Below are 71,593 nucleotides of genomic sequence, written 5' to 3'. Positions count from 1 at the left end.
ATCATCGACATGGATACCACCATTACACATGAGAACACCACCCACCAGGTACGCGGTACATACTCGTGCGACTAGGCCAACGTTGTCTACCTCATACGCTGCAGGAAAGGATGTCCCGAAGCATGGTACATTGGCGAGACCATGCAGAACCTGCGACAACGAATGAACGGACATCGCGGGACAATCACCAGGCAGGAATGTTCCCTTCCAGTCGGGGAACACTTCAGCAGTCAAGGGCATTCAGCCTCTGATCTCCGGGTAAGCGTTCTCCAAGGCAGCCTTCAGGTCGCGCAACAACGCAGAATCGCCGAGCAGAAGCTTATAGCCAAGTTCCGCACACATGAGTGCGGCCTCAACTGGGAACTGGGATTCATGCCGCATTACATTCATCCCCCACCATCTGGCCTGCGAAATCCTACCAACTGTCCTGGCTTGACACAATTCACACCTCTTTAACCTGGGGTTACCCCATCTCTGAATCTGTAAAGATTTAATCACCTGCTAATGCTCGCATTCCAAGCATTGTCTGGCATCTTTGAATCTGTCTATATATGTTTCTGGAGCATACATCTTCATTCACCTGAGGAAGGAGCAGCGCTCCGAAAGCTAGTGACATCGAAACAAACCTGTTGGACTTTAACCTTGTGGTGTTGGGTGTTCTGACACACAGATGAGCCAACACAGTTGCATATGGTACAACGCTTCTTTATTTAAACTCACTATTTACAGTTTGGTCTTTGCACTCTGCACGTGGGGGGCTCCCTGCTTGTGGTGTTTCAACAGCTCTTTCTTGTTCCCTTCTCCCCAGACCTACTGACTGCTAGGTGTCGTGCTCGTGCTTTTTATGTGGTTGGTGTTCTTGTCTGTGATTGGTTGTGGTGTTGTGTACTCTGATTTGCCTGTTAGTGTGTCCATCATGATGTGTGTGTTTGAATATCATGACATCCCCCCTTTTTACAAAGATATGTGCCTACGTGGTATTAAATATGATCGTGACGTGAGTGCATCTAAGAGTGTGTGCGTGCCGTGTGCAGCATGTGTCTATGACGGAACTATGTACATGGGGCGATGTCGAGTGCGTCACATGAATCCAGTTGTACCATAACATAACAGAAATACGAACGAGAGAAGAAGAAAAAAAAACTTGAACAGTTGTCCAGTCAGACGACATCTGGAACGATAAACAACAACAGGTTATCATGTAAAATTGTGCAACTTATTAAACATATGAACTGTATTATAAGTCCATTCTAATGGGTTTGCGACGAATTCGGGTTGACCGCCTCAAGGGTGGATCAAGAACCACCGGCTGCTGTGCAGGCATGGCCATGGGTGGCGATGGAAAGGGCGTGATGTGCGGCAGCTCCACAAAGTCATCCTCGGAAGCCTGTTGAGGATCTGGCGTGCTGTATGGCTGTGAGCGTGGAAGTCGGCGAAGGGCGCGCCGATTGCGGCGACGCACGGAACCATCCGGCATGCGAACCAGGAACGAGCGGGGAGCCACTTGTCGGAGGACTTCGGCCGGTGCTGACCAGCCACCATACGGTTGATGGACGCGTACTTTGTCTCCGGAGGACAGGGGGGGCAGGTCCGTCGCTCGTGTGTCGTACCGACCTTTCTGGCGATCACGCTGCAGTTGCATGTTCCGAAGAACCGCCTCATGGTCTGTTGTCGGTGCCAGGACGGAAGGTACCGTCGTCCTGAGGGAGCGACCCATTAGTAGCTGCGCTGGCGAGAGGCCCGTGGATAACGGGGCCGATCGATAGGCCAGCAAGGCAAGGTTAAAGTCCGATCCGGCATCAGCCGCCTTGCACAGGAGCCGCTTTGCGATGTGGACACCCTTTTCAGCCTTCCCGTTCGATTGTGGATGCAGAGGGCTGGATGTCACATGAGTGAAACCATATGCTGCGGCAAAGGACGACCATTCACGGCTGGCAAAACAAGGTCCATTGTCTGACATGACAGTCCTTGGAATGCCATGGCGAGCAAACGTTTCCTTGCAGGCCCCAATGACTGCGGACGACGTCAGATCATGGAGAGGCATGACTTCCGGGTAGTTTGAGAAGTAGTCTATAATAACAATGTAATCTCTGCCGAGCGCGTGAAATAGGTCAACATCCACCTTCGCCCAGGGGGACGTCACCATCTCGTGTGGTAGAAGTGTTTCCGGAGGTTGCGCCGGCTGAAACCTCTGACAGGTTGTGCAGTTGAGCACCATGTTGGCTATGTCTTCATTAATACCCGGCCAATATACCGCCTCCCGGGCCCTTCGTCTGCATTTTTCGACGCCCAAGTGGCCTTCGTGTAGTTGACGAAGAATCATCTGGCGCACACTGTGTGGAATAACGATCCTATGCGATTTCATAAGGACCCCGTCTATATTGGTGAGATCATCTCGCACATTATAAAACTGGGGGCACTGCCCTTTTAGCCACCCTTCCGTCATGTGGCGCATCACTCGCTGCAGCAGAGGGTCAGTCGCCGTCTCTGCGCGTATGTGGGCCAGACTAGGATCATCAGCTGGCAGATTTGCTGCTGTCAGAGTCACGTGTGCCTCAATTTGACGCACGAACCCCTCTGCATCTGGTGGTGTGCTCACTGCTCGGGAAAGAGTGTCCGCCACGATGAGTTCCTTCCCCGGAGTGTAGATCAGTTCAAAATCGTACCTTCTGAGTTTAAGTAAGATGCGCTGGAGGCGAGGAGTCATGTCGTTCAGGTCTTTGTTAATGATGTTGACCAGGGGGCGGTGGTCAGTTTCGACCGTGAATCGTGGCAGGCCATACACATAGTCGTGGAACTTGTCCAGTCCAGTTAACAAGCCCAGGCATTCTTTTTCGATTTGCGCGTAGCGCTGTTCGGTAGGGGTCATGGCTCGTGAGGCATACGCAACCGGGGCCCATGATGATGTGCTGTCTTTTTGCAGGAGTACCGCTCCAATACCAGATTGGCTGGCGTCTGTTGAGATCTTTGTAGGGCGAGTCGTGTCAAAGAAGGCCAGCACTGGTGCCGTGACCAGTTTGTGCTTGAGCTCCTCCCATTCCCGCTGATGCGATTGGTGCCAGTTGAATTCCGTCGATTTTTTTACGAGATGGCGCATGTTTGTTGTGTGAGAAGCCAGGTTGGGAATGAACTTCCCAAGGAAGTTGACCATGCCCAGGAATCTTAAGACAGCCTTCTTGTCAGCCGGTCGTGGCATGGCTGTGATGGCGCTAACCTTGTCTGCATGGGGACGGACCCCGGACCTTGAGATGTGGTCCCCGAGGAATTTCAGCTCCGTCTGGCCGAAAGCACACTTCGCACGGTTGAGACGCAGGCCATTTTGCCGTATGCGGGTAAAGACACGTCGAAGACGATGCATGTGTTCCTGCGGAGTGGTGGACCAAATGATGATATCGTCCACATATACACGTACCCCTTCGATGCCTTCCATCATCTGCTCCATAATGCGGTGGAATACTTCAGATGCCGAAATGATGCCGAATGGCATCCGGTTGTAGCAGAATCTGCCAAAAGGGGTGTTGAATGTGCATAGTCTTCGGCTGGCCGGGTCCAGTTGGATCTGCCAGAATCCTTTGGACGCATCCAATTTAGTGAATATGTTGGCTCGCGCCATCTCGCTGGTGAGGTCTTCTCGTTTCGGGATGGGATAGTGTTCCCGCATGATGTTGTTGTTCAGATCTTTTGGATCTATACATATACGGAGCTCGCCAGAGGGCTTCTTTACACAGACCATGGAGCTGACCCATGGCGTGGGCTCCGTGACCTTGGATAGGACCCCTTGGTCCTGAAGAATCTGCAGTTGTGCCTTGAGGCGGTCTTTGAGAGGCGCAGGAACCCTGCGAGGTGCGTGAACGACAGGGATGGCGTCTGGTCTGAGTCGAATCTTGTACGTGTGTGGCAATGTCCCCATGCCTTCAAAAACCTCCTGGTTGTGAGCGAGGAGGGAATGGAGATTCGCGTGGAACTCAGCATCCGGGAAGTCGGATATCTCATCTGGAGAGAGAGACATAATGCGCTGTACCAGGTGAAGGACCTTACACACTTGTGCGCCCAGTAACGAGTCCTTTGATGAGCCCACAACTTCGAAGGGGAGTGTGGCCGTGTACCTCTTGTGAGTCACCTGTAGCTGGCAAGATCCTATGGACGGGATAACGTTCCCGTTATAGTCAACCATCTTAAGCCGGGATGGTGTGATGGGTGGTTTGACCTTCATGGCCTGGACTGCAGAGTAAGCAATCAGGTTGGCGGATGCGCCGGTGTCCAGACGGAAGGCGACGCGCGATCGGTTGACCGTCAGGGTGGCACACCACTCATCGGCTGGATTGATGGCATTGACCTTGTTGACATCAATGACGGCAACTCGGAAGGCATCCTGGTCATCTGCATCACTTAACTGGAAGTCTTGATGCGTGGGCTGGACGGTCCTGACTCGTGTGCGAGGTTGTCGAGGATGCGCCGGATCCATGGGTTGAGCCGCACGACAGCGGGCTGCGTAGTGGCCCATCATGGCACATCTGTTGCACTGTCGGTTTTTTGCAGGACATTGCCCTTTTAAGTGTAGACCTCCACAATTGCTGCACGTCATGACGTCACGGCGTTCGTTGCGCCACTGCGCATGCGCAGTGCGATCTTGCGGTGGGCGCGCCTGCGCAGTGCGTCCCTCGTTGTGGCCGTTATTTTTGGCGCGCACCTGCGCGGGAGACCGCGAAAAGCGCGGGAAGCGGCCGCTGTCGTCCGGGCCGTGGGGCGGGAAGAAATCGACGGCCTGGATGCGTTCGACGTCGTGGGCGGCCTGGCTTGCCGTTTCGACGGCTGGGGACCCCCTCCGTGCCAACTCAGACGCCTGAAATCGGGCAAAACGGCAGGTAGCATTTCATGGAGGACACAGGCTTCCACAGCAGACGCTAAGGTGAGGCTTTTCATTTTAAGAAGCTGCTGGCGTAGGCCACTAGAGGCAACGCCAAAAACAATCTGGTCCCTGATCATGGACTCTGTAGTGGTGCCGTAACCGCAGGACTGCGCTAGAATCCGGAGGTGCGTCAAAAAGGGTTGAAAAAGCTCCTCCTTACCTTGCAGGCGTTGCTGAAAGATGTATCTTTCAAAACTTTCGTTTACTTCAACTTGAAAGTGCTGGTCCAGTTTGAGGATGACCGTGTCATATTTGGCCTGGTTTTCGCCTTCTTCGAACACCAGTGAGTTAAAGACATCAGGTGGGTGCGGGCCTGCGTAGAAGAGGAGCATTGCAATCTTCAGGTCATCCGAGACATTCTGTTTTTCGGTGGCACGGATGTACAGGTCAAATCGCTGCCTGTAGAGCTTCCAGTTGGTGCCTAGGTTCCCCGTGACTTGCATCGGCTGCGGTTTGCCGGTGTGGTCCATGTCCAGAATGGCAGGTTAGTAGGCAGGTATCGATCCACTCCTGTACCATGTGGTGTTGGGTGTTCTGACACACAGATGAGCCAACACAGTTGCATATGGTACAACGCTTCTTTATTTAAACTCACTATTTACAGTTTGGTCTTTGCACTCTGCACGTGGGGGGCTCCCTGCTTGTGGTGTTTCAACAGCTCTTTCTTGTTCCCTTCTCCCCAGACCTACTGACTGCTAGGTGTCGTGCTCGTGCTTTTTATGTGGTTGGTGTTCTTGTCTGTGATTGGTTGTGGTGTTGTGTACTCTGATTTGCCTGTTAGTGTGTCCATCATGATGTGTGTGTTTGAATATCATGACAAACCTGGTATTGTAAGACTTCTTACTGTGTATTTGTTGTGTGTGATGCTGTGCAGGGGTGTGGGTGTGATTCTGTGTGTGCTTGTGTTTGGTGTGTGTGATTCTGTGTGTGTGTTGTGTATGATTCTATATGTTTGTGTGTTTTGTGTGCGATTCTGTGTATGTGTGTTGTGTGTGATTCTGTGTGTGTGTTCTATGATTCTCTGCGTGTGTTATCTTTGCGAGTGCTGTGTGCGATTCTGTGTGTGTTGTGTATAACTCTGTGCATGTGTTGTGTGTTTGTGATTCTGGGTGTGTGTTGCGTGCGATTCTTTGCATGTCTTTGTTTGTGATTGTGTGTTTGGGTGCATGTGTTGGGTGTCAGAGTGTTTGTGACACTGAACATCTGTAACTATGGTGACTTTAATCTGCATATAGTTTGGGCAAACCAAATTAGTCACAAGACGATCATGGAGAAATTCCAGGAGTCTATGGGATGGTTTCCTGGACCAAGATGTTGAGGAAACAACTGGAGAATAGGCCGTTCTAGACTAGGTACTATGGTAATGAGAAAGGAATTATTGGCAATCTAGTTGCGTGAGACCCTTTGGGGTTGAGTAACCATAACATGAAAGATTTATTCATCAAGATAGAGAGTGATCTGGTTGATTCTGAGCTGAGACCTGAATCTTAATAAAGGAAACTGCGATGGTATGAGGTGCGAGTTGGCTATGATGGACTGAGAAACGTTACTTAAAAGGATGATGATTGCCAGGCAATGGCAAACATTCAAAGAGTGCATGGGTGAACTGCAAGAATGTCCATAAGACCATAAGACATAGGAGCGGAAGTAAGGCCGTTCGGCCCATCGAGTCCATTCCGCCATTCAATCATGGCTGATTTCAACTCCATTTACCCGCTCTCTCTCCATAGCCCTTAATTCCTCGAGAAATCAAGAATTTATCAACTTCTGTCTTAATGTCCTTATCTGAGGAAGGATGTACTTGCTATTGAGGGAGTGCAGATTTGGTGTACCAGGCTGATTCCAGGGATGGCGGGACTGATGTATGGGGAGGGATTTAGTCGGTTAGGATCGTACACGCTGGAGTTCAGAAGAATGAAGGGGGATCTCATAGAAACCTATAAAATTCTAACAGAACTAGACAGGGTAGATGCAGGAAGGATGTGCCCGAAGGTGGGGGGTGTCCAGAACCAGGGGTCATAGGCTCAGGATGCGGGATAAACCTTTAAAGGACTGTGATGAAAGGTTTTTCCACCCAGAGAATGGCGAGCTTGTAGAATTCATTATCAATGAAAGTGGTTTAAGCCATATCATCGCATGTGTTCAAGAAGGAGTAAGATATAGCTCTTGGGCGGAAGTGACCAAAAGATGGGGCAAGGCTGGATTAGGCTATTGAGTTGGAAGATCTGCCATGATGATAATGAATGGCACAGCAGGCTGGAAGGGCTGAATGGTCACCTCCTAGTTTCTGTGAGAGAATCGGAATGGATTGAGGCAAAATGTAAATGATTTTGAAAATGTCAATTTCCACAATTCGTGAAGTGAATCGGCCTCTGATTTCAATGGAACTCACCAGTTGACCCTGCCGTTTTGCCAAAATGACCATGTGGTTTCTCTCTCGCAGCCAGGAATGGTAGACGCTCGGTATGTAATCTGCCTCTCGGTTGTAAAGGGATTGAACTTGTCCGAAATCTTTTTCTGTAGCCAGGCAAAAATCCAGGTCCGATTCTGAGTACTTGACAGATCAGCAAAGGAGAACGATTAAAATCATTGGTGAATGTGTCATGAGGTTTGGATTTTAATTTCTAACTGCCCAGTGGCACAACTTGACAGGAACTGACATTGAAACATAGAAGGATAATTCAGGAGGAGAGGGAGATTGGACAAAGAGGAGGGTTTCCAAAGATGTCTCTGAAGGAAGAGACAGAGGTTAAGGGGAAAGTGTCTGGATGGCGGACGCACTGTCACCAATGGTCGGGCAGAGGATGAGGAGACGCACAAGAGGCTCGAGTTGTAGGAACAGAGGTTTCCTGGAGGGATGTTGGGCTGGAGGAGGTGACCAGGATAGGAAGAGCCACAACCAGGAAGAGACTGAATGTGAGGATCTGAACTTTAAACTGGAGAACTTGGAGCAAACATCGATCAGCCAAGGTGGGTGAGCAGCACTTTGTTACGGGTTAGATTACAGAGGGCTAGCCTCAGCTGACACCCATGGAGGGTGGATCCGGCCAGGAAAGGGTTGGAGTAGTCGGGTCTGGAGCTGACAGAAACATGGGTGAATGTTTCAGCAGCTGCTGGAGTCTGAGGCCAGTGCAGAGACTGGTGAAGTTACAGAGGTGGAAGAATTCCCTTTGGGCACGACAATTGAATGTGCCTCCTCCACACTCTCAGGCTGTGCATTCCTAACGACTCACTGAGTAAAAATGCTTTCCTTGTGTCATCTCTGGTTCTTTTACCAATCCCCTCTGATTTCTGATCCTTCCACCAATGGGAGCACTTTTTCCACCTCGACTAGGTCTAGACCCCACATGGTTTTCCTCAAACTTCACTTCTCCAGTAACAATCCCAGCTTCTCCAGTCTGTCCACATGTCTGAAGTCCCACATCGCCTGAAACATTCTGGTCAATCTTTACCCCACACTCTCTGAATCCTCTCCGTCCCACCCGAAGTGCGGTGCTGGGATTTGGACACCATTTACATTTGGTTGATCACGTCTGGGTCACAGTTCTGAGTCAAAAAGCGTCACGGAGAGCAGCTCACACTACCCACCTGTCTAGTCGTGTAGCTCCTCACTCCGGGCCTCCCCATCGGTCGCCCGCCTGGTGCTCTCAGGTAACTGTGGATCGCAGAAGCCCTCATCGCCCTGGATTCAGGTGGGTGTGAAGATGGGATGACAGAACACGAGAAGCCAAATTAAATGGGAAAATATTTCTCCAGTGAGGTTGTTGAGGAACAAGTTTTTCCCAGGCACCAGGAGAACGGATCGACTCTTTAAATATTGACCGAGGGACAGTTACATCCACCTGAGAGAGCGATCGGGACTCACGTTAACATCACACCCATCAAATAGTATCTCTGACAGTGCTGCACTCAGTGTAGCATAGGAGGATCAGAGCCTGGATTATATGCTCAGGTTCCTGGAAAGGCCCGTCTGATTCAGGGGTAAGATAAACATCCAGGTAGAATAACCTGAATTGCAAATATTCTTTATGCAAAAAAGTGTAGATAAATATCATCAAACTGGCTGTGAATGTAGAGACCTTCTCCTGGGTCCACAACTCTCTATTTTTCACACTCTGTCTGTCACTTAGCAGGTATTTATTAATTTTAACCCCCTGAGTGGTTGTTCAGTGTAACATGGGGGCAGCAGATCCCCCAGGTCAGGGGGGAGATAACCCGGCTCCCTGTTAACGGTCATGTTGACGGGACCAAAGAGCTGGCGGTCATGTTGGCGACGACGGCGACTCCAGAACAAAACACGAATTAGCCGCCGAAGGTGAATTATTGAGCAGTTTGATTGTTGGATTTTATTTTATATACATCGTTTCCAAGTGGTGCGAAATGTGTCAGGACCTACCTAACCACCCCCCCCCCCCACCAACCCAGGACTCAGGTGCTTCAGGGAGCAGCTGCTCTTACGCATCAAATTATTTTAGTCTCGGAAAAAACAAGCGAGTCTCAAACCAATCGTCCAAGAGTCAGTTACTGCGGACAAACGCACACCTCCTCTTCGCGGGAGATGAATAGAAAATTTCCGCTCACTACTCACTGGATTACCCTGTGGAGCAGCGCTTGGCGTTATCAAAGGAATAGCCGTGTGCTCGAAGTCCAAACTGACATTGTTTAAAGGGAGCAGAAAATAGTGGAGAAAGGGAGGGAGAAAGATAAAAAGTAGAGCTCCGAGAGAAAGACTGAAAGAACCGAGCAGATAGAGTGTGCGGAGACGATGTGTGAAAAAACACACGGGTATATTGATAATGCACAATGAGTTTTCATTGAATTACAATAGAAAGATGGATGGATGGACGGCCATTATCATGGTGTTAAGTGGCAGATGGTGGTGAGGATACAAAGAAAACAAGAATTCATCATTCACGGCACAGTTAGAGACAATCATTAAAATTACAGTAAAGTTTAAAGTAAAAAAATATTGTACCGTAATGAACGTTTTAGTGCAAATAATAATAAATTGCTAAATACAGAGTAACAAATGAAAGGTCCACAAGACTCTGTATTCTCTATTAAATCCACAGATCATCTATTGTGAGGCTGAGTTTATTCAATATCTCAATCATTGATACACTATTTCGGAGTTTATAAAGTTAGCAGAGGGACAGATAGAAACAGCTTTGTCACAGCAACCGGTTCATTACCTGTTACAAGTCGAGAGAGACAGACCCATATTCGGGAGTTCTGGTTCTGCCTGTGTTTCAGGTACTGACCAGAACAACCCAACTGGTGGAAGAGAATCGGATGTTGGGATTTTCCCCTCACACACGACAGGAATCCTTCCGTCAGAGTAGGAGACAGAATTGAGACATGTCACAGCAGACCCTCCAACGTGCAGGGGAACAGAAATTGCCCCGCCTGCCTTCACATACCAGAAGGCGCTATCCTATTTGCAAGGTAAGGCTTTTTAAATACACTACTCACCTCCCAGAAGGTCCCTGCGCACCGCTGCCGCCGAAATCCAAAGGGCTGCTCCTGTAAAGGTAAGGCTTTTAAATACACTACTCACCTCCCAGAAGGCCCCTGCGCACCGCTGCCGCCGAAATCCAAAGGGCTGCTCCTGTAAAGGTAAGGCTTTTTAAATACACTACTCACCTCCCAGAAGGTCCCTGCGCACCGCTGCCGCCGAAATCCAAAGGGCTGCTCCTGTAAAGGTAAGGCTTTTAAATACACTACTCACCTCCCAGAAGGCCCCTGCGCACCGCTGCCGCCGAAATCCAAAGGGCTGCTCCTGTAAAGGCAAGGCTTTTTAAATACACTACTCACCTCCCAGAAGCTCCCTGCGCACCGCTGCCGCCGAAATCCAAAGGGCTGCTCCTGTAAAGGTAAGGCTTTTTAAATACACTACTCACCTCCCAGAAGGTCCCTGCGCACCGCTGCCGCCGAAATCCAAAGGGCTGCTCCTGTAAAGGTAAGGCTTTTAAAATACACTACTCACCTCCAAGAAGGCCCCTGCGCACCGCTGCCGCCGAAATCCAAAGGGCTGCTCCTGTAAAGGTAAGGCTTTTAAAATACACTACTCACCTCCAAGAAGGCCCCTGCGCACCAAGGAACGGATAGAAACAGCTTCGGCACAGGAACTGGTTCATTACCTGTTACAAGTCGAGAGAGACAGACCCATATCCTGGAGTTCTGGTTCTGTCTGTGTTTCAGGTACTGACCAGAACAACCCAACTGGTGGAAGAGAATCGGATGTTGGGATTTTCCCCTCACACACGACAGGAATCCTTCCGTCAGAGTACGAGACAGTATTGAGACGTGTCACAGCAGACCTCCAACGTGCAGGTGAACAGAAATTGCCCCGCCTGCCTTCACATACCCGAAGGCGCTTTCCTATTTGCAACTATCTGAGTGACATTTCCATGTGGATTAGTGTGGGGAGGGATGTAACTAATTTGTATGGGGTTGATGAAGCAGAGTGCAGAATTCATATTCTGTCAGCTGTGGTTCAATTGGTCGCACTTTGGCCTCTGAGTCACAAAGTTACTGGTTCAAGTGGTATAGCACAGGGGTAAATAGCTGGCTTTTAAAGCAGGCCAGCAGCGCGGGTTCAATTCCTGTACCAGCCTCCCCGAACAGGTGCCGTAATATGGCGACTAGGGGCTTTTCACAGTAACTTCATTTGAAGCCGACTTGTGACTAAGCGATTTTCATTTTTCATTCAAGGGCTTGAACCAACACTGACTCCCGAGCGCAGTGCTGAGGGGGTGCCGCACTGTCAGAGACGCTGCCTCTCTGATGAGACGTTAACCTGAGGCCCTCGTCTGCCTGCTCGACTGGACGGAAAGGATCTCATGGCTCTGAAAGAAGAACAGGGGAGTTTACTTTATCCCTCAAACAACATCCCCAGAAACATATTACCTGCTCATTATCACATTGTTGGGTTGTGGGGTCTTGCTGTGCACAGACTGGGTTTTGCACGTCAGAAATATTCAAAAGTACTTCATTGACTTGAAAGTGCATTGGTACATTTAGGGGTGTGAACAGTGCTATATCAATGAAAGTTCATTTTATTCGAGGTGAACAAAGCAAGGTGCTCGCAGGATTGGCAGAGACGAGCAAGGTTTGAGTGAAGGGTCCCATCGAACGCTGTAATCAAACAGTTGGGGGTTGAAATGTGATCGGAGCCATGGAAAGCGAGCATCTGCCCAACCTGGCGCCGTTTGTTCGAGTCAGGCATCCGCCTCAAGAGGGGACGCGAGTGTTCCATGCCAAGGAGGTAACCTTCCTGGGGTATCGTGTGGACCGGGGTAGGTCGCACCTGGTGGAGGAGGAGGTCTGAGCTGTTTGTCAAACCCCCAGTTCAGAAAGCGCGGCGGGGTTGTGGTCATTTCTCAGTCTCATAAACTATTATGATAAATAAATTCCTGGCCGAGCGACCATACTCACCTCTCTACACGCCTTGCTGAAGAAGCACCAAGGATGGGCGTGGAGTCCGCCTCAGGAGGAAGCTTTAGCTTGAGTAAAGAAACAGATAACGTTGTCCAGTTTGCTGATGCATTACAACCCCGCCTACCCTCTTTTGGTCACATGCGACACCTCACTGTATGGCCTAGGAGCGGTGTTGTCCCACTGCATGGCTGATAGAAGAGAGCGACTAACGGCACCCCCTTCACCTGCGAAGAGTTCGGACAATTCCTGAAGGCCAATGGGGTGCGACATCCGCACGCCCCCTTCCACCCTTACTCGAACAGGCTGGCTGAGCGGCCAGTGAACAGCTTCATGAGGGGTCTGATGAAGCAGACCAAGTGATCCGTGGAAACGCGACAGGCTCGGTTGTTGTCGCACCATGGCGCATACCATGACCTGCATAGCACCGCCGGAACTGCTAATGGGCCGACGACTCAAGACCCGCCTCAGCCTCGCGTTCAGCGGTATTGGTGCGATAGTACGAACCAAGAACAAAGGAATGTACAGCAGGAACAGGCCCTTCGGCCCTCCAAACCTGCGCCGACCATGTTGCCCATCTAAACTAAAATCCTCTACACTTCCGGGGTCCGTATCCCTCTATTCCCATCCGATTCATGTATTTGTCAAGACGTCCCTTAAACGTCACTATCGTCCCGGCTTCCACTACCTCCTCCAGCAGCGAGTTCCAGGCACCCACTACCCTCTGTGTAAAAAACTTGCCTCGTACATCTCCTCTAAACCTTGCCCCTCGCACCTTAAACCTATGCCCCCTAGTATTTGACCCCTCTACCCTGGGAAAAAGTCTGACTATCCACTCTGTCTATGCCCCTCATCATTTTGTAGACCTGGAGCCAACTGCAGAGATGTGGCCCGGACAGAGGAACGTGGACCAGGCTGTTCCAATCAGGAGATGCAGTCACTTCGACCCATGGGAGCTTTGGGCATTACCCTCTGAAGGTCTCGATACCGTGATCCGGGAGATCATCAACTCCGACTCAGATATAGAGACCCAGGCATCAGACATTTCCAAAGCTGATGTGGATGGGGTTCTGTCACCAGTGGTAGTTCTCTCCCCCCGCCGGCGCCAGTTGGTCGTCCAGAAAACGGTGCTGCCTGTTGCGCTACATACCTCCAACCCAGCCCAAAGCCACCGGAAGCACAGCCGGGGACGCAGCAGAGCAAGCGCCCCTTCTACTCCACCTTCAGCAGAGGGGCCTACGGACTTCGGTGTGGGACGCATTTTATAACCCCTATGAGTGTCACGGTGATGAACCGATTAACCTTGATGTGAGCCTCGTGGAGTATGATGTCCCCCACTGAGGGACAGGACATTGGACTTGGGTCATACAGGCCGGCCCAGGTAGGAGGTGAACCATTGTGTGGAGGCCCAGCTGGAACTTCAATTGTGCTGGTACACAATTTACTTTGACAATGAACTCTTTTATTGAAGTCTCTTCCTGGACTCTGCTGTGACCACTAAACATCCCCAACCCTATTCCGGGTCCCATGAAGGGTCATTGACCTGAGATGTGTAACGATGAACTTTCAAAGACCCCATTAGAGAAAACAAAGTATTTATCAATAAGAATTGATCAGCAGTCTACAGGAGCCACATGGCTACACCTAGGGCCCTCACAGGTCTCCTGCCTAAGGGAGCACTCCACCTCCTGTGTTACGACCCCCCCTGGCAAGGGCGCAGTCAATTCCAGCCCCCCTTGACCCGGAATTGCAAAGTAAGTGAATCAACCAATAATCCTTATCAGGTTTTCGATATCTTTGGCCCTAGACTGCTCCAATGACTTACAGACACCAGATTGCAAGTAAAACACAAAAAACACTTTATTTGTAACAAGGGTTAAAACGTGCAGCAATTAAACAAGAATATTGGCCTGCTAATCTATTACTGTCCCCTTTCACCATCCCACCCTCTACCCAAACACACACAATACAGACACACATAGAGGAAGGGAAAGGGGTAAAATCGTTGGGTATTAAAATGTGGATGTAAGAGAGATATGTTCTTATTGTTGATGTTGAAGTCTTTGTAGTCGGCCTCAGAACGAAGAGTGTTGAAAACCACCAGTTGGATTGGATCTTCTGGTATGTGCATTCAGCCAGAACTCACAATCATCAGCCTCACTGAGGTAAGATTCGAGTTCTCCAATTATCAGATTTTAAAAGGTGGTTTTCAAATAACCCAGCCTGCCTGCAGCCGGTGTTGGTCGGAATCTACCTGCAGGTTCAGCTGGCTGTGGGGGGAAGAGAAAAAAGCCTTTCATCAGGTACGAGAGAGAGACAGGGAGATCAACCTGTGGCTCTCCAGGCCTCTTAATCAAAAGTGAATTTCACTCTGCAAAATGTAGCCTGTCTGTGTTTGGCAGAAAATTCTGGAACATAAGCACAAATCAGTATCGATTGCCAGTCCAGTCCCGGGAAATCAAAGCAGACTGGCTGCCAGCCAAATCCATCAAAACATTTAATCACTGGGACAGACCAAAAGCACTGGTGCCTGAGGTCACCAGATGCCACCAAACCAAATAGCACATCGTGGGGGGGGGGGGGGGGGGAGTAATTGTCCAGATACAAAACTTACAGCAGCCAAAATAACAAATATATAAAAGGAATACACATGGGAAATCAGGTATTAATAGGAGTATTCTTACACCTGGGATGTTTACCCACTCTGCATCTCAATTGGTCCACCAAGCCTGGTGACCCTTACTCTGCTGTGTTGCCCTAAGTGGACAACCATCACAAATCAACCACAAATGTTAACTCGATTTCTCTCCACAGATGCTGCCTGTTGATTTCTAGCATTGAATTTGCATTTCTGGCATCTGTGATGTTTTATTTTTGTGGACTACAGCTCGCAAAATAATGGGAAGAGGACAGAGGAGCAAGGATGTAGGAAAATGGCTGAAGAAAACGAGAATTTGGAACAGGATTTGTTGCATTGGTGAGGCAAGGATAAAGAGTCTGTTCTTTATCATCAAACATAGTTTTGCGAAATATCATCCTCCACTATAATCTCATCATTCCAGTATTGCTTCCCTTTCTCAAGCCCCATTTCATTGATACAGAATTCCCACATCTGTGGGGACAGTGATGGATTTACAAACAGGAGACAGATTACATTGTCTTGTAAAGGAGGCAGGCTTTGCAGCTGAGAGAGGAAGACACTTTTCACAGCTGATAAATCTTCCCCAAACATGTCGATCATGAAAACACGGTTCCCCATGGGATCTCTGTAGGGAGCTGTGCCCAAACTCACAGCCCGTGTGTTATCCTTTCGATCAGCTCTCCAGACGATATCTCGCTTCAGTAAAATATCCAGGTTACTCTCCAACGGTTTGAACACGGATCCATTCACAATGATTCTCCCGCCCGGCAACACCGTGTCGATTACGGTTCGGTTCAGGAATATCGATCGCACATCGTCCGGCTGGAGAGGAATCGGTTTGTAATATTCATCACCTCGTTTCTTCATGTTACTGATCACCTCGCTGATCAGAGTGGGGACATTTATCGATGGAACTCGAAGAGAAATCAGGAACTGGGAATGAAAGATATTGGGGAAAGTGTTAGTGAGGAAAATGTGGAATGAGGATGAAATATTGTCCCTTACCCTCTGCAGGGTGGCGATCTCCGTCAGATTGCCACTCTCGCCAGACTGAGCTACGCTGTAATTACTAAGCTTCTCTCTCGCCCAACCCTCCTCACTCAGGCTGGGTGAGAGAGGAGCAGCGAAGCCCACCCCCGGCGGCATCATCGTGGAGTAACTGGGGCGCAGAGAGGTCAGTCACTCCCCCTTTTTGCAGGATCAGCTGCTGTAAAGAGGGAGGTTTAAAGGGGCAGTTTTCAGGGAGCAGGCATGTTACAATTTTAGGGAATGTGGGAGGGTCGAGTGCGTACCAGTCAGTCCGGGATGGAGGGAAGGAGTGGGCTCAGCCCGGGAAGTGGTTCTGTCCAGGAGGGATATCTGTTCGTAAGGGTCGGAAGGCACTCAGACCGGGAAGGTGGTCAGTTCGGGAGGAGGGATAGTGGGAAGTGTCAGTCGGGAGGAACGGAAGGAGGGGGAATAAATCCTGGAAAGCCAGGGTCAGGTTGGGTCAGAGGGGTGGTGGGGGACAGGCCCAACATGAGATCGAGTGTCTGGTCAACTGGTCAGACACTTGGGGAATCAGCTCACTGTCTCATCCAAAAGACAGCACCACTGACAGTGCAGCACTCCCTCCGTACTGCACTGCGAGTGTCAGCTTTGGTTTTAATGATCCAGTTCTGGTAGGATCTCGAACCCAGAACCTTACAGCTCAGAGGGAAGAGTTAAACCCAGTGAATCACAGCAGGTGTGAGAGTATAACTGCACGCGAATTGTACCTGTGTGCCTAATACACAAAGTCCTCTGTCAAGCTTGCACTCTTTGATAAAACGTTGCTTCTTCACCTCTGGGTACCTCACTCTTACAAGCTCAATGACATGTCTGAAAGTCAGCCGTCCAACTCCTTTGCCTCTCTCTGAAGCAGCTACCTTTGCACCTTCCAACAGGGCTGTCTGTCCGTCATCCACGATGTGAACAGAATTAAGACTGATCTGGAAATAGAGAGGTAAGTAAAAAAGGTGAAGTGGCCATGATCCCAGATGACTATGGGCTGCTTTCCCCTTTGAGGGGGGAGAGCTGACCGGTGGTGATTTAACCTGAGGGTCACCACACCTCAGGCGAGGACCGAGGTTGAGTAGGCGGTGTGGTCCTTCATGAATAACCTCAGCCGGTACGGGAATTGAAACATACATAGAAAATAGGAGCAGGAGGAGGCCATTCGGCCTTTCAAGCCTGCTCCGCCATTCATTATGATCATGGCTGAATATCAAGTTCAATGCCCTAATCCCGCCATCTTCCCCCACCCACCATATACCTTGACGCCTTTAGCCCCAAGAGCTATATCGAATTCCTTTGTGTAATTACACAATATTTTGGCCTCAACTACTTTCTGTGGTAGTGAATTACGCAGATTCACCGCTCTCTGGGTGAAGAAATTTCTTCTCATCAAGCTGTGATCCTCGTTCTGGACTCCCCCCACCATCGGGAACATTCTTCCTGAATCTACCCTGTCGAATCCTGTTGGAATCTTATAAGTTTCTGTGAGATCCCCTCTCACTCTTCCAAATGCCAATGAATATAGTCCGAACTAACTTAGTCTCCCTTCAAATGACAGTCCTGCCATTTCAGGAATCAGCTTGGTAAAGCTTTGCTGCACTCCCGCCATTGCAAGAACATCCTTCCTTGGACCTGCGCTGTTTCCCCCGCTCTACATGACGAATCAGGTCTCCAGCCAACTAAGCTGAACAGCCTGGGTGGGATTCTCCGTCATTCAACACCGAAACCGGGAAAGGAGCTTGGGCGGAGAATTGGTCGCGAGGTCAACATCGTAGCAGTTGCCAGGCACTCACCAGAATGCCATATCCGGTGCTTCAACAGCGGTGTCGTATATTCTAGTCTGCATGGACAGTAAATGCCATTGGCACATCATTAACGGGCCTGACCCAGTATTCTCTGGGGCCTCTACGATGCTCCACCTCCGCCAGGGAGAAATACCGACGGCGAGTTTCACTTGTGGTATGAAAAATCGGGATACAGGCACCGTAGCTGATGAGGGAGAGAGAGGAGATCGGATACTGAGAGGCACGAATGTGGGCTGCCGATCCTGCCACTGGCATGGCTGGCTGAGGGGGGAGCAGTGTTTCCCATTCCATGAGGAGGCAGCGAGGGTGATGGGTGTGACCAGGGGATAGCCCGTGGGGTCGGAGTGAACCCGCATGGGACTGGGGTGTCCAGGCATGGACAGCCATTCCACCCCACTGAACGCCACAGTGGCCTGTGGTTGTGCAGAATGACACCAGCCATATGGTTGGCCCCACCCAATCCCCCACCATCTCTCCCCCCCCCCCCCCCCCCCCCCACAACCTAACAGACTCCTCCTCCCAGCGGGTCAGCATGAGACCCACAAAAGGGCATGTCAACAATAGCCATTGCAGAAGGGTGCCGGACGGGGAACGCGGAACGTACTACGTGGAAGCTAAACAAATTTGGCTTGGCTGCATCGACTCTCACAAACTTCTACAGATGTGCGATAGAGAGCATCCTATCCGGCAGCATCACAGCCCGATATGGCAACTGCTCGGCCCACGATCGCAAGAAACTGCAGACTGTGGTGAACTCAGCCCAACACATCACACAAGCTTGCCACCCCCACATTGATTCTGTCTACACCTCCCGCTGCCTCAGGAAGGCAGGCAGCATTATCAGAGACCCCTCCCACCCAGGCTTTGCCCTCTTCCAGACCTTTCCATCAGGCAGAAGGTACAGAAGTCTGAAGACCTGCACATCCAGACATAGGAACAGCTTCTTCCCCACCGCTACAAGACTCCTCAATGACTCCCCCTCGGACTGATCTGTTCCCTGTAAGAACACTATTTACGACGCCCTATGCTGCTCTTGCTCATGTATTTGCTTTGTTTGGCCCCTTGTTCCGCACTGTAACCAATCACTGTTTGTCGATGTACCATTTGTCAATGTTCTCTGTTGATTATTCTTGTGTCTGCGACTAGGGGCTTTTCACAGTAACTTCATTTGAAGCCTACTTGTGACAATAAGCAATTTACATTACATTACTATGTACGTACTGTGTACGTTCCTCAGCCACAGAAAAATACTTTTCACTGTTCTTCGGTACATGTGACAATAAATCAAACAAAATCAAAAAACCACTGGCATTGGTAGGGCAAGCCACCAGTACCAGTGGCAGCAGGGACGGGCGCCAGGGTCCAAGGCTCCTGCAGTGCTGGGCACCAACGGGGCCACGGGTGCGGAGGGCAGACTGCCATTGGGAACAGCCGGGGGAGGGGTGAGCGGGGCACATTCGGGAACAGGGTCTGCAGGGCAGACCAGGGCCACCGTGTAGCCCAGTGGACATGTTGGGCACGGGTTATGCACCATGCTAACGAGTCTGCCTTGTACCCCCTGCAGACAATGGACTTCAGAATTTGCCCTGCAATTGTGGCCTTCATCCTCTTCGCCGCAGCCTTAGGGAATGAACTGAGCCTTTACAGGCTGGAGCTGCTCGAGGAGCAGGACGCCACAGTAGCGGAGTCTGCGCCAGAGGAACAGAGCCAGCCGGTGAAGATGGAGAGCCGGCCACCCAATAGGCCGAGGAGGAGGTGGGAAGAAGGCGCCGCATGAGGGCTCGAGTGTCTCGGCAGCACCTGTCATTCGAGGACCTGCCGGATCGGGCGTGTCGTCGAACCGAGCAGAGAGATAGTACGACATACCTGCCTGATAATGGTGCACCTGGTACCATGGGGGTATGGGGGAGGACACCCACTCCCAGTGGCCATCAAGGTGACGGTCATCCTGAACCTTGATGTCCCAGGCTTCTTCCAGGGACCGAGTGTGGACCTGTCCGGAATCTCACAGAACTCAGTGCACATGCGCATCCGTGCCGTCAAAGAGGCCCTATATGCCTGGTCGGCACAATGCACCCATTTCAATGTGGGCCAAGTCCTCCAAGATACCCGTGCAGCGGGGTTCTCCATCATCGCCACGATGCCCCGAGGCCAGGGGGTGATCGACAGGTTGCATGTCACCCTACCAGCACCGTCTCGTGCTGGTCCTATCTACACAAACCGAAAGAGCTTCCACTCGATGAGCGTGCAGCTGGTGTGTGACCGGAGCAATGAGCATTGGCTGACCTGGGGGTCCTGGGCCAAGTCCACCGCCAACATCCCCCCATTCTCACTCCCCCACCCCCAGCGCCCCCTCTGCGGCGAGCCCAGACCAGCCCATCCCTCACACCCTTCTGCTGGAGCACCATGGCAGGTTGTAACATTGTGAACAAGTGATTAATGTTAACAAGTGAAATATATATATATACAGCTTTGTGGCTTAGTCCCTATCACTCTCCTATGTGCTGCACCCGTTCCACTTCACTAAAGTGCCATTGCAAGGTGAGTGTCTCTGGGATGGTGGAGGGTGTTGGAGAGCGCCGCGATGGGAAGTCAATATCGTCCCTGGACTGGCACTCCCGGGTGTCTTGGGCTGCAGGTCGATGGCTCCTGTCATTGTCCGTTTCCTCTACCTCCTCCTTACTGCTCTCATCTTGGGGTTGGGGTTGTGCTTGGGGTCGGGGGTTGGTGGGGGGGGGGGGGGGGTGGCACCACAAGGGCCCGCATGATTGCCAGATGATCCTGCAGGACACAAGACAAGATGCACGATTGGACCTCGGGATGGGGTGGTAGATGGTGCTGGAGGGGGGTGTAGGGGTGGTGGTGGTGGATGGGGCAGTGTGGGGGTGGTGTTGGCGGAGGGTTCAGTGTTGGGATATGTGTGGGGGCGTTGGCGGAGAGGGCGGGGTGGAGGTGGGGAGTGGGGGTGGTGACATACGTGCCATGGATTACCTCAACGCAGTGGGGTCTTATTTTCTCACCCTAAGCTGATCACCTCAGTGACCGCCTTCTCCCGGGGCCTACTAATCAGATCCAGTGCCCGCTGCTCTGCTGTGGTGAGGTGCCGCAGGTCCAGGGGTTCCCTCTCTGGTCTGTTGCCTCTCATGGCAGTTGTGGGCTGACTTTCCTGGGGAGGTAGTGAAACAGGAAATGCAGAGTGTTAGACAGTCATATGTATGCAACATAGTGGGTTTGGCTGAGGGGGGAGGCAGCTGGTGGCCTTCGGGGCCAGAGCACCAGGCCATGGCAGCCAGTATGGGTGCTGGCATGTGCAATGAGACCTGGATGTCCTCGTAGTCAGTGAAGGTAAGCATGGAGCACAGCAGGTGGTAAAGAAGGCAATTGGTATGTTGACCTTCATAGCGAGAGGATTCGAGTACAAGAGCAGGGATGTCTCGCTGCAATTATACTGTGTCTTGATGAGGCCACACCTGGAATATTGTGCGCAGTTTTGGTCTCCTTGCCTGAGGAATGATTTTCTAGCTAAAGAGGGAGCGCAGCGAAGGCTTACCAGACTGATTCCTGGGATGGCGGGACTGACGTACGAGGAGAGATTGAGGCGGTCAGGATTGTATTCACTGGAGTTCAGAAGAATGAGGGTGGTAGAAACCTATAAAATTCTAACAGGACGAGACAGGGTAGTTCCCGAAGGTGGGGGTGTCTCAAACCTGGAGTCATAGCCTAAAGATACGGGGAAAACATTTTAGGACAGAGAAAAGGAGAAATATATTCACCCAGAGAGTGGGCGGCCTGTGGAATTTGTTACCACAGGAAGTAGTTGAGACCAAAACATTGTATGTTTTCTAGAAGTTAGATATAGCTATTGGGGTGAAGATAATCAAACTTTATGGGGAAGGCAGGATCAGGATCATTATGATCATAATGAATGGCACAGCAGGCTCGAAGGGCCAAATGGCCTCCTCCTGCTCCTAGTTTCTATGAGAATAGGAATGGATTGAGGCAAAATGTAAATGATTTTGAATGTGGTATCGTCATTTGACCAGCAGCAAAGAGCTCGTGCTCTGGAGATTGCTGGTTCGAATCCAACCAAGGTTTGTAACAGCGGCACAGTGGTTAGCACTGTTGCTTCACAGCGCCAGGTACACGGGTTCGATTCCCGGCTTGAGTCACTGTCTGTGCAGAGTCTGCACGTTCTCCCCGTGTCTGCGTGGGTTTCCTCCGGGTGCTCCGGTTTCCTCCCACAAGTCCCGAAAGACGTGCTTGTTTGGTGAATTGGACATTCTGAATTCTCCCCCAATGGACCCAAACAGGCACCGGAATGTGGCGACTAGGGGATTTTCACAGTAACTTCATTGCAGTGTTGATGTAAGCCTACTGTGACACTGATAAAGATTAATATTATTACATGTCAATTTCAACAATTTGAAAAGTGAACAGGCCTCTGATTTCAATGGAACTCACCACTTGACCATGGAGTTTGGCCAAAATGACCACACGGTTTCTCTCTCGGAGCCAGGAATGGTAGACGCTCGGCATGTAATCTGTCTCATCATTGAAAAGGGATTGAACCTGTTCAAAATCTTTTTCTGTAGCCAGGCATAAATCCAGGTCCGACTCTGAGTACTTGACAGATCAATAAAGGAGAAAGATTAAGATCACTACTGAGTGTGTCATGGAGTTTGGATTTTAATTTGTAGATGAACAACTGCCCAGAGGCACAACTAGACAAGAACTGATACTGAAACATAGAAGGATGCTTTAGGAGGAAAGGGAGATTGGACAAAGGGGTCGGTTTTGAAAGAGTTTGGGTATGGTGCTCTTTCCAAGAGCCGGTGCAGACTCAATGGGCCGAATGGCCTCCTTCTGCACTGTAAATTCAATGATAATCTATGATTAATCTAGGACAAAGGTTCGGCACAACATCGTGGGCCGAAGGGCCTGTTCTGTGCTGTATTTTCTTTTTTTTTTTATTAAATATTTTATTGAAAATTTTTGGTCAACCAACACAGTACATTGTGCATCCTTTACACAATATTATAACAACACAAATAACAATGACCTATTTTATAAACAAAAAATGAATAAATAATAAATAACAAAAATGAAAACTAGCCCTAATTGGCAACTGCCTTGTCACAAGTAACACTCTCCAAAAATATAATTTAACAGTCCAATATATAATTATCTGTAGCAACGACCTATACATACTATACAGTATATATTAACAACCCTGAGAGTCCTTCTGGTTGCTCCCCCCCCCCCGCCCCCCCCCCCCCACCCCCCCCGATCCTGGGCTGCTGCTGCTGCCTTCTTTTTCCCATTCCGTCTATCTTTCTGCGAGGTATTCGACGAACGGTTGCCACCGCCTGGTGAACCCTTGAGCTGACCCCCTTAGGACGAACTTAATCCGCTCTAGCTTTATAAACCCCGCCATGTCATTTATCCAGGTCTCCACCCCCGGGGGCTTGGCTTCTTTCCACATTAGCAATATCCTGCGCCGGGCTACTAGGGACGCAAAGGCCAAAACATCGGCCTCTCTCGCCTCCTGCACTCCCGGCTCTTGTGCAACCCCAAATATAGCCAACCCCCAGCTTGGTTCGACCCGGACTCCTACTACTTTTGAAAGCACCTTTGTCACCCCCATCCAAAACCTCTGTAGTGCCGGGCATGACCAAAACATATGGGTATGATTCGCTGGGCTTCTCGAGCACCTCGCACACCTATCCTCCAACCCAAAAAATTTACTGAGCCGTGCTCCAGTCATATGTGCCCTGTGTAATACCTTAAACTGAATCAGGCTTAGCCTGGCACATGAGGACGACGAGTTTACCCTGCTTAGGGCATCTGCCCACAGCCCCTCGATCTCCTCCCCCAGCTCTTCTTCCCATTTCTCTTTTAGTTCATCTACCATAGTCTCCCCTTCGTCCCTCATTTCCCTATATATATCTGACGCCTTACCATCCCCCACCCATGTCTTTGAGATCACTCTGTCCTGCACCTCTTGTGTCGGGAGCTGCGGGAATTCCCTCACCTGTTGCCTCGCAAAAGCCCTCAGTTGCATATACCTGAATGCATTCCCTTGGGGCAACCCATATTTCTCGGTCAGCGCTCCCAGACTCGCGAACTTCCCATCCACAAACAGATCTTTCAGTTGCGTTATTCCTGCTCTTTGCGACATTCCATATCCCCCATCCATTCCCCCCGGGGCAAACCTATGGTTGTTTCTTATCGGGGACCCCCCCAAGGCTCCAGTCTTTCCCCTATGCCGTCTCCACTGTCCCCAAATCTTCAGTGTAGCCACCACCACCGGGCTTGTGGTGTAGTTCCTCGGTGAGAACGGCAATGGGGCTGTCACCATAGCCTGTAGGCTAGTCCCCCTACAGGACGCCCTCTCTAATCTCTTCCACGCCGCTCCCTCCTCCTCTCCCATCCACTTACTCACCATTGAAATATTAGCGGCCCAATAATACTCACTTAGGCTCGGTAGTGCCAGCACCCCCCTATCCCTGCTACGCTGTAAGAATCCCTTCCTCACTCTCGGGGTCTTCCCGGCCCACACAAAACCCATGATGCTCTTTTCAATCCTTTTTAAAAAAGCCTTCGTGATCACCACCGGGAGGCACTGAAACACAAAGAGGAATCTCGGGAGGACCACCATCTTAACCGCCTGCACCCTCCCTGCCATTGACAGGGATACCATATCCCATCTCTTGAAATCCTCCTCCATCTGTTCCACCAACCGCGTTAAATTTAACCTATGCAATGTGCCCCAATTCTTAGCTATCTGGATCCCCAGGTAACGAAAGTCCCTTGTTACCTTCCTCAACGGTAGGTCCTCTATTTCTCTACTCTGCTCCCCTGGATGCACCACAAACAACTCACTTTTCCCCATGTTCAATTTATACCCTGAAAAATCCCCAAACTCCCCAAGTACCCGCATTATTTCTGGCATCCCCTCCGCCGGGTCCGCCACGTATAGTAGCAAATCGTCCGCATACAAAGATACCCGGTGCTCTTCTCCTCCCCTAAGTACTCCCCTCCACTTCTTGGAACCCCTCAACGCTATCGCCAGGGGCTCAATCGCCAGTGCAAACAATAATGGGGACAGAGGGCATCCCTGCCTTGTCCCTCTATGGAGCCGAAAATATGCAGATCCCCGTCCATTCGTGACCACGCTCGCCACTGGGGCCCTATACAACAGCTGTACCCATCTAACATACCCCTCTCCAAAACCAAATCTCCTCAACACCTCCCACAAATAATCCCACTCCACTCTATCAAATGCTTTCTCGGCATCCATCGCCACTACTATCTCCGTTTCTCCCTCTGGTGGGGCCATCATCATTACCCCTAACAACCTCCGTATATTCGTGTTCAGCTGTCTCGCCTTCACAAACCCAGTTTGGTCCTCGTGGACCACCCCCGGGACACATTCCTCTATTCTCATTGCCATTACCTTGGCCAGGACCTTGGCATCTACATTTAGGAGGGAAATAGGTCTATAGGACCCGCATTGTAGCGGGTCCTTTTCCTTCTTTAAGAGAAGCGATATCGTTGCTTCAGACATAGTCGGGGGCAGTTGTCCCCTTTCCTTTGCCTCATTAAAGGTCCTCGTCAGTACCGGGGCGAGCAAGTCCACATATTTTCTATAGAATTCGACTGGGAATCCATCCGGTCCCGGGGCCTTTCCCGCCTGCATGCTCCTAATTCCTTTCACCACTTCTTCTACCTCGATCTGTGCTCCCAGTCCCACCCTTTCCTGCTCTTCCACCTTGGGAAATTCCAGCCTATCCAAGAAGCCCATCATTCTCTCCCTCCCATCCGGGGGTTGAGCTTCATATAATTTTTTATAAAATGTCTTGAACACTCCATTCACTCTCTCCGCTCCCCGCTCCATCTCTCCTTCCTCATCCCTCACTCCCCCTATTTCCCTCGCTGCTCCCCTTTTCCTCAATTGGTGTGCCAGCAACCTGCTCGCCTTCTCCCCATATTCGTACTGTACACCCTGTGCCTTCCTCCATTGTGCCTCTGCAGTGCCTGTAGTCAGCAAGTCAAATTCTACATGTAGCCTTTGCCTTTCCCTGTACAGTCCCTCCTCCGGTGCTTCCGCATATTGTCTGTCCACCCTCAAAAGTTCTTGCAGCAACCGCTCCCGTTCCTTACTCTCCTGCTTCCCTTTATGTGCCCTTATTGATATCAGCTCCCCTCTAACCACCGCCTTCAACGCCTCCCAGACCACTCCCACCTGGACCTCCCCATTATCATTGAGTTCCAAGTACTTTTCAATGCACCCCCTCACCCTTAGACACACCCCCTCATCTGCCATTAGTCCCATGTCCATTCTCCAGGGTGGGCGCCCTCCTGTTTCCTCCCCTATCTCCAAGTCCACCCAGTGTGGAGCGTGATCCGAAATGGCTATAGCCGTATACTCCGTTCCCCTCACCTTCGGGATCAATGCCCTACCCAGCACAAAAAAGTCTATTCGCGAGTAGACTTTATGGACATAGGAGAAAAACGAGAACTCCTTACTCCTAGGTCTGCTAAATCTCCACGGGTCTACACCTCCCATCTGCTCCATAAAATCTTTAAGTACCTTGGCTGCTGCCGGCCTCCTTCCAGTCCTGGACTTCGACCTATCCAGCCCTGGTTCCAACACCGTATTAAAATCTCCCCCCATTATCAGCTTTCCCATCTCTAGGTCCGGAATGCGTCCTAGCATTCGCCTCATAAAATTGGCATCATCCCAGTTCGGGGCATATACGTTTACCAAAACCACCGTCTCCCCCTGTAGTTTGCCACTCACCATCACGTATCTGCCCCCGTTATCCGCCACTATAGTCTTTGCCTCGAACATTACCCGCTTCCCCACTAATATAGCCACCCCCCTGTTTTTCGCATCTAGCCCCGAATGGAACACCTCCCCCACCCATCCTTTGCGTAGCCTAACCTGGTCTATCAGTTTCAGGTGCGTTTCCTGTAACATAACCACATCTGCCTTAAGTTTCTTAAGGTGTGCGAGTACCCGTGCCCTCTTTATCGGCCCGTTCAGCCCTCTCACGTTCCACGTGATCAGCCGAGTTGGGGGGCTTCCTACCCCCCCGCCCTTGTCGATTAGCCATCACCTTTTTCCAGCTCCTCACCCGGTTCCCACGCAGCTGTATCTCCCCCAGGCGGTGCCCCCCCGCCCATCCTCTCCCATACCAGCTCCCCCCTCTCCCCAGCAGCAGCAACCCAGTAATTCCCCCCTCCCACCCCCCCCCCCCCCGCTAGATCCCCCGCTAGCGTAATTACTCCCCCCATGTTGCTCCCAGAAGTCAGCAAACTCTGGCTGACCTCGGCTTCCCCCCGTGACCTCGGCTCGCACCGTGCGACGCCCCCTCCTTCCTGCTTCTCTATTCCCGCCATGATTATCATAGCGCGGGAACCAAGCCCGCGCTTCTCCTTGGCCCTGCCCCCAATGGCCAATGCCCCATCTCCTCCACCTCCCCCCATCACCACCTGTGGGAGAGAGAAAAGTTACCACATCGCAGGATTAGTACATAAAACCCCTCTTTGCCCCCCACATTCGCCCCACCACTTTGTTCGAACGTTCTTTTTAATAACCCGCTCATTCCAGTTTTTCTTCCACAATAAAAGTCCACGCTTCATCCGCCGTCTCAAAGTAGTGGTGCCTCCCTCGATATGTGACCCACAGTCTTGCCGGTTGCAGCATTCCAAATTTTATCTTCTTTTTATGAAGCACCGCCTTGGCCCGATTAAAGCTCGCCCTCCTTCTCGCCACCTCCGCACTCCAGTCTTGATAAACGCGGATCACCGCGTTCTCCCATTTACTGCTCCGAGTTTTCTTCGCCCATCTAAGGACCATTTCTCTATCCCTAAAACGGAGGAATCTCACCACTATGGCTCTGGGAATTTCTCCTGCTCTCGGTCCTCGCGCCATCACTCGGTATGCTCCCTCCACCTCCAACGGACCCGCCGGGGCCTCCGCTCCCATTAACGAGTGCAGCATCGTGCTCACATATGCCCCGCGTCCGCTCCCTCCACACCTTCAGGAAGACCAAGAATCCTCAGGTTGTTCCTCCTTGCGTTGTTTTCCAGTGCCTCCAACCTTTCCACACATCGTTTCTGATGTGCCTCCTGCGTCTCCGTCTTCACCACCAGGCCCTGTATATCGTCCTCATTCTCGGCTGCCTTTGCCTTCACGACCCGAAGCTCCCGCTCCTGGGTCTTTTGTTCCTCCTTTAGCCCTTCGATCGCCTGTAGTATCGGGGCCAACAGCTCTTTCTTCATTTCCTTTTTGATCTCTTCCACACAGCATTTCAAGAACTCTTGTTGTTCAGGGCCCCATATTAAACTGCCACCTTCCGACGCCATCTTGGTTTTTGCTTGCCTTCCTTGCCGCTGTTCTAAAGGATCCACTGCAATCTGGCCACTCTCTCCTCCTTTTTCCATCCGTATCCAGGGGGGATTCCCTTCTGGTTTACCGCACAGTGTTTTTAGCCGTCAAAATTGCCGTTGGGGCTCCTATCAAAGGCCCAAAAGTCCGTTTCACAGGGAGCTGCCGAAACGTGCGACTCAGCTGGTCATCGCCGCACCCGGAAGTCCCTGTGCTGTATTTTCTATGTTCTATGTATGTTCTATGTTCCTAAAGGAAGAGACAGAGGTTAAAGGGAAAATGTTTGGATGGTGGAAGCACAGTCACCAATGGTTGGACAGAGGATGAGGAGACGCACAAGAGGCCTGAGTTGTGGGAACAGAGGTTTCCTGGAGGGATGTCGGGCTGGAGGAGGTGACAACAATTGGAAGAGACCCAACCAGGAAGAGACTGACCAGGAGGATTTGAACTTTAAACTGGAGAACTTGGAGCAAACATCGATCAGCCAAGGTGAGTGAGCAGGACTTTGTTACGGGTTAGGTTACAGAGGGTTAGCCTCAGCTGACACCGATGGAGTGTGGAGCCGGCCAGGAAAGGATTGGAATAGTCGAGTTTGGAACCGACAGAAACATGGGTGAAGGTTTCAGCAGCTGCTGGACACAGGCCACTGCAGAGACTGGTGAAGTTACGGAGGTGGAAGTGTGCGGCCTTTATGATGGAAATGATACGGTGTCAGATACTTCGCTCAAGGTCGGCCAGGATGCAGATGTTGTGAGCAGTCATATTCAACTTAAGAGTTAGGAGCTCAATCTGATTTGCATCAGGTAGCGATGCTGCTAACAGCAGCAGGGCCCGAAGCAATTGTTTTTAATCCATTTAAATTTTCAAACGATGAAGATAGTAAACATTTTAACAAAGTAATTTGAAGATTTGATGAACATTGCACCCAGGAGGAGTGAAATTTATGAACGCTATGTGTTTAGATCATTCTTACAGAAGACAGAAGAGTCCATAGATCATTTCATCACTGATTTAAAGTTAAAAACTAAAACCTGTAATTTTTCCGCGGTGGAACCTTCCCTGATTCGGGAGCAGATTGTGTTTGGTGTGAATGAAAATAAGCTGAGGGAACGATTGCTGAGGGAATCAGAGCTGTCTTTAGAACACACAGTTAAGATTTGTCAGGCTCACGAGCTGGCAGCACAGTATTCTGAAATGTTTCCCAGTAACGATGGAGTCTTCTTGGGGGAAAGCACTTTGATTGCCGTCCTTATTCCAAAAATGCGGGAAACTTCCAAAAAAAAGGCGGGAAGGTTCCTGCAGTTGCTCGCACACCAACAAACAGGTTAAAGATCAGGACAAGTATTTCTGTGTAAAAGATTCGGTCAAAGGCACAAATTAAGGTAGTGTCCAGCGTTCGGCAAGTTTTGTTCCAGATGCAAAGGAAAAAATCACTTTGCTCAGAATTGTTACTCAAAGCTCAACGCCAGACCAGTCAGCACAGTGGAGGTCACAGTCTCCAGTGAAGAAACATCAATGTTTGTTGGAGTAATAACAGAAGAAGAATTTTTTGGAGACATCAAAAAATTCTCCAGCACTTAAATAGATGCAAACTGATACTCCATTTAAAATAACAGGGCACACAGTAGCACAGTGAGTAGCACTGTTGCTTCACAGTGCCAGTGTCCCAGGTTCGATTCCCAGCTTGGGTCACTGTCTGTGCGGAGTCTGCACGTTCTCCCTGTGTCTGTTTGGGTTTCCTCCGGGTGGTCCGGTTTCCTCCCAGAAGTCCCGAAAGACGTGCTTGTTAGGTGAATTGGACTTTCTGAATTCTCCCTCAGTGTACCTGAACAGACAGCAGAATGTGGCGACGAGGGGATTTTCACAGTCACTTTATTACAGTGTTAATGTAAGCCTACTTGTGACAATAAAGATTATTAAAAAATAAATGTGGTTGATGAGGACAAATGTGGTTGATGAGTGGCTGCTACCACTTGAAGTGAATAGTTCAGTGGTCCAATTGAAGTTATGATGTGGAGATGCCGGCGTTGGACTGGGGTGAGCACAGTAAGAAGTCTTACAACACCAGGTTAAAGTCCAACCGGTTTGTTTCAAACACTAGCTTTCGGAGCACTGCTCCTTCCTCAGGTGAAGAATGGAGTTTATTCTGTCCCATTCTGCATTATATTCGAGGGCTTGATTCACCTAGGAAGGAGCATTATTAGCATGCGCATGGATCCTAAAATCTTAACGAGTAGATCAAAAGAGAACATTACTAAATACCAAAGTGTGAGGAAATCACATCTGAGATGGCTGGTACACAATTCCTTTTGAAACTTGACGCATCTCAAGGTTTCTGGCAACGAAAGCTAGAGGAACAAAATACAAAGTACTGCACTTGTAATATGCCATTTGAATGGTACTGGTTTCTGTGAATGCTGTTTGGCATAATTTCAGCATCAGAAGATATTTCACCGTGCCATGGATAATCGAAGGCATCGAACGTGTATGTGTAGACATGAATGATATCATAATTTAGGGCTCAACTATAAAAGAGCACAATACGAGGTTGCTTAAAGTTCTCACGAGCATCAGGAGAAATGGGCTGAGCTCAACAAGCAAAAGTGCCAATTTGGAGTAACTGAGGTCACATTCCTAGGTGAAAAGCCCTCATCGCATGGCATTGAACGTGACAAGGACAAAATCCAAGCAATTCTCAACATGCCAAAACCACACGACAAGGATGGGAATGATCAATTTTATAGAAAAATTCATTCCAAACCTGTCAGCAAAAACAATACACCTGTGCGATCTGCACAAAGCAACGGATTTCACTTGGACTGAGCAACATGAGCAAGAATGGAAGAAGCTCAAGACTTCACTAACCACCACATTTTTTGATCCATCTAAGCAGATTAAAGTATCAACAGACGCATCTGAAGATGGTCTAGGAACAGTTCTTCTGCAACTCGAGCATGTTGATTGGAAACCAGTTGCGTATGCATCACGATCCATGATGACAACAGAGCAGAGGTAAGCTCAAATCGAAAAAGAATGCCTCGGTTTAGTTGTACGCTTGGAGAAATTCCACGACTACGTGTATGGCCTTCCAACATTCACAGTTGATACAGATCATAGTCCTTTGGCTAACATCATCAAGAAAAATCTCAACCAGGTGTCTCCGCACATTCAGAGGTTGATGATGAAGTTAAAAGGCTATGACTTCAATCTCATCTACATGCCACGTAATATTTGTTCTCAGCAGATGCATTATCAAGAGCGTTGATACAAAACATTAGCAGTGCAATTGCTGAAGATGTACAGCTGCATGTCAGTCTTCTTTCCGCACTACTACCAGTATCTGATACAAAACTTCAACACTTCAATGCCTTCAACACCATAATCCCAGCCAAACTCATATCAAAGCTCCAAAACTTGGGACTTGGCTCCTCACTCTGCAACTGGATCCTCAACTTTCAAACCCACAAACCACAATCAGTAAGAATAAACAACACCTCCTCCACAATAGTCCTCAATACCGGGCCCCAGCAAGGTTGCGTACTTAGCCCCCTACTATACTCCCTGTACAGACATGACTGCGTGGCAAAATTTGGTTCCAACTTTATCTACAAGTTTGCTGACGATACGACCATAGTGGGCCAGATCTCGAATAACGACGAGTCAAAATATAGGAGGGAGATTGAGAACCTAGTGGAGTGGTGCAGCGACAACAATCTATCCCTCAATGCCAGCAAAACTAAAGAGCTGGTCATTGACTTTAGAAAGCAAAGTACTGTACACACCCCTGTCAGCATCAATGGGGCCGAGGTGGAGATGGTTTGCAGTTTCAAATTCCTAGGGGTGCACATCTCCAAAAATCTGTCCTGGTCCACCCACATCGACGCTACCACCAAGAAAGCACACAGCGCCTATACTTCCTCAGGAATCTCAGGAAATTCGGCATGTCCACATTAACTCTTACCAACTTTTACAGATGCATCATAGAAAGCATCCTATCGGGCTGCATCACAGCCTGGTATGGCAATTGCTCGGCCCAGGACCGCAAGAAACTTCAGAGAGTCGTGAACACCGCCCAGTCCATCACACAAATCTGCCTCCCATCCGTTGACTCCATCTACACCTCCTGCTGCCTGGGGAAAGCGGGCAGCATAATCAAAGACCCCTCCCACCCGGCTTACTCACTCTTCCAACTTCTTCCATCGGGCAGGAGATACAAAAGTCTGAGAACACGCACGAACAAACTCAAAAACAGCTTCTTCCCCACTGTTACCAGACTCCTAAATGGCCCTCTTATGGACTGACCTCATTTATACTACACCCCTGTATGCTTCACCCGATGCTGGTGTTATGTAGTTACATTGTGTACCTTGTGTTGCCCTATTATGTCTTTTCTTTTATTTCCTTTTCTTTTCAAGTGCTTAATGATCTGTTGGACTGCTCGCAGAAAGATACTTTTCACTGTACCTTGGTACACGTGACAATAAACAAATTCAAATCCAGGAAGTAACATACTCTTCAAGAGGTGATTAGGAACATCAAATCACCCTGGCCCAGAGGTCAATGTATGGAGTTCTACAAGATAAGATCTGAACTCAATAATGGAGTGGTACTTCAGTTCAACACTATACTTACACCTCACTTTCTTCGCAAGGATGTACCAAAGAGGATACATGAAGGACATCTTGGGATTGAAAAATGTAAACGGAGAACCCATGACTGTTTCCTGGCCAGGTATAGGAGGCAGATTCGTGTGATGGACTGGGCGGTGTTCACGACTCTCTGAAGTTTCTTGCGGTCCTGGGCCGAGCAGTTGCCATACCAGGCTGTGATGCAGCCCAATAGGATGCTTTCTATGGTGCATCTGTAAAAGTCGGTAAGAGTCAATGTGGACATGTCAAGTTTCCAAAGATGTCCCTGAAGGAAGAGACAGAGGTTAAGGGGAAAGTGTCTGGATGGCGGACGCACAGTCACCAATGGTCGGGCAGAGGATGAGGAGACGCACAAGAGGCTCGAGTTGTAGGAACAGAGGTTTCCTGGAGGGATGTTGGGCTGGAGGAGGTGACCAGGATAGGAACAGACACACCCAGGAAGAGACTGAACGTGAGGATCTGAACTTTAAACTGGAGAACTTGGAGCAAACATCGATCAGCCAAGGTGGGTGAGCAGCACTTTGTTACGGGTTAGATTACAGAGGGCTAGCCTCAGCTGACACCCATGGAGGGTGGATCCGGTCAGGAAAGGGTTGGAGTAGTCGGGTCTGGAGCTGACAGAAACATGGGTGAATGTTTCAGCAGCTGCTGGAGTCTGAGGCCAGTGCAGAGACTGGTGAAGTTACAGAGGTGGAAGAATTCCCTTTGGGCACGACAATTGAATGTGCCTCCTCCACACTCTCAGGCTGTGCATTCCTAACGACTCACTGAGTAAAAATGCTTTCCTTGTGTCATCTCTGGTTCTTTTACCAATCCCCTCTGATTTCTGATCCTTCCACCAATGGGAGCACTTTTTCCACCTCGACTAGGTCCAGACCCCACATGGTTTTCCTCAAACTTCACTTCTCCAGTAACAATCCCAGCTTCTCCAGTCTGTCCACGTGTCTGAAGTCCCACATCCCCGGAAACATTCTGGTCAATCTTTACCCCACACACTCTGAATCCTCTACGTCCCACCCGAAGTGCGGTGCTGGGATTTGGACACCATTTACATTTGGTTGATCACGTCTGGGTCACAGTCCTGAGTTAAAATGCATCACGGAGAGCAGCTCACACTACCCACCTGTCTGGTCGTGTAGCTCCTCACTCCGGGCCTCCCCATCGGTCGCCCGCCTGGTGCTCTCAGGTAACTGTGGATCGCAGAAGCTCTCATCGCCCTGGATTCAGGGTGGTGTGAAGATGGGATGACAGAACAGGAGAAGCCAAATTAAATGGGAAAATATTTCTCCAGTGAGGTTGTTGAGGAACAAGTTTTTCCCAGGCACCAGGAGAACGGATCGACTCTTTAAATATTGACCGAGGGACAGTTACATCCACCTGAGAGAGCGATCGGGACTCACGTTAACATCACACCCATCAAATAGTATCTCTGACAGTGCTGCACTCAGTGTAGCATAGGAGGATCAGAGCCTGGATTATATGCTCAGGTTCCTGGAGAGGCCCGTCTGATTCAGGGGTAAGATAAACATCCAGGTAGAATAACCTGAATTGCAAATATTCTTTATGCAAAAAAGTGTAGATAAATATCATCAAACTGGCTGTGAATGTAGAGACCTTCTCCTGGGTCCACAACTCTCTATTTTTCACACTCTGTCTGTCACTTAGCAGGTATTTATTAATTTTAACCCCCTGAGTGGTCGTTCAATGTAACATGGGGGCAGCAGATCCCCCAGGTCAGGGGGGAGATAACCCGGCTCCCTGTTAACGGTCATGTTGACAGGACCAAAGAGCTGGCGGTCATGTTGGCGACGACGGCGACTCCAGAACAAAACATGAATTAGCCGCCGAAGGTGAATTATTGAGCAGTTTGATTGTTGGATTTTATTTTATATACGTCGTTTCCAAGCGGTGCGAAATATGTCAGGACAAGGGAATTTAGAAGGTTGCTGCTGCTTTGACAAAGGGTCATCTGGGCTCGAAACGTTAGCTCTTTTCTCTCCCTACAGATGCTGCCAGACCTGCTGAGATTTTCCAGCATTTTCTTTTTGGTTGCTGCTCTGTCCCTACCTAACCACCCCCCCCCCCCCCCCACCCCCCACCAACCCAGGACTCAGATTCTTCAGGGAGCAGCTGCTCTTACGCATCAAATTATTTTAGTCTCGGAAAAAACAAGCGAGTCTCAAACCAATCGTCCAAGAGTCAGTTACTGCGGTCAAACGCACACCTCCTCTTCGCGGGAGATGAATAGAAAATTTCCGCTCACTATTCACTGGATTACCCTGTGGAGCAGCGCTTGGCGTTATCAAAGGAATAGCCGTGTGCTCGAAGTCCAAACTGACATTGTTTAAAGGGAGCAGAAAATAGTGGAGAAAGGGAGGGAGAAAGATAAAAAGTAGAGCTCCGAGAAAAAGAGAGAAAGACTGAAAGAACCGAGCAGATAGAGTGTGCGGAGACGATGTGTGAAAAAACACACGGGTATATTGATAATGCACAATGAGTTTTCATTGAATTACAATAGAAAGATGGATGGATGGACGGCCATTATCATGGTGTTAAGTGGCAGATGGTGGTGAGGATACAAAGAAAACAAGAATTCATCATTCACGGCACAGTTAGAGACAATCATTAAAATTACAGTAAAGTTTAAAGTAAAAAAATATTGCACCGTAATGAACGTTTTAGTGCAAATAATAATAAATTGCTAAATACAGAGTAACAAATGAAAGGTCCACAAGACTCTGTATTCTCTATTAAATCCACAGATCATCTATTGTGAGGCTGAGTTCATTCAATATCTCAATCATTGACACACTATTTAGGAGTTTATAAAGTTAGCAAACAAAGAACAAACAAAGAACAAAGAAATGTACAGCACAAGAACAGGCCCTTCGGCCCTCCAAGCCCGTGCCGACCATACTGCCCGACTAAACTACAATCTTCTACACTTCCTGGGTCCGTATCCTTCTATTCCCATCCTATTCATATATTTGTCAAGATGCCCCTTAAATGTCCCTACTTCCACTACCTCCTCCGGTAGTGAGTTCCAGCCACCCACTACCCTCTGCGTAAAAAACTTGCCTCGTACATCTACTCTAAACTTTGCCCCTCTCACCTTAAACCTATGCCCCCTAGTAATTGACCCCTCTACCCTGGGGAAAAGCCTCTGACTATCCACTCTGTCCATGCTTCTCATAATCTTGTAGACCTCTATCAGGTCGCCCCTCAACCTCCTTCGTTCCAGTGAGAACAAACCGAGTTTATTCAATCGCTCCTCATAGCTTATGCCCTCCATTCCAGGCAACATTCTGGTAAATCTCTTCTGCAGCCTCTCTAAAGCCTCCACATCCTTCTGGTAGTGTGGCGACCAGAATTGGACACTATACTCCAAGTGTGGCCTAACTAAGGTTCTATACAGCTGCAACATGACTTGCCAATTCTTATACTCAATGCCCCGGCCAATGAAGGCAAGCATGCCGTATGCCTTCTTGACTACCTTCTCCACCTGTGTTGCCCCTTTCAATGACCTGTGGACCTGTACTCCTAGATCTCTTTGACTTTCAATACTCTTGAGGGTTCTACCATTCACTGTATATTCCCTACCTGCATTAGCCCTTCCAAAATGCATTACCTCACATTTGTCCGGATTAAACTCCATCTGCCATCTCTCCGCCCAAGTCTCCAGACAATCTAAATCCTGCTGTATCCTCAGACAGTCCTCATCGCTATCCGCAATTCCACCAACCTTTGTGTCGTCTGCAAACTTACTAATCAGACCAGTTACATTTTCCTCCAAATCATTTTTATATACTACAAAGAGCAAAGGTCCCAGCACTGATCGCTGTGGAACACCACTGGTCACAGCCCTCCAATTAGAAAAGCATCCCTCCATTGCTACCCTCTGCCTTCTATGTCTAGCCAGTTCTGTATCCACCTTGCCAGTTCACCCCTGATCCCGTGTGACTTCACCTTTTGTACTAGTCTACCATGAGGGACCTTGTCAAAGGCCTTTCTGAAGTCCATATAGACAACATCTACTGCCCTACCTGCATCAATCATCTTAGTGACCTCCTCGAAAAACTCTATCAAGTTAGTGAGACACGACCGCCCCTTCACAAAACCGTGCTGCCTCTCACTAATACATCCATTTGCTTCCAAATGGGAGTAGATCCTGTCTCGAAGAATTCTCTCCAGTAATTTCCCTACCACTGAAGTAAGGCTCACCGGCCTGTAGTTCCCGGGATTATCCTTGCTACCCTTCTTAAACAGAGGAACAACATTGGCTATTCTCCAGTCCCCCGGGACATCCCCTGAAGACAGCGAGGATCCAAAGATTTCTGTCAAGGCCTCAGCAATTTCCTCTCCAGCCTCCTTCAGTATTCTGGGGTAGATCCCATCAGGCCCTGGGGACTTATCTACCTTAATATTTTTTAAGACACCCAACACCTCGTCTTTTTGGATCACAATGTGACCCAGGCTATCTACACCCCCTTCTCCAGACTCAACATCTACCAATTCCTTCTCTTTGGTGAATACTGATGCAAATTATTCATTTAGTACCTCGCCCATTTCCTCTGGCTCCACACATAGATTCCCTTGCCTATCCTTCAGTGGGCCAACCCTTTCCCTGGCTACCCTCTTGCTTTTTATGTACGTGTAAAAAGCCTTGGGATTTTCCTTAACCCTATTTGCCAATGACTTTTCATGACCCCTTCTAGCCCTCCTGACCCCTTGCTTAAGTTCCTTCCTACTTTCCTTATATGCCACACAGGCTTCGTCTGTTCCCAGCCTTTTAGCCCTGACAAATGCCTCCTTTTTCTTTTTGACGAGGCCTACAATATCACTCGTCATCCAAGGTTCCCGAAAATTGCCGTATTTATCTTTCTTCCTCACAGGAACATGCCGGTCCTGTATTCCTTTCAACTGACACTTGAAAGCCTCCCACATGTCAGATGTTGATTTGCCCTCAAACATCCGCCCCCAATCTATGTTCTTCAGTTCCCGCCTAATATTGTTAGAATTAGCCTTCCCCCAATTTAGCACATTCATCCTCGGACCACTCTTATCCTTGTCCACCAGTACTTTAAAACTTACTGAATTGTGGTCACTGTTACCAAAATGCTCCCCTACTGAAACATCTACCACCTGGCCGGGCTCATTCCCCAATACCAGGTCCAGTACCGCCCCTTCCCTAGTTGGGCTGTTTACATATTGTTTTAAGAAGCCCTCCTGGATGCTCCTTACAAACTCCGCCCCGTCTAAGCCCCTGGCACTAAGTGAGTCCCAGTCAATATTGGGGAAGTTGAAGTCTCCCATCACCACAACCCTGTTGTTTTTACTCTTTTCCAAAATCTGTCTACCTATCTGCTCCTCTATCTCCCGCTGGCTGTTGGGAGGCCTGTAGTATACCCCCAACATTGTGACTGCACCCTTCTTATTCCTGATCTCTACCCATATAGCCTCACTGCCCTCTGAGGTGTCCTCTCGCAGTATAGCTGTGATATTCTCCCGAACAAGTAGCGCAACTCCGCCTCCCCTTTTACATCCCCCTCTATCCCGCCTGAAACATCTAAATCCTGGAACGTTTAGCTGCCAATCCTGCCCTTCCCTCAACCAGGTCTCTGTAATGGCAACAACATCATAGTTCCAAGTAGTAATCCAAGCTCTAAGTTCATCTGCCTTACCCGTAATGCTCCTTGCATTAAAACATATGCACTTCAGGCCACCAGACCCGCTGTGTTCAGCAACTTCTCCCCGTCTGCTCTGCCTCAGAGCCACACTGTCCCTATTCCCTAGTTCTCCCTCAATGCTCTCACCTTCGGACCTATTGCTCCCGTGCCCACCCCCCTGCCATACTAGTTTAAACCCTCCCGTGTGACACTAGCAAACCTCGCGGCCAGGATATTTATGCCTCTCCGGTTTAGATGCAACCCGTCCAGCTTATACAGGTCACACCTGCCCCGGAAGAGCTCCCAGTGGTCCAGATAACGGAAACCCTCCCTCCTACACCAGCTGTTTAGCCATGTGTTTATCTGCTCTATCTTCCTATTTCTAGCCTCACTGGCACGTGGCACAGGGAGTAATCCCGAGATTACAACCCTCGAGGTCCTGTCTTTTAACTTTCTGCCTAGCTCCCTGAACTCCTGCTGCAGGACCTCATGCCCCTTCCTGCCTATGTCGTTAGTACCAATATGTACAACGACCTCTGCCTGTTTGCCCTCCCCCTTCAGGATTCCCTCTACCCGTTCGGAGACATCCTGGACCCTGGCACCAGGGAGGCAACATACCATCCTGGAGTCTCTTTCACGTCCACAGAAGCGCCTATCTGTGCCCCTGACTATAGAGTCCCCTATTACTATTACTCTTCTGCGCTTTGACCCTCCCTTCTGAGCATCAGAGCCAGCCGTGGTGCCACTGCTCTGGCTGCTGCTGTTTTCCCCTGATAGGCTATCCCCCCCGACAGTATCCAAAGGGGTATATCTGTTCGAGAGGGGGACAACCACAGGGGATTCCTGCACTGACTGCCTGCCCTTTCTGGTGGTCACCCATTTCTCTGCCTGCACCTTGGGTGTGACCACATTTACATAACTGCGATCTATGACGCTTTCCGCCACCTGCATGCTCCTAAGTGCATCCAATTGCTGCTCCAACCGAACCATGCGGTCTGTGAGGAGCTCCAGTTGGGTGCACTTTCTGCAGATGAAGCCATCCGGGAAGCTGGAAGCCTCCCGGACCTGTCACATCTCACAGTCAGAGCACAGCACCCCTCTAACTGACATTGCGTCAATTAATTAAAATTTGTCTTTTTTTTTTTAAATACTTTTTTTTTTTAATTTCAAAGTTACTGTCAACTATCTGTTTCCTAGCACTAGATTTCTAATAGAAATGCGATAGCTAACTATAATACTCTCCGATCTCTGGCTTAGATATCCTCTAAATTATAATTAAGTTATTATGTTTAATTAGTTCCCAAATACTCAAATTTTTTTAAAATTTAGGTTAGAATCCCAACCAGCCACTCTGGCCACAGCTTTTCTGTGATGTCACTTTAGTTTCCCCCCGACACACACAATTTGAAAAAAGGTATAAAAGTAAAAATAAGTAAAAATCACTTACTTACCTTCTGAGTGTCTTAGATGTTCTCAGGTTCTCTCGCTGACAGAGACTGCTCCTCCACCTCCGAGCCTTGACCTGCACAATGCTAATAATATAATAATAATATAATATGGCACTTACCTTACACCAATGGGTCTTATTATTAGGTTAGAGGAGGAGGGCGGGTGGGAGACACTACACGTGTAGTGTCTCGGGTTTCCTCTCCACCAGAATTTATTGGTTGGGGGGGGACTTGCCAGAGGTCCACGGGTCGAACTTCCGGTTCCCGCCTTATATAAAAACACATAAAACAGAAAAGAAGAACAGACACGGGACCAGGCAAGGCTTTTTAAAGTAAGTACTCACCTCCCAGAAGGTCCCTGCGCACCGCTGCCGCCGAAATCCAAAGGGCTGCTCCTGTAAAGGTAAGGCTTTTTAAATACACTACTCACCTCCCAGAAGGTCCCTGCGCACCGCTGCCGCTGAAATCCAAAGGGCTGCTCCTGTAAAGGTAAGGCTTTTTAAAGTAAGTACTCACCTCCCAGAAGGCCCCTGCGCACCGCTGCCGCCAAAATCCAAAGGGCTGCTCCTGTAAAGGTAAGGCTTTTTAAATACACTACTCACCTCCAAGAAGGCCCCTGCGCACCGCTGCCGCCGAAATCCAAAGGGCTGCTCCTGTAAAGGTAAGGCTTTTTAAATACATTACTCACCTCCCAGAAGGCCCCTGCGCACCGCTGCCGCCGAAATCCAAAGGGCTGCTCCTGTAAAGGTAAGGCTTTTTAAAGTAAGTACTCACCTCCCAGAAGGTCCCTGCGCACCGCTGCCGCCGAAATCCAAAGGGCTGCTCCTGTAAAGGTAAGGCTTTTAAAATACACTACTCGCCTCCAAGAAGGCCCCTGCGCACCGCTGCCGCCGAAATCCAAAGGGCTGCTCCTGTAAAGGCAAGGCTTTTTAAAGTAAGTACTCACCTCCCAGAAGGCCCCTGCGCACCGCTGCCGCCGAAATCCAAAGGGCTGCTCCTGTAAAGGTAAGGCTTTTTAAATACACTACTCACCTCCCAGAAGGCCCCTGCGCACCGCTGCCGCCGAAATCCAAAGGGCTGCTCCTGTAAAGGTAAGGCTTTTAAATACACTACTCACCTCCCAGAAGGCCCCTGCGCACCGCTGCCGCCGAAATCCAAAGGGCTGCTCCTGTAAAGGTAAGGCTTTTAAAATACACTACTCACCTCCAAGAAGGCCCCTGCGCACCGCTGCCGCCGAAATCCAAAGGGCTGCTCCTGTAAAGGAAAGGCTTTTTAAATACATTACTCACCTCCCAGAAGGCCCCTGCGCACCAAGGAACGGATAGAAACAGCTTCGGCACAGGAACTGGTTCATTACCTGTTACAAGTCGAGAGAGACAGACCCATATTCGGGAGTTCTGGTTCTGTCTGTGTTTCAGGTACTGACCAGAACAACCCAACTGGTGGAAGAGAATCGGATGTTGGGATTTTCCCCCTCACACACGACAGGAATCCTTCCGTCAGAGTACGAGACAGTATTGAGACGTGTCACAGCAGATCCTCCAACGTGCAGGTGAACAGAAATTGCCCCGCCTGCCTTCACATACCCGAAGGCGCTTTCCTATTTGCAACTATCTGAGTGACATTTCCATGTGGATTAGTGTGGGGAGGGATGGAACTAATTTGTCAGGGGTTGATGAAGCAGAGTGCAGAATTCATATTCTGTCAGCTGTGGTTCAATTGGTCGCACTTTGGCCTCTGAGTCACAAAGTTACTGGTTCAAGTGGTATAGCACAGGGGTAAATAGCTGGCTTTTAAAGCAGGCCAGCAGCGCGGGTTCAATTCCTGTACCAGCCTCCCCGAACAGGTGCCGTAATATGGCGACTAGGGGCTTTTCACAGTAACTTCATTTGAAGCCGACTTGTGACTAAGCGATTTTCATTTTTCATTCAAGGGCTTGAACCAACACTGACTCCCGAGCGCAGTGCTGAGGGGGTGCCGCACTGTCAGAGACGCTGCCTCTCTGATGAGACGTTAACCTGAGGCCCTCGCCTGCCTGCTCGACTGGACGGAAAGGATCTCATGGCTCTGAAAGAAGAACAGGGGGGTTTACTTTATCCCTCAAACAACATCCCCAGAAACATATTACCTGCTCATTATCACATTGTTGGGTTGTGGGGTCTTGCTGTGCACAGACTGGGTTTTGCACGTCAGAAATATTCAAAAGTACTTCATTGACTTGAAAGTGCATTGGTACATTTAGGGGTGTGAACAGCGCTATATCAATGAAAGTTCATTTTATTTGAGGTGAACAAAGCAAGGTGCTCGCAGGATTGGCAGAGACGAGCAGGGTTTGAGTGAAGGGTCCCATCGAACGCTGTAATCAAACAGTTGGGGGTTGAAATGTGATCGGAGCCATGGAAAGCGAGCATCTGCCCAACCTGGCGCCGTTTGTTCGAGTCAGGCATCCGCCTCAAGAGGGGACGCGAGTGTTCCATGCCAAGGAGGTAACCTTCCTGGGGCATCGTGTGGACCGGGGTAGGTCGCACCTGGTGGAGGAGGAGGTCTGAGCTGTTTGTCAAACCCCCAGTTCAGAAAGCGCGGCGGGGTTGTGGTCATTTCTCAGTCTCATAAACTATTATGATAAATAAATTCCTGGCCGAGCGACCATACTCACCTCTCTACACGCCTTGCTGAAGAAGCACCAAGGATGGGCGTGGAGTCCGCCTCAGGAGGAAGCTTTAGCTTGAGTAAAGAAACAGATAACGTTGTCCAGTTTGCTGATGCATTACAACCCCGCCTACCCTCTTTTGGTCACATGCGACACCTCACTGTATGGCCTAGGAGCGGTGTTGTCCCACTGCATGGCTGATAGAAGAGAGCGACTAACGGCACCCCCTTCACCTGCGAAGAGTTCGGACAATTCCTGAAGGCCAATGGGGTGCGACATCCGCACGCCCCCTTCCACCCTTACTCGAACAGGCTGGCTGAGCGGCCAGTGAACAGCTTCATGAGGGGTCTGATGAAGCAGACCAAGTGATCCGTGGAAACGCGACAGGCTCGGTTGTTGTCGCACCATGGCGCATACCATGACCTGCATAGCACCGCCGGAACTGCTAATGGGCCGACGACTCAAGACCCGCCTCAGCCTCGCGTTCAGCGGTATTGGTGCGATAGTACGAACCAAGAACAAAGGAATGTACAGCAGGAACAGGCCCTTCGGCCCTCCAAACCTGCGCCGACCATGTTGCCCATCTAAACTAAAATCCTCTACACTTCCGGGGTCCGTATCCCTCTATTCCCATCCGATTCATGTATTTGTCAAGACGTCCCTTAAACGTCACTATCGTCCCGGCTTCCACTACCTCCTCCAGCAGCGAGTTCCAGGCACCCACTACCCTCTGTGTAAAAAACTTGCCTCGTACATCTCCTCTAAACCTTGCTCCTCCCACCTTAAACCTATGCCCCCTAGTAATTGACCCCTCTACCCTGGGAAAAAGTCTGACTATCCACTCTGTCTATGCCCCTCATAATTTTGTAGACCTGGAGCCAACTGCAGAGATGTGGCCTGGACAGAGGAACGTGGACCAGGCTGTTCCAATCAGGAGAAAATTTGGTTCCAACTTCATCTACAAGTTTGCTGACGATACGACCATAGTGGGCCAGATCTCGAATAACGACGAGTCAAAATATAGGAGGGAGATTGAGAACCTAGTGGAGTGGTGCAGCGACAACAATCTATCCCTCAATGCCAGCAAAACTAAAGAGCTGGTCATTGACTTTAGAAAGCAAAGTACTGTACACACCCCTGTCAGCATCAATGGGGCCGAGGTGGAGATGGTTTGCAGTTTCAAATTCCTAGGGGTGCACATCTCCAAAAATCTGTCCTGGTCCACCCACGTCGACTCTACCACCAAGAAAGCACAACAGCGCCTATACTTCCTCAGGAATCTCAGGAAATTCGGCATGTCCACATTTACTCTTACCAAATTTTACAGATGCATCATAGAAAGCATCCTATCTGGCTGCATCACAGCCTGGTATGGCAACTGCTCGGCCCTCGGCCCAAGACCGCAAGAAACTTCAGAGAGTCGTGAACACAGCCCAGTCCATCACACAAATCTGCCTCCCATCCGTTGACTCCATCTACACCTCCTGCTGCCTGGGGAAAGCGGGCAGCATAATCAAAGACCCCTCCCACCCGGCTTACTCACTCTTCCAACTTCTTCCATCGGGCAGGAGATACAAAAGTCTGAGAACACGCACGAACAGACTCAAAAACAGCTTCTTCCCCACTGTTACCAGACTCCTAAATGGCCCTCTTATGGACTGACCTCATTTATACTACACCCCTGTGTGCTTCACCCGATGCTGGTGTTATGTAGTTACATTGTGTACCTTGTGTTGCCCTATTATGTCTTTTCTTTTATTTCCTTTTCTTTTCAAGTGCTTAATGATCTGTTGGACTGCTCGCAGAAAGATACTTTTCACTGTACCTTGGTACACGTGACAATAAACAAATTCAAATCCAGGAAGTAACATACTCTTCAAGAGGTGATTAGGAACATCAAATCACCCTGGCCCAGAGGTCAATGTATGGAGTTCTACAAGATAAGATCTGAACTCAATAATGGAGTGGTACTTCAGTTCAACACTATGCTTACACCTCACTTTCTTCGCAAGGATGTACCAAAGAGGATACATGAAGGACATCTTGGGATTGAAAAATGTAAACGGAGAACCCATGACTTTCCTGGCCAGGTATAGGAGGCAGATTCGTGTGATGGACTGGGCGGTGTTCACGACTCTCTGAAGTTTCTTGCGGTCCTGGGCCGAGCAGTTGCCATACCAGGCTGTGATGCAGCCCGATAGGATACTTTCTATGGTGCATCTGTAAAAGTTGGTAAGAGTCAATGTGGACATGTCAAGTATAACAGCAAGCAGTGTAATACTGCATACCAATTTTTGCTAGGCATGGAATTCCGCACATCATCGTGAGTGACAACTGTAAAGAGTGGCAACACTTCGCAGTCACATATGATTTCAATCACGTCACGTCTGTTGTACCCTCAAGCCAATTGAAAATCTGAAAAAGGTGTACATATTGTTATGCAATTGTTGCATAAATGTATGGACAGCCAATCGGAACCATATCTTGCACTATTGAGTTGCAGAGCATCACCATTGAAGCAAAACAAAAGCTATTCTATGATAGAGTGTGTAGACCTTTACCACCTCTCAGTAGTGATGACATTGTGAGAGTAGAAGATTCAGGCAAAAGGTCGAGAAAAGCCGTTGTATTTGAAGAAGTAGCACTTCGTTCATACAATGAACAGACAGAGACAAGGGTTAGTTTTAAGAAGAAATCGTCACGCGCCCTTGAAAGCCAGAGAAGACTTTCACAATAACGTGATGGATGACGAATCTACGACAGAATCAACGTCAGCTACAATGTCAGATAGTTCAGCAGTTCTTGAGCATGAGAATGACGTGGAGAACATTGAATCTACAAGTTCTGAGCAGCAAGGACAAACTTGAGAAGATCAGCCAGAGACAGAAGAAAACCTGATCGACTCAATTTGTAAATTCGGACTATTTGTACATACTATACTTGCTGTTCTTGTGTATGTGTGTATAAATATAGATATATAATTTATATATAATATATATATTGGTTAAACTAGTTTTTAAAAAATTTAAGAAGAAATGAATACTGTTAGACTCCCAGGCTCATGATATCACGTAAATATACTGATGATAATGATTAATTTATTCCTTCAAAGGAAAGGGGATGTGGTGTTAGGGACATGATTGTCTTGTAATTCACTGACTGACCACTAGGAGTCTCACTAGTATACAAGTGAATGTTAGAGTGTGGTGACCTCATACTGGCTGGAGGGAGCTGGAGAGAGGTTGCTTGTGCATGATCATACTGTTATTCATCTGTTGTATATAGTTGACCCACAGTTAATGTTAAATCATTTATAGCTTTAGCCACAAAAGTTCTTGTAATATAAATCAGGCCATCCGACCAGAACATTACAATGGGGAGATATGCTGGTGAGTTCTAACTAGATGTCACAATCGTGTCTGTGGAACGATTTAACTCACTTGGCCAGACAGCTGGTTTCTGATGCAGCGCGAGTTCAAATCCCGTACCAGCTGAGGTTATTCATGAAGGCACCCCTAACCACCCCCCCCCCCCCACTTCTCAACATTGCTCCTCGCCTGAAGTGTGGTGATCCTCAGGTTCAATCACTACCATTCAGCTCTCCCTCTTAAAGGGGAAGGCAGCCTATGGTCATCTGGGACTATGGCGACTTTACCTTCTCTTATCTTCAGATGCTGTGGAGAGTGACAGCATGCAGATGAGAAATAAGAGGGTTTTTGAGAGATTCTTGAGGTTGGGGCTCAAAAGATAATGGTGCGAGGATGGGAAGAGTAACCATTGTTTTATATATTTAATAATCTTTATTGTCACAAGTAGGCTTACATTACATGAAGTTACTGTGAAAAGCCCCTAGTCGCCAAATTGCAGCGCCTGTTCGGGTACACAGAGGGAGAATTCAGAATGTCCAATTCACCTAACAAGCACGTCTTTCGGGACTTGTGGGAGGAAACCGGAGCGCCCGGAGGAAACCCACGCAAACACGGGGAGAACGTGCAGACTCCGCACAGACAGTGAACCAGTCGGGAATCGAACCTGGGACCCTGGTGCTGTGAAGCCATAGTGCTAACCACTACGCTACCATTTGAGGATGTGAGGTAATGTAGAGAGGAAACTCAGGGGTAGTTTGGGTCGGAAAGGGGTAATAGACGTCAGGCAGATGATCACATGCCCTCGATGTCAGTGAGTAAGAATTTGGTGAAGTCCTCACACATTTGAAGGTGACATTGGGGGCGAAGGGGTAAGGTGAAAGATTTTATTGAAGATGAGCAGTTTGGTGTTCGTGCCACCTGGAATGATATTGGAATTGGCAATTGTTCTGACAAGACCTAATATTGTTTAATTTGGTCCAGCGAGTTGCGGTGATGAATGACTAAAACAGATGTATATCAGTTCCATTAACGTCTCCTCCACCTGGACTTCAGGCAAGGCCTGTGAGAGGGCTGGGTGCTGCATGAGGTGCAAGAACATCTGGGTGCCTGCTCTCGGGGGACCCGGGCCCACAATACCAAGGATGGTCAAAGTGACAAATGCTAAATCCCATCGGGAGCAGATCCCAACTTCGCCAATCTATCTTCCAAACTGAAGTTCCTCCCCTGGAACCATATTTGTGAATCTTTTCTGCACCCGCTCCAATGCCTTTACTTCCTTCTTAAATTGGCACGTCCAGCCTCTAGCTAGTAATTTCACGAAGTTCAGCATCACCTCCATGCTCTTGTGTTTCATACCCCTATAAATAATGCCCAGAATGCTGTGTGCTTTATTTAGCTACTTCTCATTGATTGATGCATACCTGCACATAGGGCCCTCTGCTCCTCCTCCACCCATTTTTAAAGTTATATCCTTTATTTCATATCGTCTCTCCGTTTTATTCCTACCAAAATAAATCACCCTACATTTCTCTTTATTGAACTTCATCTGCCACCTGTCTGCCCACTCCACCAACTTGGCTATGAGCCTTTGAGGTTCTCCACTATCTTCCTCACAGTTCATGGCTCTTCCACGTTTTTGTATCACCCACAAACCTGGAAATTGTTCCAAGGTCTATTTCCTTGGAGAAATCCACATCAAACCTTCCTACAACGGAAAAATACAAATTATTATCCAATCAGAGATTAGCCATGGCACAGTATGAGACCATTCAGTCCATCATGCCCTACTGGCTCTCTGCAGGACCCACTCAGCCAGTCCACCTCCCACATCATTTCCCTCTTAATGCTGCAGATCTTTTCCCTTCAGGAGTTTATCCTGTTCCCTTTTGGACACCACAATTGAATCTGCTTCCACCACACTCTCAGGCTGTGCATTCCTAATGACTCACTGAGTAAAATTGTTTTCCTCATGTCATCTCTGGTTCTTTTACCAATCACCTCTGGTTTCCGATCCTTCCACCAATGGGAGAGTTTTCCCCCCTCAACTACGTCCAAACCCCTCATGGTTTTGAAACACCTCGATCAAATCTCCCTTCAAACTTCTCTTCTCCAGTAACAATCCCAGCTTCTCCAGTCTGTCCACTTGTCTGAAGTCCCACATCCCCGGAAACATTCTGGTCAATCTTTACCCCACACTCTCTGAATCCTCTGTGTTCCTCCCGAAGTGCGATGCTGGGATTTGGACACCATTTACATTTGGTTGATCACGTCTGGGTCATGAGGTGACAGTTGAGTTAAAAAGCGTCACGGAGAGCAGCTCACACTACCCACCTGTATGGTCGTACAGCTCCTCACTCCGGGCCTCCCCATCAGTCGCCAGCCTGGTGCTCTCAGGTAACTGTGGATCGCAGAAGACCTCACCACCCTGGATTCAGGGTGGTGTGGAGATGGGATGACAGAACAGGAGAAGCCAAATTAAATAGAAAAATATTTCTCCAGTGAGGTTGGTTCAGTCACACCTTTTTCCCAGGAGAACGGATCGACTCTTTAAATATTGACCGAGTGACAGTTACATCCACCTGAGAGAGCGAACGGGACTCACGTTGACATCACACCCATCAAATAGTGTCTCTGACAGTGCTGCATTCTCTCAGTGGAGCACAGATCCTGGGGGTAGCACGGTAGCATTGTGGATAGCACAATTGCTTCACAGCTCCAGGGTCCCAGGTTCGATTCTGGCTTGGGTCACTGTCTGTGTGGAGTTGGCACATCCTCCCTGTGTGTGCATGGGTTTCCTCCGGGTGCTCCGGTTTCCTCCCACAGTCCAAAGACGTGCAGGTTAGGTGGATTGGCCATGATAAATTGCCCTTAGTGTCCAAAATTGCCCTTAGTGTTGGATGGGGTTACTGGGTTATGGGGATAGGGTGGAGGTGTGGACCTTGGGTAGGGTGCTCGTTCCAAGAGCCGGTACAGACTCGATGGGCCGAATGGCCTCCTTCTGCACTGTAAATTCTATGAAATCTACATGCTCGGGTTCCTGGAGAGGTCCTTCTGACTCAGCGATGTGGGAAACATTCAGGCAGAATAACCTGAATTGCAAATATAAGTTATGCAAAAAGTGGGTTGCAACTATAGTGAAATGTGTTTAAACTGGCTGTGATTGTAGAGACCTTCTCCTGGGTCTACACCTCTCTGTTTTTCACATTCTGTCTGCCACTTACCAGGTATTTATTAATTTTAACCCCCTGAGTGGTCGTTCAGTGTAACATGGGGGCAGCGGATCCCCCAGGTCAGGGGGGAGAGTACCCGACTCCCTTTTAATGGTCATGTTGACAATACCAAAGAGGTGGCGGCCATGTTTGTGTTGACGGTGACTCCAGAACAAAACACGAATTAGCCGCCGAAGGTGAATTATTGAGCAGTTTGATTGTTGGATATTATTTTAGTTTACACTGTCCTTTACACATTTTCCAAGCAGTGAGAAATGTGCGAGGACAAGGGAATTTAGAGAGTTGCTGCTCTGTCCCTACCTAACCCTCCCCCCTCTCCCCCCGGGCCTCAGACTCTTCAGGGAGCAGCTGCTCTTTCACATCGAATCATTTTAGTCTCGGAAAAAACAAGCGCGTCTCAAACCAATCGTACAAGAGTCAGATACTGCAGACAAACACGCACCTCCTCTTCCCGGGAATTTAATAGAAAATTTCCCCTCACTACTCACTGGATTACCCTGTGGAGCAGCGCTTGGCGTCGTGCTTGGCGTTATCAAAGGAATAGTTGTGTGCTCGACGCCCAGACTGACATTGTTTAAAGGGAGCAGAATATAGTGGAGAAAGGGAGGGAGAAAATGAGCCCGAGAGATAGAAACTGGAGTTGAGAGAAAGAGTGAGAGAGAGACTGATAGAACCGAGCAAAGGGAGAGACAGTGAGTGACAATATTCAGACAAAATTAGAAGAATAAATTACAATGTGTTTTCATTGAATTACAGAGGATAGACAGATAGATAGATAGATGCATAGTGTCATGGGAATGTCACTTTAAGAAATATTTGTCTGCTCAAGTGGCTGCAGTGATGTCAGAGTGTGGGTGGAGCTGAGCTCTGGCTCTGCTTTTTAGTTTCACTTTGAGGAAAAGCTTGGGTGTGTCTGTGTTTTTTAGTTTTGTTTTACTTTTGGAGATGCTACAGTCACAGCAGGATGTGTATGAATCTCGGCAAGCTTATGACTGTCCATTTGGTGATTTCAACGTGGTAACTGTTCTCAGTAGTGAAGTTAAACCTGATGCCTTTCTGTAAAAAGGGTTCTGTTGTCTTATGGATGTTAAAAGGAAAGTTTAAGTATTACTTAGAATGTTGTATTCTTTGGGGGGGTGTATTTGAATTGATGATTGCTAAGATGTTCACTGTATGTTTTAAAAAGGTTAACTGAGTTCATAGAATAAACATTGTTTTGCTTTAAAAAATACTTTTCCATTTCTGCTGTCCCACCCCTGTAGAGTGGGCCGTGTGCTCCCCATACCACAATCTAGTAAAAGTTGTGGGCCAGGTGAACTCCATGATACAGTTTGGGATTCTCTAAACCCTGGTTCATAACAACAGATAGGTAGATACATAGACAGATAGAAAGATGAACGGCCATCATGATGGTATCAAGCACCAGATGGAGGTAAGGCTACAAAGACAAGAAGAATTAATCATTCACAATCATTAAAATTTCACTAAAGTTTAATGTAAAAATAATTATACATTGCAAAATACAGGTTTCCTTCATTTACACAGTATAAATAAAAGGTCGACAAGACTCTTTATTTTCTATTAAATCCATAGATCATTTGTTGTGAGGCTGAGTTTATTCAGTATCTCAATCATTGACACACTATTCATGAGATTTATAAAGTTAGCAGAGGAACAGATAGAAACAGCTTTGGCACAGCAACCGGTTCATTACCTGTTACAAATCGAGAGAGACAGACCCATATCCTGGAGTTCTGGTTCTGTCTGTGTTTCAGGTACTGACCAGAACAACCCAACCTGGTGGAAGAGAATCGGATGTTGGGATTTTCCCCTCACACACGACAGGAATCCTTCCGTCAGAGTAGGAGACAGGTCTGAGACGTGTCACAGCAGACCCTCCAACGTGCAGGTGAACAGAAATTGCCCAGACTGCCTTCAGTTCCCGATGTTGCTATCGTATTTGCAAGTTTCTGAGTGACATTTGCATGTGGATTGGTGTGGGGGGGGGGATTGGACTAATTTGTCGGGTTGGCAAGGCAGGGCATTCAGACACAATGCCGGCTGTGGTTTGATTGGTCGCACTCTGGCCTCTGAGTCACAACGTTCCTGTCAAGTCTCACTCGAGCTTGAACCAACACTGACTCCCGAGCGCAGTGCTGAGGGGGTGCCGCACTGTCAGAGACTCTGCCTCTCCGATGAGACGTTAACCTGAGGCCCTCGTCTGCCTGCTCGACTGGACGGAAAGGATCTCATGGCTCTGTCTGAAAGAAGAGCAGTGGAGTTTACCTTATCCCTCAAACGACATCCCCAGAAACATATTAATAATAATCTTGATTGTCAGAAGTAGGTTTACATTAACACTGCAATGAAGTTACTGTGAAAAAGCTCTGGTTGTCATATTCCGGCGCCTGTTCGGGTACACAGAGGAAGAATTCAGAATATCCAATTCACCTATCAAGCATGTCTTTCGGGACTTGTGGGAGGAAACCAGAGCACCCGGAGGAAACCCACGCAGACACGGAGAGAATGTACAGATTCTACACAGACAGTGACCCAAGCTGGCAATCTAATCTGGGACCCTGTAGCTGTGAATCAACAGTGCTAACCACTGTGCTACGGTGCCGCCCATCCCTGGTCATTATCACATTGCTGTTTGTGGGATCTTGCTCTGCACAGATTGCCTTCTGGGTTTTCCACGTTACAACAATTCAAATGTACTTCATTGGCTGGGATGTGCATTGGGACATCCAGTGGGTTTGAAAGGCGCTATATCAATGCAAACCTATTTCATTCTAGAGGTGGGTGAAGCAAGGTGCACAGGGGATTGGGAGAGACAAACAGGGTTCGAGTAACGAGTAGATCAGACGCAGGAATCAGACGGGACTGAAATGTGAGGTAGTCGGTGATTAGAGTGTGGTAAATGGGATTGCTGATCTGCACTGGGATTCTGACATTGTAACAGTGACCTTTCACCACACCCCGCCACATTACTGAAAGGAAGGACAGCGGACAGGTAATGGCGGGCATTCAAGGAATGAACAGGTGAACTCAAAATGTTTGTTCCTATTTGCCGCATGGTAGGAATGGGAACCGTGGTCAGACCATGATTTACAAGGGAAATAAGAGATAGTATTAGATTCAAAGAAGATGCATACAAATTAGCTATAAAAAAAAGCAATAGGCCTGAGGATTGGGAAAAGTTTAAAATTAAACAAAGGCAGACCTAGGGATTGATTCAGAAGGGGAAAATGCAATCTGAAAGTAAGCTAGTGGGGAACATAAAAACTGATTCAAGTTTCTATAGATGTGTAAAGAGAAAAATATTGATAAAAATGAATGTAGGCCCCTTACAGTCAGAAATGGGAGAAGTCATAATGGGAACAAAGAAATGACTGAGGAACGAAATTTGTATTTTCCTTCTGTCTTCACAAAGGAAGACATAAATAATGTAACAGAAGTTCTGAGAAACACAAATTTTAGTGAGGAGCTGAAGGAAATTAATATTACTAAAGAAATGTGTTTCGGGAAATGAATGGATTGAAGGCAGATAAATCTCCAGGGCCTGATAATCTTCACCCCAGAGTGCTTAAGGAAATGGCCCCAGAAATAGTAGATCCATTGGTGGTCATTTTCCAAAATTCTTTGGACTCTGGAATGGTTCCTACAGATTGGGGGGTAGCTAATATAACCCCGCTATTCAAAAAGGGAGGTAGAGAGAAAACAGGGAATTGTATGGGTGGCACGGTAGCACAGTGGTTAGCACTGTTGCTTCACAGCGCCAGGTACCTGGGTTCGATTCCTGGCTTGGGTCGCTGCCTGTATCCAGTCTGCACGTTCTCTCCATGTCTGCGTGGGTTTCCTCCGGGTGCTCCGGTTTCCTCCCACAAGTCCCGAAAGATGTGCTGTGAGGTGGATTTCTGAATTCTCCCTCAGTGTGGCGACTAGAGAATTGTCACAGTAAATTCATTGCAGTTATAGTAAGCCTACTTGTAACACTAATAAAGATTATTATCATTATTATAGGCCAGTGAGCCTAACGTCGGTATTGGAGAAGTTGCTCAAATCCATTATCAAGGATTTCATAGCACAGCATTTGAAAAGCAGTGGTATAATCAGACAAAGTAAGAAATCTTACAACACCAGATTAAAGTCCAACAGGTTTATTTGTAATCACTAGCTTTTGGAGCGTAACTCCTTCACTTTGGCTCACCTGATGAAGCAACTATGTTCTGAAAGCTAGTGATTCCAAATAAACCTGTTGGACTTTAACCTGGTGTTGTAAGACTTCTTACTGTGCTACCCCAGTCCAACGCCAGCATCTCCACATCATAATCAGACAAAGTCAGCATGGATTTTTGATAGGGAATTCGTGCTTGACAAATCTATAGAATTATTTGAAGATATATTAGTAGAGCTAACCAGGGAGAACCGGTGGATGTGATTTATTTAGACTTTCACAAGGTTTTCGACAAATATTATGTAAAGTTAAAGCGCATGGGATTGTGGGTAGTGTCTTGAGATGGTTAGAAAGCTGGTTAGCAGACAGAAGGCAAATTGTTTGAATAAATGGTCTTTTTTCCAATTAGCAGGCTGTGACTCATGGGGTACTGCAGGGATCTGTGCTAATGGTCCAATAAATGTGAGGTTATACACTTTGGAGCAAAAACAAGAAGGCAGATTACTACCTGAATGGTTGTAAATTGGGAGAGGGGAGTGTGCAGCGGGACCTGGATATCTTTGTGCACCAGTCGCTGAAGGTAAGCGCGCAAGTACAGCAGGCGGTAAAGAAGGCAAATGGTATGTTGGCCTTCATTACGAGAGGTTTCATGCACAGGAGCAGGGATGTGTTGTTGCAATTATACAGGGCCTTGGTGAGGCCACACCTGGTGTATTGTGGGCAGTTTTGGTCTCCTTCTCTGAGGAAGGATGTTCTTGCTCTTGAGGGAGTGCAGCGAAGATTTACCAGGCTGGTTTCTGGAAAACAGGACTGGCATAATAAGGAGCGATTGACTAGGTTAGAATTGTTTTCGCTGGAGTTCAGACGAATGTGAGGGGATCTCATAGAGACTTATAAAATTCTAACAGGACTAGATAGGGTGGATGCAGGGAAGATGTTCTCGATGATGGGTGTGTCCAAAACCAGGAATTATAGTCTGAGGATTTGAGGTAGACAATTTAGGACAGCGATGAGGAGACATTTCTTCATCCAAAGGGTGGTGAGACATTGAATACATTCATGAGGCGGTTATGTATGGCACTTATGGCGAATGGGTTCAAAGGTTACGGGGGGAAAGAAGGATATGGCTATTGGGTTGGACAATCAGCCATGATCGTGATGAATGGTGGAACAGGCTCGAAGGGCCAAATGGCCTCCTCCTGCTCCTATCTTCTATGTATCTATGCAACTGTTCACATTATATATTAATGATTTGGACGGGGGAACTAAATGTAGTATTTCCAAATTTGCAGATGATACAAAGTTGGGTGGGAGGGTGAGCTGTGAGGAGGATACAGAGATGCTTCATGCTGATTTGGACATGCTGAGTGAGTGGGCACATGCATGGCAGATACAGTATAACGTGGATACATGTGAGGGTTATCCACTTTGGAAGCAAAATAGGAAGGCAGATTATTATTTGAATGGTTGTAAATTGAGAGAGGTGGATACTCAGCGAGACTTTGGTGTCTCGTGCATCAATCGCTGAAAGTAAACACGCAGGTACAGCCGGCAGTAAAGAAGACAAATGGTATGCTGGCCTTCATAGCGAGAGGGTTTGAGTATAGGAATAGGGATGTTTTATTACAATTGTATAGGGCATTGGTGAGGCCACACCTGGAGTATTGTGTGCAGTTTGGGTGTCCTTATCTGAGGAAGGATGTTCCTGCTATGGAGGGAGAGCAGCGAAGGTTTACAGACTGATTCCTGGGATGGCGGGACTGTCATATGAGGAGAGACTAAGTTGGTCAGGATTATATTGATTGGAGGTTAGAAGAGTGAGACGGGATCTCATAGAAACTTACGAAATATTAACAGGGTTAGACAGGGTAGATTCAGAAAGAATGTTCCCGATGGTGGGGGAGCCCAGAACCAGGGGGTCATAGTTTGAGGATAAAGGGTAAACCTTTTAGGACTGAGATGAGGAGAAACTTATTCGCCCAAAAAGCGGTGAATCTGTGGAATTCACCAGCGCAAAAAATAGTTGAGGCCAACATCGTGTAATTTCAAGAAAGGATTAGATATAGCTCTAGGGGTTAAAGCTTGTTGACTTCTATCTTTATTAAAGACAATCACAATGAGCGAGTGTGTTCCGTGTATTGGACAAATGACCACACACCAAGTATTTGGCAGAATCACAGTTTATTATTGAACATAGGATTTGTTCTATACTTAATAAATTACTCGCTACTACACATTACATTATATCTAGCAGTTTAAACGACCTTACTTAACTTCCAAGTGACCGACTCTGTGGAGGGTGGATAAGGCCTTTATCTGGTTCCCCACGTGTGGCAGCTGGAGGCTGTTTGGTTCGTCTAGGCTGAGTGTCATCTTTCAGGTGGAGATCGCGGATCCTTGAACTTGGCTGATTGGTGTGCTGCTGTTGGATGACAGAAGCCGGTTCCCCAAAAGAGAGAGAATGTTGGTTGCGCAGTTCTTCTTATCCTCCGACCTTTCGCGTTCTTTTGGGTGGTCCCAGCTTGGGATCCAATGGATCGATAGGATTTCAATCATCCGAATCGATTTTGGCCAATTAGGGGCGGGTACCTTGATGGGTGGGTGGGTCCAAGTCGGTCATGGCTGTTAGTGTCCAAGGCATGTAGGCACGCCCAAATAAGGCCAACAGGCACCCCCGAGTCTGCTACTAATGGTAAGTTTCAATCTGGAGCCCGTTGTCCTGGGGAGACCTGTGAGTGGCCTCTAGCAGGTGCGAGTTTCTGAGCTGTTGTTTGCAAACATACACAAGTTGTGTCCTGTCTGTGTCCCAACTTGACCATAATTCCCATCATCTTTTGCAGGTGGCCATTTTTGTTGGCCACAAGCTGTAATAATATGTAGAATATCATTTGTTTATATGACATAATAACCAAACTGAAAATAAACATGAGTGCCTGCATGCATAGATTACAATTCCAGCATCCGGCCATAGGTGGCGTGGCTACAGGAGAATGTTTCTGGAAGACACCCACATGGGAGACTGGACGTATTCTAGCATCCGACCACAGGTGGCGTGGCGATAGGAGAACGTCACTGGAAGACACCCACATACGAGACACAGAACCTGGACAGCACAGAACCTGGACAGCAGGCACAGACTGCAGCCACAGATCGAGCCAACAGTAATTTGTAATAGTTGTTTGTATTTAGCCATCGTATCCAACTGTAATCTGACATCATAGAAAACCTTTAGTGTTTTAGTTAATTAATAAACAGTTTTGTTCATGTACAAAGTCTTATGTTCTCTGGTCACTTCAACTACAAAGACTTCGCCATCCGTGCATACGGAGAACATTACAAAAATGATCATAATGAATGGTGGAGCAGGCTCGAGGGGCTGAATGGCCTCTTCCTGCATCCCTTTTCTATGCATGGTTCCTCCCAGTTATACAAATTGAAAAATAGTTTGGGGTTCCCATCAGGTATCCTAACAAAGGTTGGGGCCTGTTCTGGTATCCTAACACTGGGTTATGCTTCACGCTCCCTAGCTCACCGTTGAGACCATAGCACGTTGTTTCAAGTATTTGAGTAGGCCTGATTCGGAATCTGTCATGAGATTTAGCGTGGCACAATTTAATCAAATCTTTTTCAGCCAAAGTCTTCCTGTTAGTGAAGGATAAATTCCTTTGACTATGTGCAAGGAGAAATCTCTGATATGACCATTTAGTTGCACTGTTACCTCAATAGGGCCCCTCAATGGAGTCACTCCTCCAGTGTAGGTTTTTAACACTATCTTCGAAGGTTGCAGAGCCAGACAGCGGAGATTTTAATGATCAACAATCTCTGGCACCAGTGATACTGCCGCACCAGTGTTCACCTCCATCTTCATGGGCAGGACGGTGGAGTTAAGGCCATGATGAGATTAGCCATGATCATGTTGAGTGGTGGAGTGGGCTCAAGTGGCTAAATTGCCGACTCCTGTTCTAAGAAAGAACTACTCTGGCTGATTTCACCCTACAGCTCTTCGTCTGTAGCACTGTTGGTAACAACACCCTGAGCACAAATACCACCACATCTGACCAATCGAGCTGCCCCCACCCCCCCTCCTGACCAACTGACACCTCCGTAACCGGCATTCTCTTAATAACTAATAAACCCATCCCTTATCTCGCTACAATAGCGGCCTCAATCTCTACTGTTAACGACAACACTTTGTCCACAAGAGCAAGTCCACAACTCATTCCCTATCCCACCCTTCAACTTGTCAATGATTCCAGGGTCTTCATCTCTATCATTCTGGGGGAATTCCCAACGATTGACCAAACTCTGTCTGAAGAATCTGCAGAACTCAGACGCAACTATACCTTTCACCAGTTTAACCCTGTGCTGTTAATCTTTTCCATGTTATTTATGATCTCATATATCCCAATATGAACAATGATCACACAACTCAAAAGCCCTAACCGCTCCAGTCTTTCCTCAAAGGTCTCTCCTGTCTGAGTCCCACTGACCAGAGCAGAACAGAGTCCTCAAGCTGTGGTCTGACCAGAGCTCGATCGCACTTTCCTCAGGCCTGTCCTCTGCTGTTCGAACTGTGGAGTTCAACAATGGATCAACACCCCAAAATATCGACCTGCTTGCGCAGTGAAAGAGAGGGGTAAGGGTGGGATAGAAATTACATTTAAAAGAGTGAGAGAGATGTATTGATAACGATTAATCAAGCTGAGGGTCTGCGAGACGGGATCAGCAGTGTAAGAAAGACGACTTTCAGAGAATACACTGAGTCAGTGTTAATCTCCGTGCTACAGAGTCTACCTGGTGACTGACGCCTAATAAAACAATTACCTGTTAAAAAAAGGGAGCGTCCAACTTTCTCCCCGTGTCTGCGTGGGTTTCCTCCGGGTGCTCCGGTTTCTTCCCACAGTCCAAAGATGTGCAGGTTAGGTGGATTGGCCGTGATAAATTGCCCCTAAGTGTCGAAAAGGTTAGGTGGGGTTACAGGGATAGGGAGTGGGAGTGTGCCTGGGTGGATTATTCTTTCAGAGGGACGGTGCTGATTCGCTGGGGCCAAACGACCTCCTTCTGCACTGCAAGGATTCTATGATTCTCCTTCTCCACGAGGCTGAATACTGATCCCAATGAACCAAGCTCCCGGTGATTGATGTTACGGTTCAATGGTGTTCTGAATCGACACAGAGCTCTGTGCAGCGTCCAGTCAGCGTGAGGGAAGGAGATATTTCTCAGAGCCTCTTGTGAAGCTTGCACAGTCCTTGCACCCCTGTATGCGTCATCCGATGCCGGTGCTTATGTAGTTACATTGTATACCTTGTGTTGCCCTATTATGTATTTTCTTTTATTCCCTTTTCTCCCCATGTACTTAATGATTTGTTGAGCTGCTCGCAGAAAAATACTTTTCACTGTACCTCGGTACACGTGACAATAAACAAATCCAATCCAAACCAACTGCAATAAGCGATGGTGAAAAGTATCAGAGGAGTGGATCAGGCAGTGAAAGAGTGGCAGAGGTGCAGGAATGGGTATTTACCTGAGGGCAGATTGGAGCTGATGGTCGCACAGATGGTCGAACTGCCAACTAACAGGTCCTGATCTGCATCCTAGCACAGTGATGTTGAAACCACAATGATCGTCGTGCAAACCTGAATACCAAAGGCAACATTCCACAGCTGGCTGAGCACAGGAACCCACACCGCAGGATGTCCCAGGCTTAGATACTCAGACAATTGTAAACTTGACCCTAATACATGGAACAAAAACCTTGCAAAGTCCCGGAAGGACAAGTCTCTGCCATCACGCCATTTTGATATTTATGGGGAACAGAGTCAATCGGCTTCGGTACAAGCGAATCCAGCACAAAGCCAAGGCCTCCGACCGCACCTCCAACACCCTTCATTCCTACTATTTGCAATTGGTGAAGCAAATCGAGACTACGTCCAAATCGAGACTTGGGCGGCACTGCGCCAGGATCCCAGGTTTGATTCCCCCTTGGGTCACTGTCTGTGCGGAGTCTGCACGTTCCCCGTGTCTGTGCGTGGGTTTCCTCCGGGTGCTCCGGTTTCCTCCCACAAGTTCGAAAGACGTGCTGTTAGGTGAATTGGACATTCTGAATTCTCCCTCTCTGTCCCCGAACAGGCGCCGGAATGTGGCGACGAGGGGATTTTCACAGTAACTTCATTGCAGTGTTAATGTACGCCTACTTGTGAAAATAATAATTTTTTAAAAGTCACACATGGGGATGGTGGCAACATAGATTTTAAATGATTTTATTTTTTGCATTTTCTGAATACTCCTCTGTCAAAGAGAATTGTGTTGCTTGTATTTCTGATGCAATATCGCATGTTGTGCCCTGTACCTGTTTGGTACCAGTTCTGCTGTTCATCTGTTATGTTTATTGTTAAAAAAATGGGGGGAACAAATAGGGCCAAAGGATATGACTGGAAACTCCATTTCACAAATTGTCCATCAGTAATGATGTTGATTGTGGGGGATTCAGTAATAGTAATGACATTGAATATCAAGGGGCGGTGGTTAGATCCTCTCTTATAGAAGATGGTCATTGCCTGCCACTTGTGCGGCGCGAATGTAAGTTGCCACTTGTCAGCCCGAGCCTGGATATTGTCCGGGTCTTGCTGCATTTGGACAGGGACTGCTTCAGTATCTGAGGAGTCGCGAATGGTGCTGAACATTGTGCAGTCATCCGCAAACATCCCCACTTCTGACCTTAGATGGTGGGAGGTGATTGATGAAGCAGCTGAAGATGGTTGGGCCGAGGACACTCCCCTGAGGAACTCCTGCAGTGATGTCCTGGAGCTGAGATTGTGATGTTGTACGAATTAAGTAATGGCATGATGGGAAAACCGGTCAACTACTTGGTACAATGTAAGAAAAGCTGACCTAGCCATTCCAATTTGCCAGACCCCTGTAAGACTGATAAGGCTGACTCCACATAACTTAAAGCATGAATAAGATCAGTGTAGAGGGTGCCATCTCCGCTACTCCACTACTGGGCCGATATCTGGGGTTTGAATATCTGTGTGTGTCTCTCTCCAGCTGGCACTGAAACTTCAGCGGCCAGGGGATGTCGCACTGGGACACTTCCACTGAAGAGAGCACTGATTCAAGCCTGCCGTTTATCCCTAACCGGCAGCCTGAGGCTTATATCACACAGATCTCCAGACCCCTACCAATACCCAGGTGATTCTCTCTCTTGCCGGTGGTGCAACACCCACCCGGTTCCTACTTTGCTAGAGTAGCTTTCCCAAGAGAGAGAATAGGACACTGCTGTTTATTTCCTAACCAGCCGTCTGTCCTGAGTGAATCGCTCAAGATGACCCTCGATTCTTGAACCCGGAATTAAGGTGAGGAGTATTTTAACAATGACTTGGTCAGAGATCGCTGGTGAAAGATTGAAGAATTTAAACGACTCCAATTATCATCAAATCAAGGTTTATTGCAAAACCCAGGTCAAAATCATCAACAGAAGAAACACAATAAAATCTTATGCTCTAATACAAACTAAGTCTATTCAAAAGTAATATAGCGGACACAACGAAAATTCTTATGATTACACAGTTTTTAGCAATATCACAAGGCACAAAACAAGTTCCCTTCCCCAAAGCCTCAACCACTATTAAAGTCAAGGGAGTTTCGCAAGCTGCTGCAGGGTACTTATGGTCACAGGCTGCAGAGGTCAAGTCAGGGGTGCAGAGGTCGAGCCAAGAACGAAGAGCCCCCCAATCGAAAACACAGCCCCTTTTATATTGTTTTACCTGGCTTTGTCCTGTGATCGGCCAGCCCCTTTTGCATTGAAAAAGGTAAGATTTAAAGTTCCCGCTGGTCCCGCCCCCTTTGAGCCGGTCAGACCTGTCGAGATGGGAGTACCTCCCCTAGGTCCGCCTCCAGTCTGTTTTTTGAGATAACGAGGTTGAGCTCCCTTGAAGATTTTCAAAGACTTCCATCTGCTCCGGAGATAGCTGCTATGTTGATGGGGTGTTGATTGGATTCTGCTCTGGTGGAGGCAAAGTCATTTACATTTGCATGGGGCTATGACCATCCCATTGTCCTGCTTGCAGGCGAGCCTCCTGTGTATTCCCGTGCCCCTTTGTCTGTGTTTTGATGTTATCTCGTTGTCTGGCTCCTTCTTCCTTGTAGCTCCTAGGGGGGGGTTTGTAAATACTTATGTACTTATGTCCCTACTCAGCTCAGTGGACCAAGCCTGCTGGGAAAACTGGTTCCGTTCTCTTGGCTGAAAAGTCAGTTTACAGTCTCTGAGTTTTATTCTTGGGCAGTCCAAAAAGGGCCGAATTGCCCGAAAACCTTACAGATGCCCCTTCGATACGTCCCTACCTGCTTGGACCGTATCGACACAGGTGAAGGGCAATCATTTCCTTTTGTGTGGACCGTAGGCCCCCCCCTCAACAACATGCGAAACTACAAGTCCCAAGACAGTTCCCTTAATCTAGGCTACCCCTGATTTCAATGAAAGGGAAAGACAAGACCATACTTAATTCAAGCAGACAGTAACATATACACATTTCACCGGAACCCCAAACGTAAGGGTCCCTGTACATATATCACAATCAAGTACACATTTCACCGGAACCCCAAACGTAAGGGTCCCTGTACATATATCACAATCAAGTACACATTTCACCGGAACCCCAAACGTAAGGGTCCCTGTACATATATCACAATCAAGTAACTGAAACCCGCGAATCCATACAACTATTTACAATTGCATCTGTTTATTTCACCAAGGATCCTCCTTTCTTGGCTGCACTTCGCTTCTTCCCGTTGAGGGCTCTTCATTTATCCTCCATCGTCGATACCTGCAGCTGAGAGGTTTAGTCCAACTGAGGCGACAGCATAATGTACCCCCTGTACAACATTTCCTTTGTGGGGGCAAACACTAAACCATTCTCAGGCCCCCCCCTGGTGGTGATCGGACAGTTGTGAGGGTCGATCGGTTGGGCTGTGGGCAGGGGTCGCTTTACCTGAACCAGCAGTTCGGTAGCTTCTACAGTCATCCCTTCCCTGGGCGTTACACATCTCTCCCCAGTGCGGTCAATTTATCCCGTTCCCTGGGTTCTGCCACCACCTTACAAAAGTGATTAATGCCCCTTGTGGACATGCCTTGGTAGATCCCCATGAACACAAATAAATGCCCTGGTCAGAAGCCCACCACTTATCCCAGCAAACGGTGATCCTACCCGGTGACCCCGTGATGGTCCGTTAGGTGTTGTCCAGTCCGTTCCCAGTCCGAGGACCGATCCCTCATGTCCAGCCTCAGCTTCCTGGGCCACCACCATCTCCCCAAAGGAACGTCCCCCTCACAGGTTAAACACACACCCGCCTGCCCTCAGTCACCCTAACCCGGTCAGTTGAAGGACTCTTCTGTCTCGCCTCTGCGGAGTTCTCCCGGTCCCACCATCGCCAAGATCATCAAACTCCACATCGTCGGGTGCCCCATCTGTAAAAAACAAAACACATCCTTGCCTCTACAGCCCTACCTACCTTAAAGTGCATGGGTTCTATCCAGCGGCAGCATCAGCTCCCGCTTTGAAGTTGCCGCAGCCTGTCTGTGATTCTGTGTCCACAGCCCGGCTGCACCAGGGTCCTAGTGCCTGGTGCTTCATCATTTTACCATTGCACCAGGCGCTTCTGTGTTCCCACGATCCTAAATACTTCACACACAACTACACACTAATTAGAACTAACAGGGGGGGAATGCTATATACAATGCCACCCGTCTCCGGGTGGCCAAATTAAAACTGTGCCCCGCTAAACTGGGGCAGTTCACCTGTTTGGTCCAACGGCTCGGGCCAGACCGTCCCCTCCCGGGGGTTCGGGCTGCCCCTTGCCTCTCCTTTCCCAACAGGGTTCGGTGATCCCTCATCGCTCCCTTCTACTCGGGCCCCCTTACTGCGGGACCGGGTGACAGGGAGGTGTGATGGGGACCATCTTACCGGGGGCTTGGAGACCCGATTGCTCCCTCGTCCCCCGACTGGTTCCCACGCCCAAGGTGATACCTTCACTTCCTCCGCCTCCTTAGCCTCTAAACTAAGGCAGGCCACCTGACCCACAGGTAAGGGCTTGGGAATCGTTACTGTCCCTGGGCTGGGTGCTTGCAGCACCGTCGGTCTCTTTGGGACTGCCCCTTCGGGACAGCACCTTGTCACCGGTTGTGTGACCGTGGAGTCAGGGACCTCCCCCGCCGTCGTTAATTCTACGGGGGGTTTCTCCACTACCACCCCCCGTCTTCCCCCCACCTTGCTCTTTCTTGTCCTTATGGGGTGGAACAATTTAAATTGGCTGATGTGGCGTTCGCATGGGTCCCACCTTAAGGGATTTAAACTGCAAATAGCCCCTGAGGCAGCCTCCAGAATGGGACCCTGCACCTGGACCGGACCAGGGTCTGGGGCTAGAACTACCCCTGCGCTCCCTTTTTCCTGAGGCTGCTCCCTGGGTAGTCATACGGGTTCTTGTGGTGTGGGTGCGGGCAGGCCCTGGCCCGTTGCCATTGCCACCTGTCCCGACCCAGCTGCTAGGCTCTGCAAAAAGGCTAAAAGTTTCTTTACCTCGAAGGTTTCCGGGGCAGCTGCTCCTGCCGCCGGGGTCTGACTCTCTACTGCGGGAGCCCTCTCCTGCTTGCTAGGGTTTTTACATTCCCTCTTGAAATGCCCGGCCTTCCCACACCCGTAGCATACCGGTTTCTCGTCGGAGGTCCGGGTGCCCTCATGCTTCCACTCTCTCTTAGGGGCTGCTGGCGCGATTTCATGCACCCTACCCTTAAGGGGCTTGTCCTCACCCCTCTCCCCATTACGATATGCGAGGGTAAGTTTCCTAAGGACCTCTTCCTCATTAAGGTCCGGACTCTGCGGGTCGAACCAGTGTTCGGCTTTTGCCCTAACGTTAGGGAGACAGTTGGCAACTAGGGTCTTCAGCCAGTGGGCGGTTCTTTCCCCTAAATTCCGTCTATCCGCTTGAACCCCGCATGCCTCCATATAGACAGTCCACAGTCTGTCTGCGAACATGGTGGGAGATTCCCCTGGTTGCTGCTTGGTTTCCCCCACCCTCATGAAAGGGCTCCCCAGATTCAAGCCCATTGCCTCCAGAACAGCAGTCTGTGCTGCCGCCCAGGTGTCAGGTCTTCCCCCATTCCCAGAGGTCACTGTCCTGCATAGCTGGGCATCTAGGGTTATCAGGAGCATCTTTATTTGCTCCCCTTCGTCGCAGTCATTGATGTTGGCAGCCTGTTCCACCTCCATAAAATGCAGCGACGGATCCCCCTTTGGAGTTAGTCTGGGAACGTGGGCCACCATCCCCCTGAGCGCGGATGCCCCATGAGGAACGATAATGTCGCCCTCAACCGGTCCCCTGTTTGCCATCCCCACCGGGGGACCATACCTTCTTTGCCTGACAGGGCACATCTGCCCTACCTGGGGTTCCTGCTCCTCCTCCCCACTGTCCAGCTCTCCTGCCTCGTTGGGTAGCCCCCCTGTCCCCGGGCTAACTACCCATATAGGAGACGCCGCTATCTGGGGATACACCACTGGCCCCCCTTGGACCTGCCCCTGACCGGGCGGTCCAAACCCTACCTGCTGACCCGGCCCCGTCACCGGCATCCCAGGCAGTGGCCTGTCCCCATCCCATGGGGACCCACATACGAAACCAGGCGGACACGCCTCCAGCTGGGGGTACCCTGCCGACCCCCCTTGGACTTGCCCCTGAACGTGCAGTCCGCTCCCCGCCTGCCGACCCGGGCACGATCCCGGTGCCTCAGGAGGCGGTCTATTCCCCTTGGCCTGTGGGGAATCATCCGCTGCGAGGAGCACCTTGCCCCTTGGGGACCCCCCTGGACCTACCAGGTGTATCTGTCCCCTGACCTTGGACAAGGCCTCCTCCAACTCCGTTATTCGTGCCTGGCACGGCCCATGGGCACAGTCCCCTACTTCCTCGCGAGCCACTCGGTACGCTGCCTGGATGTCCCGGAACTTCCCCTCCAGCTTCCTACACTGCTCTGTACTCCGAGCATAGAGTTCCTGGAGCCTCCGTTCCTTTTCTTTACCCTCCACTATCTGGCAGTGGAGATAGTCCTTCTCACACCGGTTAGACTCGCTTTCCTGTTTCATTTCTGTCATTTCTTCCCGCAGTCGTTCCGCTGCGCTAGCGCTGTCCCCTGCGCTGGCCCTCACTTCTCTCAACTCCTGCTCTAACTCTTCGACCCTATCCTCTGTTTTGACTACCTGCTCGGACAGGCAAACCAGCCAAACTGCCTTCTCCAAGTGCTTTTTGTGCGCCTTACTGTCTGTCCATGCAGCCGCTGCCATTACCGGTTGCTCCGCATTGATTAATTCTGAGACCCAAGGTTTGGTGAGGTTGACCTTTTGCCACAAATACGAGGAGATTCTCTCCTCCATTTTACTTCGTTCCCTCACCCCCTCTGCCAAGTCACATACTCCAAACCACCGGGCTCCTGCCTGACTCGCCATTGTAGAGGGTGCCATCTCCGCTACTCCACTACTGGGCCGATATCTGGGGTTTGAATATCTGTGTGTGTCTCTCTCCAGCTGGCACTGAAACTTCAGCGGCCAGGGGATGTCGCACTGGGACACTTCCACTGAAGAGAGCACTGATTCAAGCCTGCCGTTTATCCCTAACCGGCAGCCTGAGGCTTATATCACACAGATCTCCAGACCCCTACCAATACCCAGGTGATTCTCTCTCTTGCCGGTGGTGCAACACCCACCCGGTTCCTACTTTGCTAGAGTAGCTTTCCCAAGAGAGAGAATAGGACACTGCTGTTTATTTCCTAACCAGCCGTCTGTCCTGAGTGAATCGCTCAAGATGACCCTCGATTCTTGAACCCGGAATTAAGGTGAGGAGTATTTTAACAATGACTTGGTCAGAGATCGCTGGTGAAAGATTGAAGAATTTAAACGACTCCAATTATCATCAAATCAAGGTTTATTGCAAAACCCAGGTCAAAATCATCAACAGAAGAAACACAATAAAATCTTATGCTCTAATACAAACTAAGTCTATTCAAAAGTAATATAGCGGACACAACGAAAATTCTTATGATTACACAGTTTTTAGCAATATCACAAGGCACAAAACAAGTTCCCTTCCCCAAAGCCTCAACCACTATTAAAGTCAAGGGAGTTTCGCAAGCTGCTGCAGGGTACTTACGGTCACAGGCTGCAGAGGTCAAGTCAGGGGTGCAGAGGTCGAGCCAAGAACGAAGAGCCCCCCAATCGAAAACACAGCCCCTTTTATATTGTTTTACCTGGCTTTGTCCTGTGATCGGCCAGCCCCTTTTGCATTGAAAAAGGTAAGATTTAAAGTTCCCGCTGGTCCCGCCCCCTTTGAGCCGGTCAGACCTGTCGAGATGGGAGTACCTCCCCTAGGTCCGCCTCCAGTCTGTTTTTTGAGATAACGAGGTTGAGCTCCCTTGAAGATTTTCAAAGACTTCCATCTGCTCCGGAGATAGCTGCTATGTTGATGGGGTGTTGATTGGATTCTGCTCTGGTGGAGGCAAAGTCATTTACATTTGCATGGGGCTATGACCATCCCATTGTCCTGCTTGCAGGCGAGCCTCCTGTGTATTCCCGTGCCCCTTTGTCTGTGTTTTGATGTTATCTCGTTGTCTGGCTCCTTCTTCCTTGTAGCTCCTAGGGGGGGGTTTGTAAATACTTATGTACTTATGTCCCTACTCAGCTCAGTGGACCAAGCCTGCTGGGAAAACTGGTTCCGTTCTCTTGGCTGAAAAGTCAGTTTACAGTCTCTGAGTTTTATTCTTGGGCAGTCCAAAAAGGGCCGAATTGCCCGAAAACCTTACATCAGAGAAGGTCAAACTATTCCAAAATGCTTGACCTCTGTAACTTCTGATAAGGTTAACTCATTATGACCCAGGGCTGTATGAGTAAGACAAGATAAGGTCAGGGATGAAGGAGTCACCGACCTTTTAATGTTCTATCAAAGGACAAGATAATGGTATGAAGGATGAGACAAAGAGTCCTAGAAGGTCAGCAGGTCGTGCCTGTTTTATGACATTGCTTATGTTTCTACCTCTGATCGAATTCCTGACAAAGCCATAGTCACGCAATCTTGATAATGATAATGTACAAATACTGAACTAATTCTCTGTGTAAATGCGGACTTGAGGAGGAATAAGCAGTGGGTAACAACTGCTCTCTGAACTAAAGTTGCAGCCAATACTGCACGCGGCCTTGTCGTAAATAAAGACTACTTATTTTGTTGAACCTAACTTTGTTGAGTCTTTCTACCAGAGTCAAGAAGCAGGAAAAATGTTGACTTCTACACGATGATTGACCTCCAACCACCACGACCATCTTCCTTTGTGCCGGGTATGACTCCAGCCAGCGGAGAGTTTCCCCCCTGATTCCCACTGACTCCGGTTTAGCTCGGGCTCCTTGATGCCACACTCAGTCACTCTCACCTCACCTCTGGAGTTCTGCATTTTCGTCCATGTTTGAACTAAGGCTGTAATGAGGTCAGGAGCTGCGTGACCCTGGCGGACTCCAAACTGAGCATCCGTGAGCAGGTTATTGCTGAATAAGTGGCGTTTGATACCACTGTTGATGACTCCTTCCATCACTTTGCTGATGATGGAGAGTAGACTGATAGGGTGGTAATTAGCTGGGTTGGGATTTTCCTGTTTCTTGTGTACAGGATATACCTGGGCAATTTTCCACATTGCCGGGTAGATGCCAGTGTTCTCGCTGTACTGGAACAGCTTGGCTAGGTCTGCGGCACGTTTTGGAGCACAAATCTTCAGGACTATTGCCGGAATATTGTCAGGGCCCAGAGCCTATGCAGTATCCAGTGCCTTCAGCTGTTACTTGGTATTACATGGAGTGAATCGTATTGGCTGAAGACTATGATTCTGGGGACCTCCGGAGGAGAGTCAGGAGGGCTAGAAGGGGTCATGAAAAGTCATTGGCAAATAGGGTTAAGGAAAATCCCAAGGCTTTTTACACGTACATAAAAAGCAAGAGGGTAGCCAGGGAAAGGGTTGGCCCACTGAAGGATAGGCAAGGGAATCTATGTGTGGAGCCAGAGGAAATGGGCGAGGTACTAAATGAATACTTTGCATCAGTATTCACCAAAGAGAAGGAATTGGTAGATGTTGAGTCTGGAGAAGGGGGTGTAGATAGCCTGGGTCACATTGTGATCCAAAAAGACGAGGTGTTGGGTGTCTTAAAAAATATTAAGGTAGATAAGTCCCCAGGGCCTGATGGGATCTACCCCAGAATACTGAAGGAGGCTGGAGAGGAAATTGCTGAGGCCTTGACAGAAATCTTTGGATCCTCGCTGTCTTCAGGGGATGTCCCGGAGGACTGGAGAATAGCCAATGTTGTTCCTCTGTTTAAGAAGGGTAGCAAGGATAATCCCGGGAACTACAGGCCGGTGAGCCTTACTTCAGTGGTAGGGAAATTACTGGAGAGAATTCTTCGAGACAGGATCTACTCCCATTTGGAAGCAAATGGACGTATTAGTGAGAGGCAGCACGGTTTTGTGAAGGGGAGGTCGTGTCTCACTAACTTGATAGAGTTTTTCGAGGAGGTCACTAAGATGATTGATGCAGGTAGGGCAGTAGATGTTGTCTATATGGACTTCAGTAAGGCCTTTGACAAGGTCCCTCATGGTAGACTAGTACAAAAGGTGAAGTCACACGGGATCAGGGGTGAACTGGCAAGGTGGATACAGAACTGGCTAGGCCATAGAAGGCAGAGGGTAGCAATGGAGGGATGCTTTTCTAATTGGAGGGCTGTGACCAGTGGTGTTCCACAGGGATCAGTGCTGGGACCTTTGCTCTTTGTAGTATATATAAATGATTTGGAGGAAAATGTAACTGGTCTGATTAGTAAGTTTGCAGACGACACAAAGGTTGGTGGAATTGCGGATAGCGATGAGGACTGTCTGAGGATACAGCAGGATTTAGATTGTCTGGAGACTTGGGCGGAGAGATGGCAGATGGAGTTTAATCCGGACAAATGTGAGGTAATGCATTTTGGAAGGGCTAATGCAGGTAGGGAATATACAGTGAATGGTAGAACCCTCAAGAGTATTGAAAGTCAAAGAGATCTAGGAGTACAGGTCCACAGGTCATTGAAAGGGGCAACACAGGTGGAGAAGGTAGTCAAGAAGGCATACGGCATGCTTGCCTTCATTGGCCGGGGCATTGAGTATAAGAATTGGCAAGTCATGTTGCAGCTGTATAGAACCTTAGTTAGGCCACACTTGGAGTATAGTGTTCAATTCTGGTCGCCACACTACCAGAAGGATGTGGAGGCTTTAGAGAGGGTGCAGAAGAGATTTACCAGAATGTTGCCTGGTATGGAGGGCATAAGCTATGAGGAGCGATTGAATAAACTCGGTTTGTTCTCACTGGAACGAAGGAGGTTGAGGGGCGACCTGATAGAGGTATACAAAATTATGAGGGGCATAGACAGAGTGGATAGTCAGAGGCTTTTCCCCAGGGTAGAGGGGTCAATTACTAGGGGGCATAGGTTTAAGGTGAGAGGGGCAAGGTTTAGAGTAGATGTACGAGGCAAGTTTTTTACGCAGAGGGTAGTGGGTGCCTGGAACTCACTACCGGAGGAGGTAGTGGAAGCAGGGACGATAGGGACATTTAAGGGGCATCTTGACAAATATATGAATAGGATGGGAATAGAAGGATACGGACCCAGGAAGTGTAGAAGATTGTAGTTTAGTCGGGCAGTATGGTCGGCACGGGCTTGGAGGGCCGAAGGGCCTGTTCCTGTGCTGTACATTTATTTGTTCTTTGTTCTTTGTTTGAGACTGAGATGGATCACCCACTCGGCACTTCTGGCTGAGGATTGTTGCGAATGCCTCAGCCTTGTCTTTTGCACAGATGCGTTGGGCTCCTCCATCATTGAGGATGGGGATATTTGTGGTGCCTCCTCCTCCAGTGAGTTGTTTAATTGCCCATCACCATTCACGGCTGGATGTGGCAGGTCTGCAGAGCTTAGATCTGATGCGTTCATTGTGGAATCGCTTAGCTCTGTCCGTCACTTGCTGCTTATGCTGTTCGACACACAAGTAGTCCTGTGTTGTAGCTTCACCAGCCTGCCTGGTGTTGCTCCCGGCACGCTCTCCTGCACTCTTTCATTGAACCAGGGTCGATCCCCTGGCTGGGCGGTAATGGTAGAGTGGGGGATATGACGGGCCATGAGGTTGCAGATTGTGTTTGATACAATCCTGCTGCTGCTGAGCCTCATGGATGCCCAGTCTTGAGCTGCTAGATCTGTTCGAAGTCTACCCCATTTAGCACGGTGGTAGTGCCACACAACACGATGGAGGGTATCCTCAATATGAAGATGGGACTTTGTCTCCAGAAGGACTGTGCAGTGGTCACTTCGACCGATACCGTCATGGGCAGATGTACCTGCAACAGGCAGATTCGTGAGGATGGAGTCAAGTATGTTTTTCCCTCACCACCTGCTGGAGACCCAGTCTAGCAGCTCTGTCCTTAGGACCCGGCCAGCTCGGTCTGTGGTGGTACTACCGAGCCACTCCTGGTGATGGACATTGAAGTCACCCAGAGGACATTCTGTGTTCTTGCCACCCTCAGTGCTTCCTCCAAGTGGTGTCCAACATAGAAGAGTACTAACTCACCAGCTGATGGTGGCCGGTACGTGGTAATCAGCAGGTTGCGTTGCCTGTGTTTAACCTGAAGCCCTGAGACTTCATGGGGTCCAGAGTCGATGTTGAGGACTCCCAGGGCAACTCCCTCCCGACTGTATACCTCTGTGCCGCCACCTCTGCTGGGTCTATCCTGCCGGTGAGACAGGACATACCCAGGAATGGTGATAGCGGTGTCTGGGACATTGCCTGTAAGAAATGATTCTGGTTTTTTTAAAGAGATTTAAGAGTCAACCACATTGGTGTGAAGGAGTCTGGAGTCACTTAATAATAATAATCGCTTATTGTCACACGTAGGCTTCATTGAAGTTACTGTGAAAAGCCCCTAGTCCCCGCATTCCGGCACCTGTACGGGGAGCCTGGTACGGGAATTGAACCCGCGCTGCTGGCCTTGTTCTGCATTACAAGCCAGCTGTTTAGCCCACTGTGCTAAACCAGCCCCAATGTAGGCCAGACCAGGTATGGACGGCAGATCCCCTTCCCGAAAGGGCACT

General features: G+C 48.9%; 2 protein-coding genes across 10 annotated transcripts in view; both read right to left on the bottom strand.

Annotated features, from left to right (window-relative positions):
- LOC140404700 (histidine N-acetyltransferase-like) overlaps window positions 1-11,203 on the bottom strand; it is a 15,520-nt gene extending 4,317 nt beyond the window's left edge. Inside the window, exons 1-3 of one of the 5 annotated variants that reach the window (XM_072493371.1) lie at window positions 11,050-11,203; window positions 8,498-8,591; window positions 7,302-7,463 (exon numbers count right to left, since the gene is read on the bottom strand). In XM_072493371.1, the coding sequence (XP_072349472.1) occupies window positions 7,302-7,463; window positions 8,498-8,591; window positions 11,050-11,078 (285 nt within the window). In that variant the 5' untranslated portion in view covers window positions 11,079-11,203. Of the gene's footprint in view, window positions 1-7,301; window positions 7,464-8,497; window positions 8,592-10,101; window positions 10,271-11,049 lie in introns of those variants that run through there. The other 4 variants (XM_072493368.1, XM_072493372.1, XM_072493373.1 and 1 more) reach the window with 4 other exon arrangements.
- Window positions 11,204-14,181: 2,978 nt separating this feature from the next.
- LOC140404698 (histidine N-acetyltransferase-like) lies at window positions 14,182-51,019 on the bottom strand. Of its 5 annotated transcripts, none has more exons than XM_072493365.1 (5): window positions 50,949-51,019; window positions 33,996-34,089; window positions 22,289-22,450; window positions 16,745-16,957; window positions 14,182-15,920 (listed from the first exon to the last, which is right to left on the bottom strand). In XM_072493365.1, the coding sequence occupies exons 1-5, from the start codon at window positions 50,975-50,977 to the stop codon at window positions 15,357-15,359; spliced, it is 1,062 nt and encodes a 353-aa protein (XP_072349466.1). In that variant the 5' UTR covers window positions 50,978-51,019; the 3' UTR covers window positions 14,182-15,356. The 5 variants fall into 5 exon arrangements, with proteins under 5 accessions (XP_072349466.1, XP_072349467.1, XP_072349465.1 ...); XM_072493366.1 differs by lacking the exon at window positions 50,949-51,019 and adding an exon at window positions 41,413-41,513; XM_072493364.1 differs by lacking the exon at window positions 50,949-51,019 and adding an exon at window positions 41,344-41,508.
- Window positions 51,020-71,593: the final 20,574 nt, after the last annotated feature.

The sequence above is a fragment of the Scyliorhinus torazame genome, chromosome 31, assembly GCF_047496885.1.
Source record: "Scyliorhinus torazame isolate Kashiwa2021f chromosome 31, sScyTor2.1, whole genome shotgun sequence".
Lineage (NCBI taxonomy): Eukaryota > Metazoa > Chordata > Chondrichthyes > Carcharhiniformes > Scyliorhinidae > Scyliorhinus > Scyliorhinus torazame.
Note: the sequence above shows the minus strand (reverse complement) of the source record. Positions and strands in the feature narration are given on the sequence as shown.

What these genes read in the sequence shown, in the direction of transcription:
- LOC140404698 (XM_072493363.1), bottom strand. Translation starts at nt 41,340, where the DNA reads ATGAACCAGTTCCTGTGCCGAAGCTGTTTCTATCCGTTCCTTGGTGCG. An exon ending in GCGCAGGGGCCTTCTGGGAG is followed by an intron (nt 34,090 to 41,275) that starts GTGAGTAATGTA and finishes CCCTGAATCCAG; the next exon opens with GGCGATGAGAGCTTCTGCGA. An exon ending in CCAAACTCCATGGTCAAGTG is followed by an intron (nt 16,958 to 22,288) that starts GTGAGTTCCATT and finishes CTCTATTTCCAG; the next exon opens with ATCAGTCTTAATTCTGTTCA.